Genomic DNA, 60,948 nt, shown 5'->3' with positions numbered 1-60,948 from the left:
CCTCTGCTGGGAACAAGGGCTCCTTGCTGATTCGTTTGAGGAAAAGTGAGAAGCTGTTAGGCACCATCCCAAAGCTGGTGGAAAAACCAACTGGAGAAAAACTTACTTATAGTTGCCTTGGAGGCTTGGAAATGAGAGCAGTGAGAAGCTGAAAAAAGGTGTGGGGGATACTCTTGGCAGGACGTCTTTGCATCCAGAGTGTAAATGTGAGAGCAAGGAAATGGATTTTAGTTGTCTTTGTGAGGAGAGTCTCACAGGGAAGGGATCCCCTGTGGAATAAGGAGCAGTTAGTGTATGTGGGACAGTTCCAAACTGGAAAGGGTGTTTGGGTGAGGAGCACCGGCTGTGTTTGCTTCTGAAATTGCCTGTGTTGTAGTGCTTTGAACACCAGGCATTTAAAAAGTTACTATTTCAACTGGGCAGAGTATGCTGGCCCAAAGGCAGGTGTGTCACCCCAGGTGGGCTCTGGTCCCCTTCCCACGTTGTGAGGGCTGGCAGGTGATGTTGCAACATTGAAGTGAAACTGGGTGGTGGAGTCAAGGTGGGTAACTTCCCCTAAAATCAGCCCAGAGGTGTGAATTGGAATTAACTCCAGACCCCTCCTGTTTGCCTTTGGAGCTGGATATTCCAAAATGTGTTCCTTGGTGTGTTGCTGGTATTGCAGTAACATTTGTGTGTGTGTGTAGCCTCATTTACAAATGCTTTGCATCTGGGTTTGCCCACCCTCCTCATGTGCTGACAGTTTTATACTGATAAGATAGTGGCTATTAATTAGTTTATTTTAAAAGCAGCCATGTGCTTGTCATTCCTTGTTGGGTCAAAATGCTCTGAAGTCATCCATTCCTCAGCTTGGTGTTTTAATTAAAAAGACCCTTAAAAGAGGGTGGTTCTGTCTCCAGCTATTGCAATCATGGCAAGTGTTAGTGCTGTGGAGTGTGGATCACTCACCCAGAGCATCCTCCACCCTGGCCTCACATCTATTAGCAGGTGTAAACTAATGAACAAAGAGCTGCTGGTGGTCACAATATCCAGTGTAAGGGCTCCTCAAAACTGCTGTAGGCTGACATGGAGAGATTACAAAAGACTGCAGCCCCTAACCTCAATAAAGGCTTCAAAGGAAACTCCTGGAAAGTTTTTGCTGCCCAAAAAGGAAATTCTTCTGGTAATGTAGCACTTTAATAGCCAAAACTACGCCAAGGCTTCTGCTGACTGGGTGAAACTGGTTTCGCTTGTGAATGCTGTTCTGTAAAGTCTTTTCTTTTTCCACTTATAAAAAAAAAATAGAAGACTTGAGGCTTATATGATGAAGGGGTATCAGCTTACTCAGGCAACCACCTGCAGCGACCCAGCTGGGCAGGGGGTGAGGGCAGGGGCAGGGAGCAAGAGCCACACAGTCCCTGTGATCCTGATCCTGGGATGCTGAAATCCCAGCTCCCAGGGAGGGAGAGGACAAGAGCATGTAGTGACAGGACAAGGGAGAAATGTCTCCACGCTGAAAGAGAGTAAGTTAAGGTTAGGTATTAGAGAGAAATTCTTGGCTGTGAGGATGTTGAAGTTTTGGCACAGGTTGCCCAGGGAAGTTGTGGCTGCCCCATCCCTGGAAGTGTTCAAGGCCAGGCTGGATGTGACGCTGAGTAATCTGGTCTAGTGGAAAGTTGGTTGGGTGGCAGGAGGGTTGGAATTAGATGATATTTAAGATCTTTTCCAACCCAAACCATTCCATGATTCTGCGATTCTATGAAGACCCTGCCTCAAACAGAACGGTGGGATAATCAGCAACTGCTCAGGCACGCACATTTGCTGTGAGCCTGGCCCTGGGACAGGAGCAGAGCAGCCGTTCCAGGGTAGGAGGTGACAGTGCGATCCAAGCCCCAGGGCTGCTCCGGGGGAGCGGCTGCGGGACCGACCCCGCGGCTGTGCCGGAGCTGCGGCGCTTTCCCTCTCCGGAGGCAAGCGGAGCTGCCGGTGCCGGGCTGTGCTCCGCCGCACACCGGGTCGCTCCCTTTGCCCCAGCACCGTTCTCCTCTTGTCAGGCTGGAGAGCTGAAGGCAGAGGCAGAGCCGCTCTCTGCCTGTGCGCTGGACCGTGCTCTGCCGGCCGTCATTCCCGAGCCCGGGAGCCGCCGCTGCGGAGATGCTGAACGCTGAGAAAGGGGAGACCGGGGCAGCTCATCCGGCCAGTGCAGTTTGTGTCTAATTAAGTTGAAAACTGTCATCCTGTCTCTCTTCCTGCCTGCAGCCAGCCCGAGGCCTCGGCCAGGGGCCGTGGGCAGCTGACCCTCATCGCCACGGCTGCCCCGTGGTGCAGCGTGAGAAGCTCCCATCATTTTCCAATTTTTTTTTTTTTTTTTTTTTTTTTTTGTTTGCAGATATTTGAGGTTTCCCATGAGCTGCAAGCCCCAGCACAGGGAATAGAAGGTGACGAGCACCTGGTGTGGTTCCCCCACATCCCAAATGTCCGTGGGACAAAGCTCGGGTATGACCTCTGGCTGTCAGCAGCTCTCTTCGGCTGCCCAGCGCCGCTTTCCTGGGAAGGAAAGTGGCTCAGTGACAGTTGTGTGTATACGAGAGGAAGATGGAAAATGGCCCAGCACCAGGTAGGGAAATTTCTGCACATCAGACTGGGCTGGAAAACCACTTGGAGGCCAGTTCAGGAAGCTCAAGGTGGGAGCAAACACTTCCTCATCTCCTTTACACACCTCGGGGGGACTTGGGAGGATGTGCTCTCCTGTCCGGAAGGTGGAGGGACAAGGGGTAGGTAGAAAGAAAACTGAAAGAACCGAATTTCCTGGCTTTTAGGAATTTAACTCTTAGTGCTCTCCAATCCTGGATTTTGTTTGCAAATCAAAAATGGGGAAAGATTTTGGTAACCCTATAGTATCACCAACAGTTTGTTAAAAGACTAATTGCCAAGTAGCTTATGCATGTGGGACCATTAGTAATTCTGTAGCTATGCAAATTAAAACAGTGATGTATGATTTATAGCTTTAATAATGTTCTGAAGGCTCTTAAATTTTAATCACTTGCAACATCCTTTTTAATATTCAATTACTTTATTAACTAATTAGGTCACTTGCTGAAAAAGCACATAAGGCTGGTGCTATTTTAATATCAGCCGAACATCACAAAATACCTTTGAAATGGTGTAAATGGTTTATTTATTTTAAATAGATCATTAAGATGCTGTAATTAATAAATCAATTACAGAAAAAAAAGACAAGAAATTGATAGATGCCAAATCACAATAGTACTGGCTTCTCTGCTTACTTTTTAAATGATATGTTGAACTTGGTGAACGTGGCTACTGCAGCACCTTCCTGGATAATTCGTATTCAGCTGAAGGGATAAGGTTGGAGATATGCTTGGTTCATTATAGATGCTTTTTGTATGGATTTAGCTTTCTGATTGATAACAGCTCCACAAATGACCTTGAAAAGTGAAAGTACTTAAAAGGACAGCCCTCCTTTTCCTCGTGCTCTTTTGTTTGCCTCAAAAAAGATAAAACCGTGGCATCAGAGAGCGCTGCTGCTGCTGGGCTGGAAGGGAGAGCTCCGGGGAGGGCAGTGGGCGGCTCTCACTGACCAAGCTGCTCCCCTCACCGGGGGCAGCGCAGCAGAGATGCAAGGAGAGAAATTTCCAGCCTTGCAGAAGCCAGCTCGGCTCTAGTGCAGAGGTTTACACCTCCCCTTTACACCAAACCTTGAAGTAGAACTTCAAGTCTCAGAAGTTAAACTTGTCACCAGTGCGGCTGCAACTCTGAAAGAGACTGAGTAATCTGCTGTCTTAAAACTAAGGGTAAGACAAACACTGTTCTAGGAATTAAGTCAATCTTATTAACAGATTTTGGTTTCAATTATATTGATGTGATGATACAAAGTGCAAATTTTCTCTCTTGAGAAGCTGCTAGTAAGATCTGCAGTAATTATAGAGCACTCATCTTCCCATTTTAACTTCTCTTGCTTCCATTTTCTTGTAACAAAAACCTGTAAATCCGTGGGCAAAAAGCTTCATGTTACAATTTCTGCTAAACTGAAGGCTGCCCTTTACAACTGAGCTGCAAAGAAAACTCCAGATCTCCAGATCTCAATTTATAGAGATTCCTGGGAACTGAAACATACGTGCTGTAAGTCTGGCTCTAAAGCAGAGTCCAGGTGAGCTGCCAGACTGTTACTCTAGGAACCCAAACCCAAAAATAAATGCTGCTCCTGCCCCCATCCCAGGGGTGCCTGCAGCCCAGCTCTACTGCAGCTGACAGTGCCCTGTTCCAGTAGTGGGGCTTGAGCTGAAATAATGGATTTTCTCCTAGGAAAATGCCACCTTGGTACGATTCCTCACTGCTGCAAGAGGCCACTGCATGGGGTGACCATCCCTTGAAAGGAAGGACACTCTGGACTACCACAGGCTGTGCAGAAGGGATAGAGAGCCCTAAAATAAATCCATCTCACATCTTATGGGAACTGCTACAGGAAACAAAGGCACAGAACAACTGTAAGGTACCAAATGTGGTACGGCTCAGGACAACATATGAGCTTCCCTCCTTGGAACAAGTGCAGATACAACTCTTGAGGGGTCAGAGATACCTGTACAGTCCCATGAGGTCGCTGTCACTGTTTTGAGGGGATTTATTTCACCCTACAACAATGCTGTTGTACAACACAGCAACACATGCTGTTCTGAGCCTCCTTACAAAGCCCCAGGTCTCTGTCAAATAGGTGCATTTTTATCACATTCCTGTAACTTCTCCCCAGTCATTTATTCACGTGAGCGATTCCTGCATCGCTCCAATAAGCGTTGGAAGCCCCACATCCTCCTCTGTCAGACCCAAAAAGACACAACTGCTGGAGTGGCAAATAAAAGGCCACAAACCCAAGTGGTACCAGGAGAAATGAGGAGGTGAAAGGCAGCAGCAGCCACCCGCAGGGCTCGGCCCAGCCCTGTCCCTGCCCTGGTGCTGGAGCCGCTTTTTCCGCCTTCGCCGTGGAGCCGCCGTTAACCTCCCCGGCTCGATTCAATGTGACAGTGACACTTCACAGCACATTGCATCCAATCTCATTTGAAGCTGACAAAGATTGTTTCTGTTTTATATCTATTGGTTTATTAATGGCCTACAGCCTCTTAAGCAGATGCATATTCATTAGATAGCCAGCTGTTAGGAGGTTCCCAGATGTCGAAAGTAGCTCTGTCTTGGTATACATTCTTTTTTTCCCTTCTCATGAAAGAAAGTAATTGTAGCTCGATTAAAGAACCAGTTAATTACTGAGCCAGTACCTTATGGCACGATTTAAGAAAAAAAAAATTGGAAATTTGTGAGGAGTAAAGACATTTTTAAAAACAGAGATGAGCTGAGCCTTCACTGTGTTGCACACACAGGATTTATGTAGTAGAGACTGGATTTCTCCACATAAAGAACCTCCAGCTGCATCCAGGGATACACTGAGTTCTGCAAAGGCACCTTTCTTCATCTTCCCTATTCTGAAGATTTTCTCTTACCTCTTATCATTCCTTAGGCGAATAGTGGCTGCAGAAACACATAAAAAATGAAAATGAGACACATCTCAGTTTTTAAAGGTCATTTTACACGGAGAAGAAAAATTCCTCAGCATCCCAGCTAGATAAAACTGTGACCAGATCATTGAACAAGCTGTAGAGATTGACTTACAAATTCCAGGGGCCATTCTTCTGAGTCTCACAACATTAACCCAGCTCACTGAGATGTCTTTGCAACTTCTTTCCTCAAAGCTCTAAAAGCAGCTCCCAGAAGCAGGGCTACCACCACCACCTCCAGGAAGTCCTTTGCTCATGGAAATGTTTTAAACATTAAGGTCAGCTCCAAGTCCATGGGATCTGGGCAAAAAAGGTTCCTGGGGATTGTGTTTTTTAGCTAACTGCACACAGCAACAGCCCCACTCTGTCCCAAGAAGGAGCTGCATTTCCATCACCAGGAGAGGAAGAACACTTTGAAACCCCGAAACAATTGGAAACCTGAAACAATTCTAAATTTTAGTCAGTGACACCTTGGAATAAAACTTGTGAGGAAGAAAAAAAATTAAAACCAAAAATGTCCCCAGCATTAAAAGCCTTAATCAGAAGGCAGCGATGACACTATAAAATGTCATCTGCTCTGAGCGTGTTTACAGTCGAGCACAGAGGAACATGGAGGCAATTTTGTAGAGTGACTCCTGGAGCAAAGGCCTCTGAGAATAAAAGTGTCTTTAGATATTTGTTATCCTGTTATAGCTGGTATCACCTTGAGTATACAATGCCTGCCTGCATTATGTAAACACTTCATTGATAAATCCCTCCCCCACCTCCCCTAAGCTGTGTCAGACTGTTCTTAGCTGACAGACAGAGCTGAAACAGATGCTGCTATAAATACCCTTGTTTAGCTGCTTTGAATATAATTTCTTTTGTAGAACATGGTGGATGCTCTAGTTATCACTGAACTTGCACCTGTGCTGGAATTTATTACTCCTTTGTACACATCAAGATGCATTTTTTTAATGATTCTATAAAAAAAACCCACAGGGCTGAGTTCTGCTGCTCTTTTCTCCCTTTCTGAAGTAGAGACAACCTTTACAAATGATTGCCCTCATTTTAACGGAACTCTTTTAAAGTTTAGAAGCTACAGAATCCAGAGGTGGTAAAAGTTTAACTCTCAGGGCCAAACACACAGGTCATTTATAGAATCATATAATTCTATATATTGAATTCTATGTTTCTGTATACAGATATACAACACCCAGCCAGCCAAACCCTTCTGGAGAGCTCACAGGTACAGCTGGACCTGGCTTCAAAAATGAAGAAAGCAGTTGTAGTAACACAGCAGCACGATTTTGGTTATATTTTGAGTTCTATAATGCAGCAGGTGGTAGCTGATGGATCTGTCCCCATTCACTCAGTAGCTCATTTGTCTTTTCACCTGGAAAGGAAATTTCTAGTTTAAAGATATTATTTTGTTCATATCTGAAATGTCAGAAATGGAAACATTTTATGGTATTTATCTTAAGTTCAACACTGTTTTAAGCAAATATCCATTTTATATTCAGTCTTTATAAATAAAGATATAAACAACATTCTGCTAAGCATTGCTACCTGTGATCCATATGCTTGAACTGGGGAGAAAACTTCCAGGCTCTCATCACTGCAGAAAAGATGCACAGGGATGCACCTGGCCCGTGTTCTGAAGGAATCTTTCCAGGGTTTCTTTCTGATGTTTATTTTGGTTTGAAGGACTTTGTTCTCACCCACCTGCAGAGGATCTGGCTGGCTGACAAAGCTGCTCCTCACACTCCACACACGCTGCTCTGTGAGGAGGATATTGATCCATGGGATAAACAGAGATCACCCCTATGGCTGTTCCCTGAGCCAGGGCACCCTTCACTAAGGTGGAATTGGCACAAAGACCCACCCCAAAGTGACCAGGCTTTCCCCTAGAGTTACTCCAACCCCTGACAAATCTGCTCTCTTATCACCAGTGTCAGCTAGAAGCAAAAACCAAGGGTTCCTCTGAGGAGATGTGAACCTGAACAGGGACATGGTCCTTCAACTCAAAGCTGACTATTGCCCTGGCCAAACCCTCCTTAGGACAGCATGAGGAACAGACTCATCCTACTCCTCCCAAGAGCTTCCCAGGAGGACTGAGAAGCACTGCACCCTTTGGGACAGGATAACAACACTGACTCCAGCTTCACTTTCCTCAGCCCTGGAAGGAGCTTCCTTCCCACCACAATTCTGCATACATTGAACCAGTCTGAGCCTTCCCATCTGCTCCAACGAGAGGGTTTGAAGATGATTATTCCAAAGAAGTGTAAAGGTTTCAGAACAGGAACCAGAGCCATCTCTCCTACTCAGCCGTTGAAGGCTGCCTTGATTACTTTGATGTAACAACACTTGAAAGCTCCTATTCTTTGAAACTAATTTAAACACATTGAATTGTTGAAAGATTAAAAACCGCAGTCAGCTAATTACACTCACTCTCATCTCTTATTCAGCAAATGAATCACTTTTCATTACCACTTAGCTGAAGTACATGAATTTCTGCCTAATTAGAAATGTTGTAGATGGAGCATTAGCAAGGCTGGAGCGGGTCAGGATATCTTGCCTGCTTCATTTTTAATTCCTAACGGTAGAGCCAGATAGGAAAGGCTTCAGATAAGAAGTCATTAAACAATTTTAAATTATTTATAAAAATTACTTTGCCCAAATTATAATTATTTTTTTTTCCCAAATGCTCTCATAAACGTCAAATGGAATGAAAGGAAAAGCAGCCCAACATTGATTTTAATGAACATTTTAATGTTATGTATAACAGAACATTATGAATACAATGGAAACAAAGTTTTATCAATTTAATAATAAAAAAGAAATCCAACATAAGAAAAGGGAGGCAATAAATTTCATACCTATAGTATAGTGCTTATTCTTAACAATATTCCCAGCTTGTGAATATAACAATGTCTTTGTGTTCCAGATTCTAAAATCTTGATTCATGTGAACTTAAATGCAGAATTACAGAAGGAAAAACAAAACCCCCCAAAACCTTAATTCATTCTTTTGCTTTCAGTAAATCGGTAAAATCTTTGACTGCTACAGGTCTCCTTTATTAATATATATATATTTTTTTACTCCTCTATTGGATTCCACAGCTGCTAATGCCATATTTACACAAAAGAATCACCAAGTGTTGTATAAAAGTCAAGATCCAACGCCATTGGATTAAGTTAGGTTCTAGATTTACATCACTGAAGTGTGATTCACCTGCTGCTGATGCCCTAAACCAGTGGCTCCTTAGGGACATCTGTGCTACAAAGAATGCCAAGTGCCACTGGAAAAGAACTCCAAGGAAGTGCATTCCCTGGAGTTTTCTGAAAGGAAACCTTCCAGCAGTCCTGGATAAAGCTTCTCCCAGACTTGCACGGGATATCTGTTGTAACATTAGAAGCACGTCAAGACCCCAAAAATCCGCTGATCACCAAATTGCTGAGAGAGGATTTTTACAATAAAAATTTGGATAATACAGCAGTGTGGCTGGAACATTAGCAAAAGTATATATACATTCCAGGTCCCCTTGAATTAGCCATAGTCACATATGTAAGCCATTTTTGGACAAAAATATATATTCTTATAAAAAACTGATCATAGTACTTGAGTGACTTCACAATTGTGGACTCAGTGGTAGTAAAAGGAATGATCCAATTATGACAAAGCGATCAGGGAGAGGGGGAAAAGAAAGTCAAAGCTCTTCAAGAAAAAAGAAAAGTATAAAATTAGATTCAAACATTTTTACCCAGTCCCCAATCCAGTCTTCCATCAAGTCTCAAAGTTAAAATTGGTTCTTCTACGTAGGAAAGGTTTTTTGATGGTCTTAATACAAATTATTTTGCAAAATCATCCAACACATTCCTTAGAAGAATCTCTGACCTCTCCAGAATTTGAACACTAGTTATTTCAACACTTAGAAAATAGCTTTTGGTTTTTTATGTAGACACTTCAACTGATAAAGAAAAAAAAAAAAAAAGTATTGATCAGTGTTTCCCATCCCTTCCCCAGCTATATTTGTGCAGCTAAAAATCCTTCATTCGGTCTGCCCATTTATTTTATTTTAATCTCATTTTCTTTTATTTATTTTACAATCTTTATTTGCTAAAATTGGCAAAATTTGCAAAGGCATCTTGCTTGGGTTGTACAGTCCCAGGAGTCAGAGAGGTCATAGCCATGTTGGGTACCCCCATTCCTATTGTGCCCATTCCCGTGGCCGGCACTCCCATGTTCATGCCCATCATTCCCTGGTTCATCATGGGCGTGGGGGCCATGGAGGCCACGCCCATGGCACCCGACATCACCCCGGGCATGGCCAGCCCCATGGGCCCCGCCAGCAGCGCGTTGCTCTGGGGTCGCACGGCCATCATGTTGGGCTGAGGGCTGAGGTTCACAGCTGCAAAGTTCTGCGTGATGACATTCATCGGTTGTTGCATATCTGCGGCGGAGAAAGAGCACAAAAGTCACCGGGTGGAACCTGCTCATGCTGAAGGAGCTCGTGTATTTTAAGAAACTCGTGTGGTCAGTGCTGTGACCGTGCTGTAAGATGGCCAGGCCTGCAGCTATTTCCTGATTTGGACATCAGGAGGAATTTCTTTACTGGCACCAGAAGGGGCTGCCCAGGGACGTCTGCAGTCCCCATCCCTGGAGGTGTCCAAGGAAGGACTGGACGTGGCACTCAGGGCTCTGGGCTGGGTGACAAGGCGGGGATGGGTCACAGGTTGGTCTCAGCAATCCCTGAGGTCTTTTCCAACCCTATTGATTCTATGACTCTATTCCACTTCTTTCCCTGTTTTCTGCACAAAGACTCAGAAAACTTCTATTCAAGGTATGAATATCATTTTATACCAATAAATATTCTAGAGAAGTTCTAAAGATTAGGAAGCCCAAAGCCAAGATACAGCAATGGCCAAGCTCTACAGCAGAACCTGCACACACAGCCTCCTGACACACCAATCTCCATTTAAAGAGCATCACTTGTTCACAATGTCACAGTGATTTACGAAACAGGTGTGACTAAAGGAAGGAAAACAGGAATGGACAGAAGCCTTGGATTTCAGGGACAGCCTGTGGAGCACAGACAGGGCTCAGTGTACAAAACAGTGCAGTGATCACTTACTCTGTTGCTGCATCATGGTATTAAGTGATGGCTGTTGGGGTTTGGAAGGCTGCATCCCAGGTACTAAATTGTCCAAACTGATATTTACACTGGGATCTGACCAAGTTGAGGGTAGAGTTTTGCTTGCATTTTTCTGGACCATCTCTGTCCTTGCATTATAAAGTGAGTTAGGCTTCGGCATCATTGGGTTCATGCTTTGCAGAGGCTAAAAAAGAAAAGTTTGTTGGGATTCACTTGAAACAATTTACTGGTAGGAAACAGGACTAAACAACAAGTACTTAGTTTTCCACAGAAGATAATAAAAACCCACAAAGTGAAGAAGTTTAGCTCTTCAAAGCAGGGCTGCCAAGTGCTGTTCCACAGTTAGATTGGAAGAGTATTTGTAAGCAGAGGTCAAGTCCCACATCAGTGTGGAGTGACAATGAGCAGCAGCAGCCAAGGTTTGAACTCAAACATGCTGATTCTTTTCTCCTAATACCAAGCTGATTCATTACAGTTTCCAAACCACTTTCCACTCACTGCAGCAGGCACTTCTGTCTTTTGGAGAACAGACCAGTCCTCACCTCCACCTACTTGAGCTGGAAACCAGTAATATTCTATGGAGAATGCCTCTACACTACCAAACTCAACTGCTCCAAAAGAGCAGCCACACCTTCTAGAGCAATGAAGCCCATCTTCAAGAAGAGACTTTTCTGTTTAGGAGGCAATTGAAACATTTTTGACAAAATGCTGATCACATCTGAGTGATCAGGTCTAATGCATTCCAAGAGAGGAAAGGATTCATTTTCAAAGCTGGGATTAAGAAGATCATTAGCAAACTGTAGCAACAGCAGCATACCTGTGACCTGGACATGGGTAAACTGACACCCACAGAATTGGAACTCATCATGGAGAAATTCATGCTTTGTGAGGAGGTCATGGTTGTCTGAGAGGGTCCCATCAAATCAAAAAGATCCATAGAATTGGAAGCAGCTGGAGGCTGGCCTGGAGCTGGCTGCGAGGCACTGAAGAGCTCTAGAGCTGGCTGCTGTGCCGTGCTGCTGAAGAGCTCCCCAGATGAAGCACTGGTACAAGGAGAAGCTTGGTTGAAGGCACTCCAGTCACCAAAGTCTCCATTTCCACTTGTTGCTGTACCTGAAGGAAAGGCAACAGTGTGGGAGGAAGGAAGACAGAGAAGAAAGACTTAGAGAAATGCACTGAGCAAATGCCATACTCCATGAACTGAAACAAATGAGAGCTGATCTGTGCCCATCCAGATTAACATCTGCAGGTAGAACCTCCATCTGGACATCATTCCCTCTCATGAATATTCCAACAATTTCAACAAGGTACGAAAGGAAATATGAAACACCCGTACACAGAAAGTAGAAGATGTTTGATAAGATGTCACCTGTGGATGCCAGGCAAGCAGGGACAGGTTTGCTTCAGCTGAAGTACAACTAGAAGATAACTTGGGGTAGACTGGAGACTACAGTCAGAACACTGAGAACTCGGATAATATTTATCAACCTTTCATCTTGGCATTCTGGTATTTACAGAGAGAGCAGTTGTCAGGAACAAGCAACTGGATAAAGCAAACTCTATCATGAAAGACAACTACATCCAAATTTGGTTGTACACAACTGTAGCTTTTTGTATGAAACCATGCTGAGGGGAATAAAACCCAGAACTTAGAAAGCAGGTTGCCAGGAAAAGCTTATTTGAGGTGATAAGGAATAAGCACTTGCCATCCATGAAGTGCTCATGTAAAACACATTAGGTTTTTAAAATTTGATTCCTGAACTAATGCCTTGATTTGAAGCAGAAATTCAATCTTGGATCAATCATGTCTCTCAGCAGCAGCTTAGGTGAACTCTTGAAGTTCATCACTTAAACACTGTTCCATGTCAATAGATGAGGTTTTTGGAGACAAGTGTTTAAATCAGAACACAGAACTCAGAGTTCTCTCTGTATTTCTCTGTGAATGCAGAGCCAACAGCACGAGCTGTTTGTAGACACCTGCAAGGGCACCTCTTCAGCATCACAGATGTGACACAAACCAGTGAACTGAGAGCATGTCAAACCTTGGAGTCAAACAGGAGGAGATGTTCCCTCCCTCAAAACACATGTTTCCCTATTAACAGGGAAAGTGTTGATTCACAGCAGTGATGGAAAAAGAAAAGCTTAAAGCAGCAATTGAACAAGATGCTGAATATAAAGCAACACCATTTTAACAGCTCCCAGGCTACACTGTGAATCACACTCTGAGCTTGGGCCACTGGCCAGCTCAGCTTTTTGAGTCTCTCACTGATTCACTTTTCGTACTTCAGCTACATCACAAACAACAGCACTGCCATAGGAAATGAACTTTGAGTGCTGGTGAACTTCTAAATCATTTCTTGGATGTCTTTAGCTGACTGAACAAAGACTCAAATAAGTAGAGCTGGGGCAGATGAATCCAGTGCCAGTTTCTATTTCCTGCCCTATGCAAAAGCTGCTTCCATAATGTATTCCACCCACTCATGGGGTAACTGCAGCAGTCTTTTACACTTTGTGTAAATATTTATCAACATACACCTTCAACCTTTAGTCATCTCTCTTTACCAACACATTACAATTTAAAGAATAGTAGAAGAGTAAATTTGTTCACAAAATCCAAGTATTGCCAGCAATTTCAGTGCATGAAATGGGCTAATATTCATTAGCTCAGGGCCTTACTAGAACATTTGCTTTGATCTTCCTCACAAAGAGGCACTATATTAGAATGTTTCAATTAGTATTACATATTAAAAATTAAAACCTACTTTAAATATTCTTGATAGATAAGTAAATGCTGAGTGTGCTCCTTCTGTGTTCAGACCTGTGCACTGAGCACCAATAATGGAAGTGGGGGTAAAAGGGAGAAGGTTTTGCCCCTTCCATAGGACTTCAAAGATGATTAATCAAGAAGGAAAAGATTTCTAGAGGGGCTTACACTGTTCAGGAATGATTAATCATTTCACAGGACTCCCTGTCCCTTGCATAATGGTGATTGGAATAGATTAATCATGTTAATGCAGATAAAGGATTGTATCAATTTAGACTGTATTAACACAGGAGTTATTTGCATAGTAGGCAGCTTTGTGTTTGCAAAACAACTTGGGTTTGACTGTGAAAGTCTGTAAAAAACCAGAGCAGTTCTCTCCTACCAATAAACTGAAGGTCTGTTAACTAATCCAGGCCCAACAGAGCCTTCCCAACACAGCAAAATTAAGGAGGAGATGTAAACATGCTGACTAAAAGCTGGCTCCCAGGTAGATTTGCTACTTGGCCTCTTTGCTGTTCTTTTCTCATTTTGTGCTTGATCCTGCACCCTGGCTGAGAAGCCCCTGTCACAAACAACAGTCCTGCTCAAATTAACTTCACACAAAGGACAACCAGCCAGCTCTCCCCACTCCAGGGCTGTCTGCAGCCCTGTAGGATCTCACAAACATTCCACCAAAGGAAAATGGATTGCTGTAGCTGGTTTCCAAGCATATTTTATTGATTTCCAGTCCAATTTTAAGGGAAACCTTTTCAGATGGTGGCCATGTCTCCTGACAAGCTTGTCTGTCTGCAGGTAAAATGTCTGCACATGCACTGAGCCAGGCTGCATCTTCCTTCCTCCCAGAGCATTTGTGGTCCAGTTACACACACACAGTTTACCCTGGAAAGGGAAGGGACTTTCAATAATGCCACATGGCATCTCTTGCCCTCCCTTCCACCCTTCAACAGCACTGCAATCCCTAAATCAATCCTACCTTGAGATGATGGGAAACTCGCTGAAGCAGCAGGTGAACTAAAATCAGCAAATCCTCCAAATGGGTCACTTGATCCACCTAGGAACAGAGGGAAGCCAAAAGCTGTTATGGGACTGTGCAAAGATCCACTGCAACAACTGCATGTGGGATTTATGAAGAAAAGTTGTTCTGCACTTGACACGATGGATTTATTGATTCCATTCCCTAAGTCAGCTCTGTTTTCCTGTTCATCCCCACACTATGTTTATACAAGCCTGAGTAACAATAAACTGGATTATTTCCAACTGCCTTGCAGATCTTGCAGCTTTGTTTTCCATGGGAAGAACCAAAACATGCAAGTTTTTGTCACCTCTAAAAATAAATTCAGAGATATTAAAAAGATTAACAAGTTTTTAACTAGGCAGGGATGCTACCAGTTTGGCACTTTGTAAAATTAAAAATTTGGAAGTATAATATAAAAAGGACAAACATTCTTATTGTATAAAAGTTAATTTATTATGCTTCCTCTGAAAATTACATGTCACCTTATATTTAGTTTTTGTGTTACCTAAAGCATGAATGATTCTGCAATGATCTTGAATTAGGATTTCAAGGACAGAGCCTGTGTTCATTTTTTTGTAAGTTTACTTCCTTTCTACAGCAAGAATATTAAGTTTTCCAACTAGACATTTGTATACAGCATATAAATTATTAACTTCTGAATACAGCATGCTAACAATTTTTCACTAAAAAGATATGGCCAAGGTATAAAAGCAGAAGATTTAAGAACCATATTGTAAAGCTGATTTTTAAAATAAACTCAGAAGAGTTACAAAAATCACCTAGTGATGGTTGGTACTTCTTTTAAGCAGGGATTCCACTGACCAGAGGAAGCCAAGAAGTTGACCTTATTTGTTTGTCCTCAAAGATTTCACCTCCAAGCTGTCCCACCCTCAGAAGAAGCTGCAGCAGTTCAATTATTTTGCTTTTAGTGTTCTGCGTACATTATATAGGTTACATCACAGCTGCTTAGCCTGCAGTGCTTAGGAAGCAGCCAGGTGGGACTGGAACATCTGTGCTGCACTCAAACACCACCAGGGACAGCTTCCAACATCTGGTGCCATTTCGGAATTGTCTTATCGCTGCAAGACATTCTGCCCCATCTGCTACTCTCAACTGGGTTAATTAAACCAGAACCATCTCCTTTTTAATAAATGGCCAGCAGTAATAAAAGGAACCATTCACTTCCTAATACATGTGTACTTGTATTTCTTTTTAATGTTATTTTACTGTAGACATTGCCAGGAAGGGGACTGTTCTTCCAAGGGGAAATGTCTTCTTGCTGAGCGCGTACTACAGGATATAAAATACGAGCAGAGGATGCAAGGGTGGTCTCTGAATTTTCAGACATAGCACCACAGAAAATCTTTTAACACCTTTTCATAGGGAAACAACTTTACACCATGTTAAGAAATTTCTTCAACACAAATTGTGAAGTGATCTAATAAGCAACTCATGTGTGTTTATACACAAGTTTCATTCTGACATCCCAGAATGAAAAAGGGACAGTGAAATATCAAACTAAAAATCCAATCTGATCCTGTTTATCCTGTCTACTGCAATGAACATTTTCAAGTAATTTTTTCCCCACATATGTGCTTACAGAGTTCAGAGCAGGTTAATGGTTTGAAAGTTTATATGCTGAATGAGCAACACAGATGACACAGTTCTGACCACATGCTCGAAGGAAAGAACAAAAATCAATGCTCCCTGCTACACCCATTATCCTTGGGCTGCCTGACAGTGCCTAGGGATTAATTTAATTTTAAAAACAGAACAAGGTTCAAACCCAAAAGAAACCCTTAACATCTTCAGTCCAGTTTAACTTTTTCTCCTCATCTCTTGCCTGTTTTCAAGTGAAATGAAACTCTGAATGAGTTTCAGAGAGAGGTGACAGAGATTAAGCTGGATGCAGTAACTCTCTAAAGAAAGGTTAAGGAACCTCAGCTCAGTAACACCAAAAAGTCCTCCCAGCAGGTCTACCCAGGGATTTTACATCTTCTCTTTTATGGCAACCAAGCACCCCTTCACATACAAACTGTGGTGGTCCAGTAAAGAGTAACACTGGGCCCTATCAACCCTTTCACATCTCTGCACCTGAAAATACACAGATAAGCAAACCCTAAGTTCCCTGAATTCACATCACTTCCCTGCCTGTTCTTTCACAGGACACATCAAAGGCTACATTTGACCCTTTCCCTCTGCCTTGCCTGACACTGGGAATGTTCCCACACCCTGTACTGCAAGGAGCAGTGGTCATAACAAGTGACCTGCACGTGAAGGACAGTGCTAATCTTCTCAACATGAGCAAACCTCAAAGATTCCCATAAGAGATCTGTCACTACAGATGAACCCTTTCCATCTGCCTGCTCAGGTCAGCAGAGGTCATTTAACAGGACCAGCTGGTAATGTGCCTCTTCTCAGCACCATTTCTAAATGCTGCTTTGGAAAAAGGAGAAAAAAAAATTTCAAATAAAAGAAAAAAGGCTGACTACAGCAACGAGCCAAACTGATGAAAGATTTAAATACACTGTAATATAGAAGCTGCCACAGTTCTGTTTGAAATATGGGCAGATTCACTTTGAAATGAAACATCTATTCTCAACGAGATCCTATTTTTATAAAAATAAAAGCATACACATTGTATATAGAAAACAAAAAAGGTTCCAATCTCTTCTGCCATAAGAATTGGATAGAAAAAAAATTCAGTATTGACTTGGGATAGTGGTGCTGATCCAGGATCTTAAACTTTCATGGAACTGTGGTAACTGGTGTACAATCAACACCTTTTACATGAAATTAAAAAAATAGGAAACTGAACAAAATGAAGATGTTCCTTAAATTTATGCATTTTTGCATAAAAAAAGACACATGAAATGAGTTGTATTGCTTAATCTCTAGGAATTAACTCATTTCAGAACAGACATGAAACACTGTCTACTTTCCCAAAAATAAATGCGAGCAAAGTTTTACAGATCTACTCAAAATAATAAAGAAAGTATTAAGACAGATGTCTGATACTAAATTACCATGACAGTTTCCCCTGCAGTAGAGTTTTGATACATTTTATAGTGAATTAAACACCTACAAAGGTAGGGCAGTGATGAAAGGAATCACACAGCCACACAGAAATGTCACGGTACTGGCTTTGGTCACACAGGACAATCAAATCCCTGGTGTGACCCTACAACACATCCAAGAGTGATGTAGCTTCAGTTAGGGGTGAGCAAGACCAGTCCTTGCAGACACCTGAGTGCAGTCCCTGGCCACACTCGTGGCCTCCAGCCACTCTGAACTGCCATTCCTTGCTGCAGCCTCTGTCATTGCACCTTTAAATCCCAGCAGAGCCCTGGGCTCAGTGAGCCACACACACCCCTCTGCAGTGCCAGCACCATCCTGGCCATCAGGGGACACTCCTCATTTGCAATGGGAAGGTCTCTGACAGGTTTTTCTCTAGGAAATGCTCACACTCCTTTGATACTCAAAGTGGTCTCATGTTACAGCTCACTTTCTCCCAACTCTGCCATCAGACCACAAGTGCACACAAGTTCTTTTTCTATTCCATGCCACCACAAACCCACTGATACCAGGAACCTGTAAGCACAATAGCCTAAATTTCAAATCTTAGGTTTTGAAAAGCAAAGCACCAATCCTGTAAATTCCTACCAATCCCATAGGAATACACTGAAACTTAACACATTTCTAGAAAGAATCTGCATTTTGTGAGCATAAGGGTAAATCCATGTTAAGAATAACAGATTTGATACACATTTAGAGGGTGAAGGATATGTTTTAAAATTAGTACTTTCACTTTTAGATAGATATTTCTTTTTGGTTCTAGGGTTTGGATCAACCAAGTGCCAAGAGAAAACAAGACAAAGAAACAAGTTTGCCATATACCTCAGATGGAAGCTTCCATGAAGATTATCTATCTCCACCTGCCCAGCCTTTGAACTGCACTATGAGAAATGCTTGAATATGAATGGATTGCACTTGCTTTTAGAGTTAATTATAAATAACTGCCTTACATACACAGCTTCTGACAGACTGATCTAGCAGTTAATCTTCATGCTCCTAACACTTATTAGTACCACGCAATAGCACACACAGTGTCTCGCTACAAAGGGTTCTTTCTAGGCACTTTTACATTTTTTCAAATATCTATATTTTATCTACTTGAGAAATTCTAGCAACAAACAAGCTTCTCCTCAGAACTGGAGTAGACCCCAAACCTACCTGTGGAAGCTGGCTGGCTGGTTCCATCAAACAACAGGTCCACCAGGTCATTAGAGGACTTGCTGCCAGAGGGCACAGCAGCCTGGAGAAGAAATTACACCAGATCTCAACACATCATGTCATTAATCAAATGACATTAAGAAGTTTTCTGGGGTTTTGAAGGACTTTGTTTGCTTTTGCTCTGAAGAGATAACAGATTTGTCTTTAAAGCCAACAATCATGTGGCTAAATGTGAAATCAAATACTGAAAAGCTAAAGCTCGTAGTTTTTTATAACTGAAGAATTTGGTAAGTCTTCAGTAAATGTACAGCTTCATAGAATCTTTAACACTACATGCCAAAATTCTCTTTGCTGTCCTGAAGAGAGCAAAACATGCTAATGACTATATTTAAAAAAATCTTCACCTTGAAGTGATCACATTAATTACAATTATACTGTTCCACAGACTGTGGTAAGTCCAACTAAACATTTTTGATAAAACAGCTTCCTTGAAGGCTGCATCACAAAACGTACCCCAAATCAGAAATTGTCTTAGAGGACAGAAGAAAACAGCTTCCAAAATGATGTGCTGTCCTGCTGTCTCACCTTTGTCGTAGGCTGTGCAGGATGAGCAGCAGAGTTCTGTTCTGGACTTGCTTTATCTCCTGTGTAATGAGCTGCTGCTCCCAAGTCAATGGTTTTTGAAGGATTTGCTGAGCGTTTCTGTCTGATGGTGGTAATTTCTGTAGCTTGTGCAATATGAATGTGTTTTGTTGTCACAGTTTCCTCTTCATCTTTAAATTCAGCTTTGGGAGATTTGCCTCTTCTTGATTTTTCCTCATCACTGTCACTAGAAAAACAAAAGCAATAGCACAGCATTCGTGACAGACTTCTCAGTTCCTTGAGCAGAAATTTGGCTTAGGCTACAAGAGTTTTGGTTACTGCAGTTTCTTGTAGCAACAGTTCATGATAAAATTGCTGCTTTTTTCCTACATTTGAGAGAGGAACTGTTTCACCCTTACATAACATATCACACCACACAGCATTGCACCTGTTGTACAGAAACAGTGGAGAAAAGCAGGTTATTTTGTTAAACATGAACTGCAAGTCCACGACAGAGGATAATAGGAAATCAGTGTTTAAACCCAGTACACTGAATTACCTTCTGACAGGAACTCCCCCACACATTATGCAACACTTCAGCAACAGAGTTAAGTTGGCAGGTGTGCTCAGTACTTACACCAAGAGACAGAAAGCAATGAACCACATTCTGTACTGTCTTTCGGAGTTGAACAACTCCATTTATATTTCAGCTCATTTCCTTTTCCAGGGAAACAGCCTTTCATATTCTTTAAGATGTTTGTGGGAAAAGAATACTTACAGAATTATGCAATGCAATGTTACCATTATCAGAGCATGCATGGTTGTTCTTAAAATGTGAAAGAATAAAAATATCACCCTTTTAGGCAAAAACTTTTTAGATTTCACTGCACACTATTTGATTAATTTGTTACATTTTCTACTTTTGTATTTTAAGTCTTTCACAAAGAAAGTAATTGGCCCCCACCACCAGTCATGTTGCCTGTTACCATCAGGATTTGTACATAACAGTGAGAATTGCTGTAGAGAAAGCTTAAATACATTGGAACGTATTTTGAAATCGTAATTCCCTTAGCAACAGAGTTGAAAGTGGAAGGGTTTTATATTTTAATAATGCATTAGAATACTAAAACTGAAAAATTTAAGAAAGGCTGTCCCTTTGTCAGAGGGAATGTGACAGTAACTGCAATATACTCTGGGGGGGAGCCTTTGTTCTCTGCTAACAATGGTGGCTTTTTGGGAACGCGTTGCATGTGCCATTTCCTCTGTGCATGTTACCTGCTCACCACTGGGGATGGCTTAGTTCAGTAACATCACTCAACACAAATGCTCACTCTCTTCTGCAATTCTTTCACTGTTAAAAAGATAAATTTCACAGCTGCTGACCAACCAGCAGCTCCTGGCCAGCCTTTCACAGATAAGGGAGCTCAAATGGCATCGTTTAACTTTATTTTTCCAAAGCACTTGAACCCTGCTGTGTGAGCACAGCCCTGCTGCCCCACCTGTGTGCACAAACCCCCAGAGGGGACCACAGCCACACTTCCATCAGGATTTTAACAGGAGCCCCAGAGCAGAGGGATCTGCACATCATCGTGGTGTACACAGGGCATCCAGCCCAAAAGCCCTGGAGGAAGGTGGAGGATGCTGCTGGAAGCATCCAAGATCAGGATAACACAACTGAGGGTCAGTCTCTCCATGTATTGTATTTAATACCTGCAATGCATTTCTTATCCACTCTACAGAGTCCAAGAATGCTCTGTGGGATAAGGAAACAAGTGACAAGCAAAGTCTGATTGATACAGAACTGCCACAGATCAATCTCACTAATGCAAGAATGGAAAAAGTCAGTCTTTGGTGATATACAGCAAAATAAATGACTAAAGGCTCAGAGGAAAGAAATTAAACATATATGCCAGAAAGGAGAATAAATATTACAAGACTCAATTTTCTATGACAACCTGTACTGCTTCCAAACTCTCTCAGGAGATCCACTTTTTATTTTTCTTTAATGGTCACATTAACAACAACAAAAAAAGTACGGATATTAATGCTCGCTCTAAGTGTGTTTACTGTGCTCAGTAAAATTGCAGTGCTTCATCTGAGAATTGCAGAGAGCTTAAAATTATAGCAATATACCAAATAATTAAAAAACTTCTGCAAAGAAAGTATATAATTACAACTCTGAGAAATCAAAGTATGGACACATATTTTTTCCTTTGCCTAAAGTTTTTTGTAGTGAGGGTTTTTTTTTTTTTAACAACCTTTTAAGAAAACAAAAACAGTTTACTGAGAGTTTAAGTATATTTAAATTACACCCCAATATAAAAGGCGTTCTTTAGAGACAAGTTGCTTTTAAACACAGCTGCTGCCTCCTTTCAGAGGAGTACTGGAAGCTTTGCTTCCTTTCTATTCTGTTACCTTCATCAACCTTTCTGAGTACTAGAGAAACAAGGATTACGAGTTTTAAGAATTCTCAGGGAAAAAACGCAGTGTTTCAGAACCACTTCTGTGTGTCTGCAGGTAACTCAGAAACAAGAATTTCAGTGTGCAGTGCTGGACTCAGGACAGCAGCTGGTTTATTCACCTAAGAACTAACGAGCACTAAGAAAGAAAACCAGAGGCTTTCCCTCCCCATGGGGTATTGCCTGTGGTTTTCACTACTTGCACAGGGAAAAAAAGAATCCATTTCCCCCATAACACTGTTAGAATTCATCTAAATAAAAAAGTAAAAAAAAAAAAGAAAAGGAAAAGAAAGCAGCAGACTTGGTTTCTCCAAAGCTCACTGTGTAAAGCAGTTGCACTGAAATCTACTGTGCACTCAACATTTTGTATCATTTATCTCTCTGGTAAAGTTCTTACATCCTTCAAGCATTTTTTTCCAGCTATGGAAACCACTGGTTTTGCAAGTAAAGTCCAGAGGTCTGGTAAAGTTCTTCTGGTGTGTAAAGACCATGGCTTCCAAATTTTATTTGCCATAGGTAAGATGTGTAAAACAGATTTATTCTTTGTACTTCAAGGCTTTTATTGGCTTTACAGTACTCAAGCAATAATGGTTTATAAAGTTATTAAGACAAAAACAATAGAACATAACAGCACGTTTGCCAGCTGAGTGAGTATCACCATTTAGTCACTTTCCAAGTGAAATGGCAACTTAATTGTTATTATATGGCAGCAGGCTACAAATAAGCCAGTACATTTTTGGCACTTTTTTCTACAAAAAACTTGCTGAAGTGTGAAAACACCAGTGCAGAGATTTGATGAGGCATTTAGAAAAGAACGTTATTTTGAGCCTAAGTTATATGATAATTAAAATTTCATGCCACCTTCAGTTTCAGTATTTAAATATAGGATTTTGCTAATAGAGCATGCAGTAAGGCATGTATTTACAGTATCTTTAAAGATAAATACAGAAATTCTGCAACCTTCAGTTCAATCTTCTTAGATCCTCTGATGGCTTCTGTAAAAACAAAACTCTTCATTCAAACCCTTGGATAAAATCTTTTCCATGGTATTTGATCCCCATGTCAAGAGAAGAGAAAAATAAATTCCAGGCTGGGATTTGAAGGAATGTTAGAGAAGCTGAAATGCTGCAGCCCGGATTGCTTCTTACAGCAGAATAACCTGCAGGCACTAAACTGCCTTTGCTCATGTATGTCCCAAAAATTCCTCCTTTTATTCTGAGTCCTAAATTTATCACTTTTAGAATTTTAGAGACAAATACCCCACCTGACATAGACCAAAAAAATAGGGGAAAAATCAAACAGAGGAGACAAGGGTTACAAGAGCAAAGCAAAACTGAAAAATGTAATATTAGCCAGAGAAAAAGAGCAGTGTAACTTGGGGTAGGGATGTACAGTGGAGAAGGCATCAAAATAAACTGCTTTTATTTTATTTTCTATTGCTAAAGACTAGACTTCAGAAAGGACTGTCTACACCACCAAAAAATACAAGACTTTATCCAGCATAAGTAAGAGACAGGAGCCATTCTGAAATAAAGCAAAGGAACTAAGATTTAAAAAAAAACAATGTTAACTGCACCTCCCCTATGTGAAAACATGGCTGGTGAGGTCTGCAGACATCATGGGACATGTTGGTTTTGAAAGATAAGTACAGAAATGCACACAGAAATGTACCATTGTTACATATGAAATTGTTTACGTTACTTCTGATCCTTCTCTTTGTAGTCCACTGATATTCAGTTCTAAGAGGGAACCCTGATGTGTGCAAAGAATACCAGTTTTATGATTTATTAATGCCCCAGCAAGAGGACCACATGGGCTTTCCCCTAGAAATGCTGCCATTATTATTATTTTTTGTTTCTGTGCAAAATTGCTTTAGTTTTGCATCACACAGATGTGTACATGTGTATTTTTATGTTCGTATATATGTGTGACTATCTAAAGATATTCCTGTAAAAAATATTAACCAAATCTCAGTGCAAATTTGAATTTTTAGTTGTTTCCCAAAAGGGAATCATTTCAATGTACTTGAGCACTTTCTCTACAGCAATTTCAGATTGTTAAGTACAAACTTGATCTCCAGATAATTAAATTCAATGCACCTGTTGAAGTGTGACAGATGTAAAGTTCTTTTCATGGCCAAAGCAGGGCAGATTTTCTCCCTTACTGAAGAAATTTAATGACCAGATGTAAAATACAAGAATTTTCCTAAAAAGCCTCAAATGAAATGGACTTTTTTTTAAAGACATCTCCTGCAGGCTGTTGTTCCCGAGATCAGCTCAGAGAAGCAGCACTGTGTCAAAGCAATTTCAATTTTCTTCCTTGGCACTCCAGCATTCAGAGTGTGTGTGTAGCATTAAGTGGCAGCCTTCAGTACACTGGCACACGAGCACTGCATTGTTGAGACAAGGAAAAGCTTAGGATATTTCAGCCAAATTCCCTGCTTTGCCAGCAGCTGGGGCAGTAATGGAAGGCAGCCAGGAGCAGTTAACTGCTGCCAGAGCCACACTGTTCCCCAAGGCCAGGGGGACCTGCAGAAGCCCAGGAAGCAGGTACTGATCCCAAATATGCTTCCCCCTCCAGACAAAAAGAATGACAGAGGGTTGTAACTCATATCCAGCAAGGTCAAACTGCTGCCTATGAACAATCTCACAGATAATTCAGGTTAAAACAACTCCAGTACCTGCCCCTTTCTGGAGAGTCTTCTCTATCTTTCCTTCGGAACTTGCTGATGGTGTCATCGATCGTGCTGCCAATCTTGTCACTGAGCTCCCCTAACTTATCACTGAAAGGAAAAGTTGACTTTTTATCCCATTCTTCGTCCCATTTGGACTTGGGCTCAGGATCATATCTTTCACCTGGTAAGACAAAGACAAGAACTATTAAAGGTACCAAAAAAAAAAAAAAGCCTGTGGTCTTTCTGGAATCCCTCTCAAGCCCTCCTGCCCTACACACATGAGCTGTACAAGTTCACAGAGAGAACTGAAAGCTCCCTCAGTGCTGAATCAACTCTATTACAGCAAGGCACAGCATGGAATGCCCATCATTAAGTGGCAGGAATGAAGACTCAAAGACTTTTGTTTATGGCAATGACACAAGCTCAATGCACAGCACATCAGGATGCTGCTGGGCTCTGCTGAGAAGCACCAGAGGCACAAGCAGCCCTGGCTGCAGAGGCAGCTGAGCAGGAAGGGCACGTGGAACTTCTGGAACAGCCCCTTAGTGCAGGATATTCCACTCCTGGCTGAGCTGTGTGATCACAGGTCAATCACTGGGGGTTTAATACACTGACATTAATACACAAAAACACAGTACCAAGATACTGAAAGAATGTGCATAATAGCTTCATTTTCCACACCTGGCAATTAAAAAAAGTTTTAAAAATTTTCTGAAAGAGATGAAGAAAGAAAAGGCAGTAAAGCAACTCAACCTTTCAGGAGGCACTGAATATCCTGAACATCTTTCCTGAGCATTATCATCAAGAAATCAAAAGCTTTTTCTTCTAATTTAGTGTTCCAGACCTCCATACTGGTATTTTAGATTACAAACAGATGCCAGTTTTACTTGAAATAAGCACAATCCCATAAAGGAAGTCTAAAATACTAAAGTATTTATTTATACACACACAGACAACTTGAGTTTAATTCAAATAAAAACCCCATCATTTTAACAAAGACTTGACTATCAGAAACATTGCACACTAACATGTATTGTGATCTTGTAACAGATCTTCTGCTCAAAATACAGGTGCATACAGTAAACCAAACTAGCTCAGTTTCTACACTACATTTGTAGGCAAACATTTTATATTCTGGGCTATCATAAACATGAAACAAGCCATTTTTCGTACATCTTTTAAAAATGTGAAACAAGAGTGATTTATTTTTTACTTAGGCAGAGTAAAGTTGAATAGTAGAAAGGAAGGACAGTGAAATAATCCCTACTTCAAGTTACATACAAATGATATTGCAGCTCATGTGATGTTCAAGATGTATTCAATTAAGCCATTTTAATAAAAAGAAAATGATAATTCCAGCAATGCAAGGTGCAAAATTTTAATTTTACCTGTCTAATAACTTCATACCCTATAGGGTGTATTTTCTTAGCAAAGACATAGGTGCAAGTGTCCAATGATATTTGCTTAGATCCATAAAACTTTTCTAGTAGAGAACCTGCTACAAATCCATGAGATACTCAGTGAGATCTTTATCACTGGAAAAGGAGACACTGCTCAAAATGTACTGCTGTTAAATTTTGCAGGAGAATAAAATGGCCTTATTTCAGTTATGTCAGGCTCTCAAGCATTTTAATGCAGATTCCCTTATAGGGGCTTTCCTATGCAATACAATTTTTAAAATTAAAACAAAAAGACACCAACTAGGAGCTGAGTATTTTCAGGACAAAAAAAATTTAAAAAATCTTAATGCAAGCATTTTGTATGTAAAGAACTAGAATCTTTTTGATTAGAAATCTCACCTGGGAAAGGGTTTGTTTTGTGCTGCTAGAAATACTTTTTTTTTAATCTTTACTCAACAAATGAGGAATAATTAAAAACCCTTTACCACAAAAATTAAATACAAGACAAAGAAATAAGTCCTTTAAATTAAAAAACCTGACTGATACCTAAAGAGCACATGGAGAAATGATTCTACCCAGCCTGCAAGGATAGATCACGACTCTGCACAGAGAAGCCAAAGACAAGCTCAGTGAAAGAACAGAGGGACATGTACTCAAAGTACAAACACAATGACTCATAACTATTTCCTAAAAAGAGAACCACCACAATTCCAAGCAGGTAGCAAAAGCCTAAAGGAATAAAACAAGAAATATCCTGCCTTGGAAATTTTCAACTACTCTGCATATGAGGAAAAGTGAGAATGGAGAAACAACCTGTGAAAAACAGGAGGGAGCAAATCTAAGTGGAAGGATCAGAGAGAAGAGTAAAAAAGCCAGAAAGTATCAGACATAAACAGGTGAAGCTTAAGCCTGCACAGCTACTACTGAGCTCTTACAGCAAACCCTTCTCTCAAAAGAAATCACCAATTCTAACAACCCAGAGCCTTGTGCTACTGGGACTTTGGTACTCATCCCTTACTAAAAGCAGCCAAGGATTTACTCAGGCCAAAGAAAACAGAGACTGGCAGCTGGATCATGGATGGCATGCTGGGATACATCAGATGGAAGCCCCAGTGCAAGCTCAGATCCTTGCTACACACTATGGCAGAGACTGGGACAAAATCCACAGATGTATATCAAGAGTCCAGAGTATTATTTGGGAAAGCAAAAGTGGATTGCCAGTCCTTGCCCAAGGCAGCCCAGTACTCACTGTATCTGAACCCTCCGACACTGTCCGAGGACACCCCAATGTATTTGTCTTTGTTCTTCTTTGCTTTCTTCCTCTCTTCCCGAAGCCGATCGTCGTCTTGAGCAAACTCAACCATTTCTTTCACCTTCTGGCGGATGTTTATTCCCTGGTCTTTGCCATTCTCATCTGTGCAGGTAATGCAGGACAGAGATGATGAATGGAAGATGGGAGGAAAAAAGGAAAATAATAAGTAAGAGGCAGAAATACTCAGCACCAAATTGATAAAAAAAATTGAATCATAAACACAGCGGTCAAAGATTTTTGTGACTACTGCATGAGGTCCACTGCCTCTGTTTAAAAGGGACCAATTAACACAAAATTTATATAAATGAGTTTGCACTGAATGGTGTACTTAAACATAGGAGAGATTAACAAAGACTGAGACAGAACTCATATTCTCCACTTGAACAATTTTAACCCCTCAAAACATCACCCATTTCCTCAGTCTTTTTAGCACAGTTTTTGCAAGTTTCATTGCAAGAACTCAGTCTCATGGCAGAACTGATTTTTTGAAAAATTGCTTTCAGTTGGGAAAGTACTATAAGCTAAATGTGCTCCTTTCCAGCCTTTTTCACATTCAAAACACACACTGGCCTTGCTGCCTTTGCACTGTAAATATTATTTGGTGGGAGGAAAAAACCCCAGCTTCAAACAGATGTGTGTGTTTTGGAGCTCTAACCTTTTCTTCCCATATGATTAAAGCTATTCCTTTACGGACACCACAGGGGACCAGTCTCTAGTGCATATTTTAATATAAACCCCAACACTCATGTTGTGTTGGTTCTGTTGTTATTAGCCAGTCTTTTCTGCAAGTTCTTGTCTTCACTAATTAATACTCTAGGGCCCCACGTCTTGGATTCTGCACTCTTCACACAACTGGCAACAGTCACATTTTAATTAGACTGGGGAAGCTTCTAAGCTGGTTCAGGTGACTGACAACTCCAACTACTGTTTTAATTTGCTTATAAGATTTTTCTATTGCTCACCTACAAAGTGGTAATTTTCCAGGGATCGCAAATCATAAATGTGTTCTCTGGCACTTGTAACAACACGCTCTGATCCATTCCTTATGAGGTAAGCTAGGAGCAGCAAAGACTATAAAAATACAAAGCACCTTATGATTGCATGAACAAAAACTCTACCTTTTTTTTTTTTTGTAAAAACCCCAAACCTACCCCCCTCCCCAAATTAGTAAATACTAACTTTCCCTTTTTAAATAAATGTTTATTATATGGGTCCCATGGAAAAAAATTTTCCTCACATGAATCTTTTGCTCTTTAGACTATCACAACTGTATTTTTAAAACTTTAGCTTGTTACTACTAAATCACAAGTAGTTACCTTTATCAGCTACTGCTTGTTTTAAGATAAAGCAGTTGCAAGTCAGGAGAAAAAGTTAACCTGTGAAATGAAGCACTTTCTTTTGCCTCTTTTGTTCAAAATTTTCCCATGGCTTTCACTGAAAGGTAACTCGTACAGGAATTTAAGAAGTCTTCTGCAGGATTCAATGGACATATAAAACTGCATTTCAGGACAATTTTAGACAAGTGACAAAACAAATGAAGTTTAAATAATACTTTAATTTCAGTTCTTTATGTTGAGGATTTGTATCTAGAAAGAAATAAGGCACTCTTTCTGAAGTAACGCCTTTAGCAGTTAAAAGTATAATTTTATTTCAACCTGATAAGCAAATCCAAGAAGTCTTTATAACATTAAGTATCTATGTGTGATAGCATTAAATATTAATTTCTATTGTACTTCAGGGAAAACAATTACTATGACTACAAAACATCAAGCACCTGTGAAAAGCACAAACCATGCTTTAGAATTAATTGTGTCTTGCTACAGTCCTGGCATCAAGAAAAACAAAATATAACCTAGTCTAATACATCAATTCTAAAAAAGGAGGTTATATTTGCATAATTCAGTGAACATTGAACACCACTTTAAGTGCAGCACAACACAATCTCAAGCAAAAAGTTTCTGTACCAAAGACAAGAAAAATGCAAATGACTCTGATCTTTTCCAAAATGCAATTAGGACATAAAACTGTCATGCAAGATCCGCAAGGAAATTTGGCCCACTCAAACATAAACTACAATTTTAAAGCATTACAAATTGGCAAAAAACTAAGATTAGTTTGCATTTTATTTCAGGTATTCTTGAATTCCTGCCAAAAATCTTTTATTGATAGCACAGTAACTTAACATCTTCTCATGGAACTCTGTAGTAACTCCTTTGGGTAGATTCAAACTGAGTGCTACTCTAATACCTGAATAGCAGCAAAATGGAATTGCTCTGTTGTGTTCATTAAGTAACATCTTAACGTGCTTCTAAAACCAGAAATTCTGTGGGTTTTTTCATATACAGCACTTGAAAATCACCTTTGACTTCACCAACAGAATTATAAAACAGATAGGGAAGAAATTCTAGGTTGCTAAAGGAGAAAGTGCTGTAGGATTATCTGAACAAGAACTCGACCAGGACACTGCACGAGCACCAAGCCTTGATCCTTACACACCTTATAAACTCTCCTCCAGTTCTTTTTGTTGTCTTTCAGCATCCGAGTCCACAGCATGTTCATGAGCTCTGGAAACTGCTCGTACATAAACGTAGCCCTAAAGAATGGAACAAAAGCAGCACAGAAATGTCGTTTTCCCGGGTTTGCCACAAGAGCTTGTTCAGACTCAGGGCTGGCAGTAGATGGCAGAAGTGATCTAAGCCCAGGATGACATTAAAACAGAAAAAGCTGCCCCTGTTTTAACTCCTAGATCAGTCATTTACATCCCAGAACTACAAAAGAATAATTCTAAAAATCTGAAGCAGTAAAATAATCCTCACTAATTTGTAATGAAACTAATGCTGAATATGAATACCCTAATAACCACTGCAAGTACTGAAACATGCAACTTCCAAACTGATTTTAACACAAAAAAAAAAGCTCAAGGAAGAATTCAACGTGTTTGGCTGTTTTTGGAAAAGTTACAAGAAAATGTTGTGAAAATAAATACTCCAAAAAAAAGTCCGCTATATTGAAAGAATTCTGAGGATACATAAGTGAAAACTCAAGAATTTAAAAAATATCTGGGCTTCATTTTTCGTTTGACAGCTTTCAATACATTCTATGATTATGCATTAAAAAACTTAAGACTTTATTGACAGCAACTTTTCAGCATTATCAGTCTGAATTCCACAGAACTGATTTAGCATCAAATTTCACATTCTTATATAAAATGCACCTTTCTTTTCTTCATCACTGAGTCAAATTATCACTTACTTGGCAATCTCTCCCATGAGTTGCCCTGAAGGTCCCCATGGATCATCATTGGTTGCTTCTCGAACCTTAGACTCTATTTCTGAATAATTCATAACCACATTGGTGCTGCAAAGGAAAAAAAAAATTCACACACATGAAGATTAGCATCAAAACTGAGAAACACATGAAAACTTAATAATGACACTAGTGCAGATCTCACTTAATGAGATACCTCTACAGAGTGGGAAAGAAAACAGCTTTAGTGCACAAGTTACCCTGAGGACACTATACACCACATTTAAGTTATCTTTAAGAAGGTTTTACTATTCTATTAGTCTTCAAGAATACAGATGAGAAACTGGGGATTACATTACAGCTGGATTCAGTCCAGTAAAAATGGCTTTGGGTCAAATTATAATGCAAACCAAACCACCAGAGTCAGAGCTGATGGCTTCTGCAGCTAGGTATGGTTTGCTTACAGGTTTGTAATGGTACAGAGTTATTTGCAAGAGGCCTTATAACTCAATCACAGGCAATTTTTTTGTAATGATGTTACAAAAGAAAATAAAGAACATCAGTACCAAACAGGTGTTAGTAAAAAGCAAATAAATAAAAAAATCACATGGAAGACTAAAGTAAAGGCGATGAGATTCACTAGAAAGTCTGTTTCCTAGCTTGAATTTAATTAATTAAGGGAAAGCAGCAGAAGAGGAGCTGCAGAGCACTCAGTTACAATTACAGCAACACAAATACTGCAAGGAGCTCAGGCTGTCTCTTCAAGGGGTCACAGAAAAACCTGACTTGGAAATTCTTTTTCTGTGATGTTAATACTAAAATAGTAAATATGTAATTCCTTTTTAAATTAATCTTAAAAACAGGTAACATATGAGCAACCTCCTTTGTGCCCTTAAAAGCACACAGATGTGTTTGATAACAGAATCACTTCCCTCATCTTTTAAGGTGAGCAAACAGCCCTAAAACCTCACTCATAGTGAGAACATTTGAAAACTGCTCTGTGCTTCTGGAGCACCAGGACTCACACCAGCAACGAAATCTGGTGGTCTCTGCTTTCCCTTCATACCTGGAGTGTACTGAAACAACACATTTACACCTAGCATGTCAGAAGTTTGAAAGTTTACTTAGAAGTATATCATAACTGATTCAGAAGCTAAGAAAAACCTCTGTGAGTACTTTCAACACAAACCAACCCACAATAAGAAATTAATTAAATTGCAGGAAAGATCTAATTATTTATAATGCAAGTGGAGAAAGCATTTGCTGCTTAAGAACCTCTTCTGAACCTGAAAGGAGAAAAAAATAATCAAGATGCTCAACAGTCACCCCAACAGTTATCCCTCTGTCCATGTAGGAGTTTGCACAAAGCAGCATTCAAGCAACTCCTGCTCAATTTTATTTGGCATAAGAATAGCAAAGATCTTGGAACTGGGAGTTATAAACAGCAGAAACAAGAATGAAATCCCCTTAAGTCTGAAAGGGGACACAGAAGGTAATTGTTAAAACAGAATAAAATTTCTGGACTTAATCTTGGATTCTCAGCATGAGAATTCCTGCTGTCAGATCCTGATGTATGATTTTATTCAACTTTGTGTCTAAAGAGAGCATAAGCTACATGACTGAATAAATAATCAGCAAGCTCACAGAACGTATCTGTACTACAACAAGCATGTAAGAACACAGCATTAGTTTGGAACAACAGCAATTAAGGTTTTACAAATTCATTTATGCTGAATGCACCTCAAGCTTCTGTTTCTGGTATTTTCTTTACTGTACACACAAATGTAAACCAATCCCATCTTTATTTCCCACATGTGTGGAGAAAACACAAGCCCAAAAGCTCCAGGATTTGCAGCTTCCAGCACACTGGTTCCCTTGTCCAAAGCAAGGAAAGGCAGGGAAACTGAATGGAAAGGTTCTGCTTGTTTTTATAACCCCTCCTTCAGCATTTGTTTGAGAGACTTGATGGAGACTTGGGAGGGGGAAGCATAAAATGAAGTATTTCCTTAATTTCTTAGAGCAAAGAATTTAAGAATGGAAAATGCTTGAAGAGATGCAAACTCAGTATACAAAAATAAATGGCAGCATTGGCTATGCAAGAGCTCAGGGCACGTGGCTAAAGCAGCAGCAGAGCTGGAAGGGGGAAACGGAAGAAAAACAAGGGAAATTAAGTAATGCCAAGAGAAAAAAGGTGCAGTTAAGCCTCTCTAAGTACAGAAACATGCTCAACTTCTAAACCCCCCCTTCAGGAAAGTTATTGTTCTCAGCAACTAGGAGAAAGCTCTTTTATAAATGCCAAGCTGAGTTTTAATGGAATGAACCATTCCAAACCAAAGCATCTTAGAGCCACATTTAATTCAGCAACAAATGTAAACTTCAAGGAGGAAGAAAAAAACTCACTGTTGTATAGTTTGGCATCATTCCAGGTCACTTAAAAATAACTATTTCTAAAAAGGTGGAAATACAGTTTTATTCTTCCTTTCCCATGTTTTCTATGGCCCTCATTCCCTGCCCTACCCATGATTCCTGTGACCTCTTCAGCAAAAAAATAATTTATGTCCAGATGTGAAGGGAAAAAGTGACTAGCTTGATTGCCAAGACTTCCTGTGATTGATATAAATTTAATATCCGAGGACACTTTCCGACACCAGGGGGGGCTCTCTGATTAGTTTATCCTGGGCAGCTTCCAGGGAATCGTGCTGGATCGCATGGACAGGCTGCTCTGCAAACAAACAGCCGTGCAACACTCGGGGCTGACAGAAGAGAACCTCTCAGGCAGGGCTTACAACCCCCCTTATCTGCCAGACTACATCTGGATTCACCCCAAATCCTTCAGAGAGACCCTGCACCACTGCAATCTCATGACAAGAACATTTACAGAAACCTTTGGCATAGACAAAGATATTAAGCAGGAAACTATATTTTAAAAGTTATATATAAAATAAGGGTACAGCAAAAAAGGGGTTGATGTGAACATCACAAACTGTTTCATTCTTCTCTTACATTTAAGTCTATTAAAACAGATTAACGACAACAGATTATTTCTACTCTACTGTACCCCTCACAAGTGATTTCAGTGTAATTTTCTTTTTTAAAAAATAAAGTTGTTTTCAAAAGCCAAGAGAGGGCACTGTCACATCTCTGTGGAAGAAGCAACACAGTGACAGTCAGCAAAATACTTTTAATTTTCTTGCAACTTTAAATGTTTGCATCTGCAATTTACAGCAACACTGAACAGGTAGCTCAAGTCCAAGACTAAATTCCTCTTAAGTGGACACTGCTAACAAGGTCAGTGGGTAATAGCTGTAAATACCTGACCATCTCCAATTGCAGCAGAAAAAAAGGGACATTTCCCCTTAAATATTTTACATGCATTTTATTAAGTATCATATGCCATATACTGAAAATTAATTGTTGCACCAGATACCCTGAAATCCTACTCTGTCCACAATTTTGTCTGCATTTTTCAGAGAATTAAATCAATTGTAAATTGATCACTTCAGATTTTAAGTTATATTTTGAGTACATTTGAGATAAAGATATTATCTGGGTCTGGGGGTCATACCCTACAGTGTGCTAAAAAAAAAAAAAACACAAAAATAATAACCAAGATGGGGAGAGGAGAGGGATGTTAGAGGGGAGAGCAGTATTGAACATACCTCAGTTGTGCAATTTGAGGTAGGAATGATGTTTAGGTGGTATTAGGGAGAACAAGCAGGCAGCAAGAGGGGACAACAAGTTCTGTACCTCCTCATATAAAACTCAGATCAGAAAATCTGTGAAGGTACAGCCAAAACACTCATCAAGTATCTGCCACTTCAACCTTTATAGCTGCAATAGTCTGAAGCACTTGAACTTTCAGGCATGAAGAGGATAAAAATCCTACGGGTCTGAGATTGTCCTCAGCGCTTCTCTTTGGAACAGGGAAATGAAAGGCAGCTTGTGGATGGCCTGCATGAAAATAAAACCTTACAGACTGCAGGAACACTTCACAGATGACACACGAAACAGAGAGACTTTAAGAGCAGCCCTGTCTTCTTCCTCCCTATCAGCAGATACCGAACAAAACCCACAATGTGAACGTAAATACACGTGACCACTAGTAAGTGATAAATGTATCTGCAGAAAATTTCTATTTGTGTTTCATTTCAACAGACTCCAATAGATGTATCTGCCTACTCTGCTCAGGGTTCTGTTTTTACACAACACATGAATCAAGCTGTAGTGTTCAGGAGGACTATATTGATGGGCATGAGGTATATTCTGCTCTCAGTAAAACATTAGTGCTTCATCACTGTTGTTTTCTCCCCACCCCACCATAAAATAGCCACAAAATAATTACTGAAAAAGAATTTGTCTTCTATTCCAGACTAAGAAAGTCTTTTTAAAACTTTTATGCTAGCAAAGTAAAATTATTTTACTTCCACCCAAGATGCTAATAAAAAATTAAATAAACATTACATCCTGAATTGAAATGTTTGTTCCAGAGTGAAGATTTTTCATTGCTCAGGACCACAAGGTGCTTTCTACAGATTCATATGCTCTAAGTCAATTATCTGTTAGGAGATTACAATCACTTATACACAACTATAACTGTACTGCTTCTAGTAATAGCTTCCAATTGGTAACATTACAATTAGTTTTGTTGTGCCTGAACTAATTATCCACATCAATCATTGCTGGTTCCACACTGAAAAAAAGTCCACCCTAATTCTCTCTACACTATATACCTTGAACCAGAAACTCTGGATGTGGGGAAACAAGGCTCTGCACACAGTCAGCAACATAAAAAGAAGAATAGTGTTATACATCAAATTTTCAGATCTTCAAACATCACAAACTCAGCATTTTGTATGAATGCTCAAATACCAGAAGTTAAGTTTATTCAACATGCAGAACCCTTCCAATAGTATGTGCACAGCTAACCTGCACTCAAAAAAATACGCACCACGAGAAAAGGAGTATTTATACACCAAAGGTAATGAAAGAATAATAAATATCTATCCATCCATTCAGAATGGAACTTACTTGAAAACATATTAAGGAATCAGAAAGCCTAACAGATCTTTGCCAATGTTTCTGCACAAATGTAAAAGCCTTGAATATGCCCTGGGGCGAGAGTCGGAGCACTCCATTAAAAGCACGGTCAGGATTAGAGCTGTTATTGATGTGGGTGGTGTCACCGAGGACACAGACACAACTCTGGGCATCAGATCCACAGAAGATTTGTGAAATGCCAGGTCTAATCTTATGACAGCTAAAATAACCAGAAGCCACAGAGAGGGGACATTACAACAGTTTCTTTATAGTGATGATAAAGGTATTGGATTGGACAGGGTGAGCCTAATTAGAAACACTTCTCAAGCCTCTGGGAAGCTGCCCACTGTGCTGAGGGACTCGGCCGCAGGAACAAGAAACCTGGCTACACAGTTCAATTTTTTTCAATGTGTATTTCAAACCAATTACAGTATCATGTATACATGGGACTCCTATGTGCATAATATTATGCCTTTAACTATTACTCCAAGGACACCACTGGATTATGCACCTTCTGTTTTCCTTTTTTTTTAATTTTACAACTGGGAACACTAAAATACTAAAAGCTGAGATGAGAAACTTTGTACGTTTTACCACCATTAACAGTTTCCAATGAGACACCACTCTGTAAATATCTGCTTAAGGACTAAGTGCAGAAGAATAAAAAATTCAAGCTTTACTCACGTGTATGTACCATACATCCAGTATGAACATTAATGCTGTTCAAACAAACAGCAACACTAAAGAATTTTGGGATTTTTTAAAAAGAAATACATTAGTCTATCAGAGGCAGGGTCTGGATAAACAGAGGACAAGAGAAGCTCTGTTACTGTACAGCACAATGAAGTGTGGTGCCAAAGTCTTACAAGAAGCAAATATTTTAACCTTTTGTTATTTAATGTGCCAAAACAGACACAACAATGATTTTATCTTTTCAATAACATGTTTAACATTACCCTTTCAATAGGCAGTCTTACATACTAATAGTTTAATCTCATCCTTTTAGTAATTTTGTTAGCAGTTTCCTTATTTTTAGAAAGTCTTCTCAGTATTTCCTGTGACTTTCACAGTGAATAAAGGCAAAGCACACTTTAGATTTGGTCATGACAGAACAGATGTTACTGACTCTGAATCAAATCTCATCACCTCAATTGGTGAGTTAGCAAAGAAGACCATTACAGTAACAGTCCTTACATTCCACATGGACAAACCCCAGTAAAGAAACAATTTCACAGCTCTGTGCTGGTACTTCTTGGATCTAAAACTGAATGGACTGCATCATGCAACCAGAAAGGTTCCTAAGAGGCAGAAAATAGTTAAGAAAACATTAAGTTACAGCACAAGGAAAGTTTGCTTGAACTGAATAGAGAAGAACACATGCACATGGTTCATTTATCCACCTTTCCCATCTCCACCTAAACATCCCACCATTTCTATGGGAAGGCACCCAGGTGACAACTGCAGTGCTTTCTCTAGGGGATGGTGCATTACCAGCTGGGCAGTAGCTCCAGGTAAAGCCCTGAGCGAAGCACCAGGAGCACATCTGGAGGCTGAGCCAGCTCCCTGCCCCTGCAGCTGCCTTTGTCTTCCAGCAGCTGATTTTCCCAACAGCTCCCTCTCGCTGAGTAGCCACAGTCACCCACTAAGAGAAGACAGGGACCACGAGTGACTGCTCACATCATCCATGGGGCATGTTTTAGGAGTATTATCCAAATGCAACAGCAGCAATTTGTGTTCACACTTCCCAAAAACCAGTAGAGGGGTTGAAAACTTAAAGCAAAATGATACTAATATAATGTAGAGTTGCTTCTAGACATTTGAGATTGTAGCTGTATTTGTTTTGTAAAAGAGTGAAGGATTGAATGAACTATAAAATGAGCCAAGTGAACACTCAACATCTGGAGAAGAGACCAGGCAGGCCCTGGCAATATTTTCACAATAATCTAGAAGACCCCCACCCACAGATGCACACATTTAAGATGAAGCCCTCAGAGAGGAGTGAACACCACCTCATCTCATCATTCAACTCCTATAAGTCATGCATCTGATCTATTTTTAGTATCTAGATTAAAAGGTTCCTGTAAAGGAGGGGTGAAAATAGAGGGAAAGCGTTCTGAGAATGCAAAGAAGTTATTCTAATATTAAATGATCCTTTTTTAAATTGTGGGCAGAAGTTAGTTTCAACTACTGAGAACACCGTAAATAAAAAAACTACACAACTTGCCCAGGTACAGGATACATCTCCCCCACTCCCAGGTGTGGGAATCTTGGCATCTATTAAACCGTTAATTAGTTTCCAGAAACACTTTTGCCAATTAAAAAAATCATTTAATACTTATCCATCTGGGCATGAAATACTTTCAACAGAGCATTTGAATAGGTGAGCTAAAAAGAACCGATCCCGATCCGCACAGCGCCGCCTCCCAAACCACCAGAGGCCAGGATATGAAGCAAGCAGCACCCCATAACCAGGGGCAGCATCCATCAACTCCACTTGCTTCTGTGAGCATCCCTTCAGGCTCTGAGGGATTTCACATGATCACCGGTCCAGACTTGTTTTCCCAGAAACTGAAAGGATTTAATACAAAGTCAAACAGAAAAATGCATTTCAGGACCAGATTTAAAAATGCATTTTGGGATAAGATTTCACTACCCTATGACACTCTGTCACTCGTTATCTTAGAGAGCTCAATGTGCAGAGTGGTTCACAGACAGAGGACAGCATTTATCCACCTGTTATCCCAAACAATACGATGGATATTCAGGAATCTATGCACCTAATGCTATTAACAATTATTCAGGGAAGACATTAATTGCCTTCCAAATAAAGATGGTGTTGCTCTTCCCTTCAGTGAACTCATGTATTCAATCTCAGCCAGCCCCTCTCCCCTTGCTGGGTGAAGATAAACTAACTAAAAAACATGTAACAAACTTAATGCATTTTCATTTTGCTCCTGTCAGTAATGTCACTTTTGTTATAAAACATGCAGCTTAGATTTAGAGCCTTACAGATAAAACATATGGACACCAAATAGGAAGCCAGCAGTCCACATTCAACAATGAAACAGATGGGGACCCATCTGCCAAAATGCCTGGTGAAATACCTCAGGTTACAGAGAGGTAACAGCACAACATTACTGATACCTGACCGTTTGAAGTTCTTTATTTTTCAGCCACTCCTCAGAACCTTTTCAAATATGACACCAGTCAGTTTAGTCCATGAATGCCAGGTATTATTCCAGACCTTCTATGCAAGGAGCACTCATACTCCTCCTGACCAATGATACAATCTTCATTATGTATGGTAGGATTTGAAATACATTTTCATCTTTTCAAGTTCAGTTTCATAATTTATGTGGCAGATGTGCAAGGCAAACTGCACAGAAAGAGATAAGCCAAGAAAAACATCCTGATGGCCACAAATGAATTACAACTTGTGGGAGGAAGGAACTATAAAGCTATTTCCTGTGCCTTACAACTTCTAATCACAAAAGACTACCAAGTAAACAAAACAGCCCCAAATCCACCACACACACTGTCAAAAAGAACAGCAACTTTAAAAATTAAATTGCAGTTGGTTAGAGAATTCAGACCTCTTACTTACAGAAACCAACACTGCACCTTACTGAAGTCTTCCCTTTCAAAGTTTCCCCCTCTCAGAAGTTCCCAACTGCAGAATTCTATACGCTAAATGGTTTTGTAATTGCTTGCTACAGCTAAATTATTTTTTGCAGATGTTGGGAACATGAAGCATGGGAACACAGCAGTTTTAAAGTGTATTTGTGCAAGGAACAAACAATTCCTCCCCCAGTCGATTTAAGACTGATTTCACCTCTCCTACTGCAGATTCCCTGCAATATGTCAGTGTTAATACTTTCATAGTTACATAAAACAATCCCTTGTGGTTCACCAGAGATACACCGCTGCTTTATGTATCTTAATATGTGGTAGTAAATAACTTCTCAAACTCATCAAGAATTTTGCCATGTTGATAATATTCATTATGGGTTTGTACCACCTCTATACAAAGTGTAGCTTCATTTAAAGTCCAGACCCATTTCTTTATTTCCCCATTTTTAATGGGAAATTTTCATTCCAAACACCCACCTTCACATCCTTCAGTTACCATCCCCTAAACCTCACCCATTATAGACTATCTTCCCTTCAAATGGATATTTCTGCAGTTCCATTTTCAAAGGCTTAATAGTGTTGTCATTTTATTATAGTTAAGTCAAAAAGCATTCTTTAAAAAGTAACTTATGAAAATAAATGCTACACTCCAGCAAGCAGAATGAATCAAAATATTTCCTTTTAAATTACATACTAAGAACCCCATAATAGTATTTCTACTGGTTTTCAATATTAGTGTTGAGGTCACATTTTCAGTTGAAATTAGAGGACAATTACACCTAAAGCATTCTTGTGACAAATCTGATTAAACTTAAGCATGAAAACCAATTTCACAAACAAGTGGAAAAAAAAGCTGAAACTGAGACCACACTTGACATTTTGGTGGGGCAGTTACACACTAAACAGCAACTCTGCATTTGATTAAGAAGTAACAATGATGCTGCTACTGCCCTGTGCAGGTTTTCAGTCTTCTTGCCTCTTGTGAGCTTCCATCTGGCACATCAGATTGGAGTCACTGCTTTGCAGCTCCTATTCCTGTGGATTTAATCTCTTTCAAAGGACAATATGCTATGGTATGGTCACACAACAGCAGCTGTATAACCCAAAAAGAAGTGGACATATGAAATTTGTGTAAGCTTTTGTAAGAGCAGAACTAGAGACTGCCAGATGCATGCTGTAATCACATGACTCAATTTACTATTGCTCAATCCTCACACTTATTTTGGTACTCTGCTCCTTACACTTCTGCTTTTTCTTCTGTAACAAAGAAGCTGCAAAAATTTTAACTTTTTTTTTACATTTAACTACATCTCATTATAGAATTCAGATTGCACTTGAACCTTCAAGCATCAGCGAATGCCATCACAAATTTTCTATCATGTGATTTATCTTTAATTTTTCCCTACTTGTGATTCAGTCAGGTAACACTACTCCTCCTGGAAACAAAGGTTTGACCAAGTAAGTCAAAGAGTAAATTAAATCTACTCAAACTCACCCTTCTGTAGAATGCTTTTTATATAAATAAAATACCAGTACAAAAATGTCAATCCCAATAAACTCTGATAAACAATTATTTAAATTATTTAAAACTAAAATTTAAATACATTATTTTGGGGGAGAGAAACTCAGGCACTTATCACCATAGGTTACACCCTCCCATCTACTGTGTTTCTGTGGGTTTCATAGCATTCACATAGCTTTGAGCGTAACTTTGCCTGAAGATAAAAAGCTGGTTTTTATTCCATTGCCATGGATGCTCATAAGCTGTGGCCTAAGTCCCCCTCCAAATTAGTAAAAGTGCTATTTCCTTTCATGTATGCACACAGAATTGAGACCACATTTAAACCCACAGCTCAAGTATTTTAAGAAACATTCAATAGACAGAGACTTGTAAGTACTCCCAGTCACTGAGTTTTCAGGATTAGGGCACAGTATTTTAATGCTGAGAAAGAAGTATTTACAAGAAAGATAAGGTCTTATCCTTCTTTCAAAACATCAAACAAAAGGCGTACAAATTTTCAGAGGACAAGGAAGTTGTAGCTAAACTCAGCATGAGGCACCAGTGAGCTCTGAAGCTGTTTCAACTCACTCATGTACCTCAGACTTCCTATTTCTGACCACAAAAAATTTGCAGTGACCTTGAGTGGAGGCAGAAGATAGTACATATGACATTCCACACCCTCCCAAAGGTTCTGTAGTGACCTCTGTATACAGGAAGTTTTCAGAACTTCACAAGACGTGGCATTAGTGCTTTAAGATGATCCCCAAAAGGTACCACTGCTTTGATAAGCCTCACTCACCCTCTAAAGCTCCTGCAATTCTGTGCTCTTTGTAACCATTCACTCACTACTCAAGTGGAAGGTGTTCACCAAAACACTTCATAGCAGAGTTTTCTGACACTATAAAGAGCTTGTAACAATTCTAAGCTCTGTAATGCACCAGCTGGCCAAGGGAATCTCCTGATGCCATACATGCTTGAAGAGTATTAGCTAAATAGTTACAGGTACAAGAATTTACGTGAAAAAGCAGGAACATTGCATGGGAGTCAGTGCACCTGGGAACAGCATAGATCCAGTCAGTGCAACTAATCACAATGAATTCCAAATTATCCAAACTTTCCCTACTTAAAGAACTGTTTCAATTATTTGTCAATTGACAGAGTCTTTGGTGAGGACAGAAGAATGAACATACAGTTATATAGATTTAAATACTGCCAAAAACCACACACACCCCAACATTAATGGGCCATGCTTAATGATCCTTGTAGTTTCAGCTATCCCTTCATTGCAAGCTGAGTACCATTAAAACATTGCCCTAATTCCAGATTTATTACAAATTAAGCATTACTCTAAACACATGCTTGCTGTTCCACCAGGGAGGGCTAATTAAAGTTTAAACAATGCAGGCACTGAAGCTTTTAACACACAAACTGATCATTCTCTGCTGCCATATCACCACTTTGGCACGGTGACATCCCAGGCACCCCTGCACTTTGCAGTATCAATCGACTTCTGTGATAATTTTTGAGGAATAAATCTGAGTACAGGTAACTCCTGTAAGCCCACAGTAAGCACATGTGACAAGCTCTTCTCTGACCTGATTCAGGGGCAAAGTACAGTAAAATGAACATATCTGTCTGGAGTCCCACTCTGGGAGTGCTACCCTTGTTTTCTCCAGACCTCTGATTCCTACCAGCTCCTTTCCCTGGCCCTTCAGGCCCAAGGCAGCCAGGGTCAGACAACAGCATCCCAACTGCACATAAATCACATCATGAACACACCAAACCTTCTGTAACACAAGCTGTTCTCTATTCCTAACACCCAGACTGCCTGTGAAGGGCTTGCAGCTTCCTCCTGTCTTTTAACTACACAGCCATGTGTATACAGCTTCCCATTCCACCTGTGTGGTAGCCAAGTGTTACCAGCACATTAGCCAGGAAAGCCTGGGACATGTATCTCATCAACACAAGCATGGTCCAAGTAGCAGGTGAAGCAACTAAATCAGAAAATCTTCAACTGCACTTTTAATATGGCCTTGTGCCCTGGAAAATGTCCCAAGGGTGAGGTGAACTGCACTTCTGAGTAGAAGAAAGGAAGAGGAAACAACAGTTTATGCAAAATAATCAAATTGCAGGTTCATAAGAAGTTGTTTTCCTTCATTTATGCAAATATCCAGCAGTGGAATTGCCAAGAAGGAAGTATTCAAGAGGAGTGAGAAGCACTTGAGATCACTACCTTTATCCTGGCTCTTATAAAATGAAGTGCATTATCATTTACTAAGCTTATTTCTAACCTGACAGGAATTAATTCTACAGTTGCTATTGTTTGCAAAAAAAACCCAAAATGCACCACCTCAATATTTCTGGAAAATAATCAAAATAAAACCAGAAAACTAATACTGACAGCGAATACTACAGAGAAGCTGACCAGCTTCTCTTCTCAAAATTGGTTCCTTTCAGTCGTGTTTGCTAGACTGAATTATTCCATGAAGAGCTACAGTGGCTGCTGCACTCAACAGCTCAAATGCACCTGCAAAACTTCCTTTCATATCCAATACTGAAACCAAATCCAGAAGACCATTACATGTCAGATGATATAAGGAAGATGCTGTCTTTATGTAAGATTACATGGAATATGACTGGATACAAGAAACTTACTTCTTGACTGCACTGCACACAGACAGAGGAGAGTACATAATCAAGGTCCTTCAAACTTCTATTTCAGTGTCTCCAAAACTATCCTCTCCCTCTTCCCAGGAAGGAAGCTATTCAAAACACTAAACCTTGCCCTGAATCCCACCTTGCTAACAAGAAAGAACAAGAAATTCATCATCTTACAATTAAATTGCAATTAAGACTTTGCAGTCTCACAGCAAGTACTTGGTACACCTTTAGCATAAGCAGGGCTGTGCAAGGGGAAACTTTCTCAGCATCATAATCTGACAATGTCAAAAGATGCCCATTATATCATGGCAGTAAAGAGTAAAGGCAAGTATGCAGTGATAATTCTGCAGAATAAGTGGGGAGCATCCAAGATTGTAGAGTCAATCTAGTCCTCTTCCTAAACTTGCTCTCCCCTCAGGCCTTCAGTTCTGAACTGCCAGTTCCTAGGAATTGCATAATTATTTAGTTTTTAAAAAACAAAAAAAAACTTGAATACTTTCCTACTTGAGATTCTTCATTCATTAATCAACCTGAATTACCACATTTCTTCTCTGCTACAAGTTTATCCAAGAATGAAAAGTAGTTACCATAATTGTAAATAGACTAAACTTACTTAATACCAGTTGTCTTTAGACATTCTATTTTCCATGAAGGCAGGTGACAACCTAGCAGTCCTTCTGCTGCTGTATTAAGCAGCTGGACAAAGAAATATTGGTTAATAGTTAATGACAAAGTGTCCTTCCACAGCTATTCACAGTTGAGTATCCAAAAATGGGCACGGGCAGTAAGAACACACCATTTGGAATAAGTACTGCAACAGCAACATCATATTAATGTTATTTCATTAAAATTTTCAGGTTGGTATCTCACATTAACTAAAAAGTGTAGCTTGGCCAACAAAACCCCCACAAGCTCACAAACATGCACTTCGATGGAAAGCAAGTGCTCTTTTTCGAGTCTGGTCAATTACAGACAAATTAACTTTTGAGTTTCCAAGCCATGTTTATTTGTGGAGGATAATGATGTTTCCTCTCCTTTCACAGGTATTCCTTTGTTAAACTGGTTCCTCCAGGAGATCAAGTAACTCATGTCCTAAAAAGGTAACAGGAGCTGTTCCATTTGCTTCAGAGACTCAGTTTCTGGTTCCTGTCCACACAGAGATGGTAATTTCAAATGACAGAGTGTATTTGCAACTAACAAATTTCACAATGGCTCAACACAGGCACTATTTATTTATTTACTCACTAATGGTAAGATTACTGGATTTTTCTGAGCTAATGTCTGCAGCTACCGAGTTACAGTTACTGTGTAATTAACAAAAAAACAACACTGGCAGTCTAAAGGCTGAGACTGCACTTGCCAATTAAGAGTCTATTAGCACTATGTTTTCAAGCTGTCTCAAGAAATGCAATCATCTGTTTGGTAGCAAGGAGAGCTAGAACACTGTGATAGAAGTTAACACATTTAGACAATAAATACCTCTGAACAGAGAGTTTCCCCCCCACACTTCACATGATCATAGAGAGAAACAGTTTAAATAATTAAGTAATTGTCAAAACAAGGAATAATTAAAAGTGACAGCAATCTTTAAGATATCAGCTCTATTTGTACATGTAAGTTACCACGACTAATTTATTTTTCAGAAGATGCATTCACCTACTGCATCTCCAATAAAATTAACTAAGGTTATCAAAAGCCACCTTCTTCTCTTCACATCCCAAATGGTCTTAGAGAACCTTTCAACTGAGCAGTCTTGTAAGATGCAAAACACAAAACACACACCTCCAAAAAAATCACACAGGGAGGTATTTGTTTACTAAGTATAAAGTAATGTCTTGAGAGGAAACACTGAGCACAGTCTGTAACCTACAGGATGATTCTAAACAGCTTGACAGGATGGGGAGAGTAACCACCAAGAAACACATTTATTGCTCTGACTCAGAGTGGAGTAGAGAAAAAACCCCTCCCTAACTAACTCCCAGTAGGTCTCATTATTATTTCAACAGACTGAAAAAAGTGCAGGCCAGTCTCATTAAATAAGTTGAATATACACTAGCATTTCTAATTGCATCCCAAATGAACCAGTTAATATCTATTAAGCATGCAGTCAATATTTAACTGGTTAGGACAGGACACACCCTTTGGATAAGGGGAGGAAAAAGTACAACTTTGAGGTGGTTTTCTTACAACCCACAAACAGACACTCAAAATATTGGTGTCATGGTAGTTTCATTCTTAGTGGCAAGCCAAACACTTCTAGTAAGATAAAATCTATTTAAAGTAACAGTCTACACAGAATACCCACTTCAGCACTCTGACATAACCCAAATATATACCACCAGTATTTCTATCACAATAAGCTGTATAAATTGAATTGAAAGCTTCTCATGTGAAAATCTTTTGGATCCTGAGATCAATTTGAACCTGAATCACTCAAAGTAGCACCACACACGACACAAAACCGTGTTTTAATTTATATCCTTTCTCAGAAATTTGTGACCCAAGAGGGAACCAAAATATTAATCTCACCCTCCCCATTGCAACAGTGATACAAACAGAAAGGTTGGCTTGGGACCTTCAAGTTGTGATGTATGAGATAGGAGAACAACCTTAAAAAATTTAAACTTGCAGCTAACAAACCACTAACAAAGTTTTAAATAACAAAAACATATGAAAATGTCTTATCACGGAAAAAGGCTCCCACAGCCAATCCTCCTGTCCTTTCCCCATCACCAGAAGTGTTTGTGGTGCCATAAGCAGCTGTTTGTAAAACAGGTAGCCAAATCAGTTATGAACCCTAAAACCACGAGGGCTTTTTCAGCTGTTATCAGCAAGAGAGCACAAGCAAATACTGAAGCACACACCAGCAGCACAAGGAAGGCAAAGACAGGGAATGGCCAGGTATAAAATGAGTTCTCTGTTAGCAGAAAAATAATCTTGGAGCTCTTCAACCTGCTTGTGAAATCACATGCTAAGGGTGTATTACACTCAACTTGTACTTTGCCCCCAGCCACTTATTCTTGCCCAAATACCATTCCTTCCTTTATGCCAGTACAAATATTTGTGTGACAATGGAGTTAACTCTACCAGGGAACCAATCCAGTGGAGAACTAAATTGGCAAAAACAACTGGTTAGTCAGAGATTCTCTCATCAAGCAGAAAGTCTGCAAGTGCCAGCAAAAGGGAGAGAAGTGTGCAGGCTGTGGCAGACGGGAGGCTGTGAAACCTCTTTCACCATCAGCCTACGCTTGCACTGACTGTGAAACTACAAACCCTGATTTCATGGCTTTGCTTATCTCTTCTTACTGGTGAAAGTGCTGACTCTGCTTGAGATTTCAGGGCAACTACAAGGGGAGACTTAACCCTGTGCCCAATGTCCTCCACTTAGGTGAGAACTTTAAGGGTCCCTCTCCTCTCCTTTTCCATCTCAACACCACTTCCTCAAATATGCAATACAGCTGTATGGCAAACAAGTTCAGGGAATTACTCTAACTCAAACCCAGATAATCTACAAAGTCCTTTTGGGAGAGAAAGATCTTCCAATTGGATCTGTTCCTCTTTCCAGTTCCTCACACAGCAACCCAAACACCACCATTACACAGCACACAATGCAAGAATAAGTAATGAATACTCTTCCTAACTGGTACCAAAAAAGAGTACTCAAGAGTACTCAGAGCACCACAGCCCATACAGCTCTCTGGAAAAAAGTAACAATTTCACATGCCCTCCCCTTAGCATATCTTTAAAAAAACAAAACAAAAAAAGCACACCCCACTAAAAATCAGATCTTGTTTTGCAGAGAGGCAGAATAGAAGGACCATTTTGTTCTGAAGAGTTATGCTCCTCTACACAACTGCTGTTTTTAAAGAGCCTACCAAGCATCATTCAAGTTTTAGCTGTGTAACAGCTCTTCATTCCAAATGGAAAAGGTAAATAAAGTTCCTGCTCCAAACTGAAACCCGACAGCAGCTGTCAATCCTTGTGTCTAACTGGGTCCATATTTGACCTGTGTCAATAAGATCCAGATCACTACAAGGAGCTGGAAAAAGTCCAACTGAAAATCTGACTACTTTATTCACTTGGTACATTTGCTACTAATTCAGGTTTTTATTGTCTTGCCCTACATTAATTTTGCCTTATGAATAAAAAAAAAATTGAGATAACCATTTAAACAAAGTCTGTGAAACAGCCAACTTTTAACAAAATGTTATGCTATTGTACATCTTTGTATCAGTAAAAACACTATTAAAGGGAACAGCTCTTCTCAAGGAGTTTCAATTTCCTGCCCTGTCAACAGGCCAGTCACACTCTGTATGTTGGAGATGAGTTCAAATTGGAATTCTTGCATTATGACTTTGGACAAGCTGTACCCAAACTTTGGAATAAATCAATGAAAGATATTCCAAAAGTTCCAGAATGAATAACACAACCCTCAATCATTACATTTTTGTGTTCTTAACCTACCATCTTGTGAAGCAATGCTTCACTCATTCTCCAATGGTTCATTTGTTTCTAGAAAAAAATATAGTTTTCATATAAATATAGAAATCCATTTAACACTTGAAATGAATGGAGACAAATATAAAAGAATCAGATCAGCATTTTAAGATTGTATTTTAGGATAACTGCAACACTTACAGTTGCACACTGAAATAGCAAAGCCTGAGGAGAGAAAGCAGTAGCGTGTCCAATGCTTTGGAAGTAATTAAACCTTGTATATGAAATAATTATGCAAATCAGCTAATATTTTGCAATACACTAACTGGCAACACAACTAAGAGGAATTAGCATAGAACTGAGTTAAGCACCTTGATCCTTTTGACCACAGCAGCACACGGTGATGGAGGTAAGGCTCTTATCTCTGAACAGCTTCATGCTCTCCCCAAGCAGGAGCTCAGTCCTGCTGGGCAAGGACATGCAAAGCTCTGCTTTAGAAACATTTCAAGAACACAGAAGTTGTCACGCATACATCACTTAGATTCCCAGAAAATACATAAAGCCAACACCTGAGCTAGCCTTACACAACATAATACAGACTATTGTCAGCTACCACAGGGTGTAAAATGGCAATCACACATTTGAAAGAGCACTAACAAAAGCACCACTTGGAGTGTGCTGATGAAACTGCGTGCTTGGCCACAACTACCTTATGCCAACTCTTAATAAATCCATCAGCTTGTCATATTTGCCTGTTTGACAGATTACTCCACCAGCTGAGTATTCAAACCAGAGAACACCGAATTTATGTATGTGAGATAACAGAGCATAATACTTTCACAGATGCTTATCTCCCACACTCAATTACATGGCCCAAAGACTAGAACCCTTTTTCTTCCTTATTAATACCAGCAACTTTCTGGAATTTTTTTTAAGGAAAGGAGGAAAGTCCTAAGAAGTAACTTGCTGTTGTTACAAGTGCTTGGCAGACACAGCCATGCCTGGCCGCAGAGCCAAATGCTATGTTCAAATCCAGTCCTCCTTTGTACTGCCAAGACTTTCTCCTCTCTCTCAGCTCTCTGGTAACCAGGCAGAGGACAAACCCTTCCAGGGCTGAAGATCATCATCATCATCATCTTGCTCGTAATAATAATACAAAATGCTGTTCTTAAAGCAGTTATCAGCAGGACACCTCTTTACCAGCAATAGGAGAATAACTCATGCAGTGAGGGTTAACTAACTGTCCCTCACATAAAACTGTGGAAGCATTCACTGCCCTGAAGATCTTGCTTATGCAAACCAAAATAAATCTTAAACATAGAAAAAACTAAATGATCCTAGGACTGAAGCAAAGGAGTTTACAGGAGATTCAGATAACAATGGTCAAATGCTAGACAGTCATTTACCCTTCTGCTGGATTATTATATGATGGATCACTTACAATAATACCTGCTATTACTGAAGGAGCAAACAGCATTTCATTAAAGAGCTCAATAGTCTGGGTAAACAAATCCATGAACCACAAGAAAATTGCCTGTAAATAAGAACAATTACAGTCACATTAAAAAGAGAAAGCAGTTTGGTAGATTGAAAATCCCCAGCTAAGGACACATGGGATCCTGCCTATTTCTGGGCAAACATGAGCATTGTACAGGCAGAGAGCAACCAAAAGTCAACTGTAAGGTCTGTAATTGTAGGGTGAATGACTGGGGTGCATTTATCACATTAGCATCCTGCAGACATAGCATAAAGTAGCAGACAGCAACATAAGACTGCAAGTCAACAAAGGCAGAATTTTAACTGTTACCAGCACAATGTGACTTGGTTTACTTGACAGAATTATCTCACTAGCTTTCCTCATCTGTGACCTGGGAGTGAAGTGCAAGGTCTCATTACACGCTTTGGGCTACAACAGCGAGAAATTGCAATGACAATAGAAGCAGTAATTCACTCTATTTTACCAATAATTTACCCTCCTCTTTACAGATTGTACAATTAGAAGCACTAAAGAAAACATGCTCTTTATCAACCAGAACTTCTCCCCTGCCTAGTTCTACTGCAGCTCATGACAACAGCTCTTTTAATCCTTCCTTCTCCCCAAACACTAGAATCCTTTCTCTTTGCACAGATGTAGCATCAGAATAAATAATTCAAGACCCAAGTGCCTACCTCTAAAATAAATTTTAAGGTGTTATAATGCTTCCCTATTACGATCAATTCTAAGCAAGACTGTTTGCTCTCCATTTCAAAAGAAATTAAACTATTACATACTGGGCAATTCATCAAGCTTGTGAAGTGTATAGAAACAGCTCTGCAACACTTTGCCTCCCACTCTACAACACAACGGAGTGCAAACACATTCCTGCTGGGCCACTCGAAAGGTGTGGCTAATAGCAGTAATAGCAAAGCAGTTAAAGCTCAGTTAGGTGGACAAAACTGAACTGGAAGGAGCATGGAACAAAACAGGAGTATGGCAACTGTCATATTCCTTTTACTGGCAAGAAACTCACAGGCGCTCTCCTTTCATTTTTAAGTAAAAGTAAGTGACAATTCCCTCACTCACCTGAACTAATACAAATGAGTATCTGGGTAATACTGTCCCAGCTACACTCAGATCTGTCACCTTCATCCCTTTCTTCATGAGACTGTTTCTTATCCTTTGATGTGTGGAAAGATGCTTAAAAGGAGCTCTCTCACATTAAGGTTATGCATACAGAAGATCACAAAAGCTAAGAATGGCAATGGAATCTTAAAGAAACTGGCTGTAAAATCTCACCATACTGTTACATAGGCAGCAATCCAACCTCAATAGGTCCAAAGGTCTTCCAGCCTGCCTGCTGCATGTCCTACACATCTGTGACAGAAACCAGGCAGCAAAAATATTAATATGACATCTTATATTGAGAGGGAAATTACTGCAAAGAGGAGCCCAGCTGGCCTTGCTACCTGTATACACACCAACACTGTGTTCTGCTCTGAGCTGAACTCCCTCATGCAGGTTAACAACACGCAAGAACCTTACAGTAAAATAAAAATCAGCAGTTTCTGCTTCAAAAAGAGGAAATTCAACACAACTAAAGAGAGATGATGGCCTGGTTTTTGAACTTGGCCACTAGGCCAAGCTGATACCTTTAAGTTTCTGACAAGTTAAAACCTGTGTTAACAGGATTTCTTAATATTCCTTGGTTTGTTGTTTGTTTTTTTTAAAAAGCCATTGGGTTTTCTTTGTAGCACTGTCCTAGAAATCTCACAGGGAACACAAAGCACAACATGTACTTGTCCAGTAAGACTTAAAAGTGAAGTTACCAAGCTGTGTAACACTCTGCATTTCCACAGCCAGGACTCCTGAACTCACTCTCAGTGACTACAACAGCTTTTGCCAGTTCTGTTATCATACAGTGAGGAGAAACTTGGTTAAGGCCCTTGGTGATTTGATTATCAAAGTAGTGATACACCTGTACCAATAAAAATATTACTTTTCTTGTGTAAGCTGCTTCTACACAGTACCAGGCAGCCTGCAGATCCTTAGTCTCGTGCAGCAGTAAATGCAACACTTGGCCTCAAGTTTCACCACAACTGCAGGACTGTTTCAGAGCAGGCATGGGGTAACCTGAACCCTCTGCCATGGGTGCCACAGTATCTGGGACTGCTCTCACCAGAGCATCCAGAGACAAAGCTGCAGATCCCATGCTGCAGCAGAGAAGTGGGAGAGGGAGATCAGACTCCTTCCCACCTGCCAAATGTTCCTGCAGCTCACACTCCCACCAGCAGCTCGAGTGTGTGACATGTGCCTCTCTGCTCTGTCACAGGAACTGGCCACCTCCTGCCCGGAATGCTGAGGCAACACCGGTACACTGCAGCCCTCCCCTAAGCCTATGACAAAAGAGAATCGAACAAGAAATCTCTGACATTGCCTCAGGAGTGACTCAGAACTGCCACCTGACTCACCAACTTTGCACCAAGCACCACCCTGGCCCTGAGCCATCAGAAACCTCTGCCATTTAAACAGAGTTCACTGTCCTGGAGCCAACAAGCAGAGCACAGAGGGCTGCATTTATTTTCCAACTGTTTAGTTTAGTTTCCAATTCAGTTTTGAATTACTGGGGAAAAAGAACCCATATAAGTGAACACAAAAGTGAAAAGCTGCCTTCTTAAGTTAATTTATTCACATAATAATATAAAATAGAATTTACTCCACACGAAGTAAGAGTATGTAGGCCTGCACCTTCTAAACTATAAACCAACCAGAAATTCAATATAATTTCACACACTTGAAGAACTCTTGAACACACTGCAGTACCCATTAAGAAATTGGAGGGTGGAAGAATTTTGACAGTTATTTTGAAATTGCAAGAATAAACCTTATACTATGTACAGACAGGTTTTATTAATTATTTGATTTAAACTGCAACCTTATTCACAATGCCCAGGCAGAAACAAGGTATTACTGTTCAGTCAAACCTAATCAAGGTATTTAATATTTAAGGGAGGGAGTTGTATTGGCATTGGAAAGCAGTGAAGTTAACAAAGGGCAGAACAAGACACGTAACAAAAGGGTTCTACCACATCCTAGAATAGTAAATCTAGTACCCTACCACAGAGTATTCCTCCTAAACTTCAAATACAACAGGATTGCCACTCAGTATCCCAGCTGGATACAGATCCATACTGTGGAGCTACTAGAAAATGCTACCATAAAAATAAGAGTTGATTGTGGTGTGAAGAGAATTACAAAGCAGAATTTACCTGATGAACTTCATTGCCCAAATCCAACCACACCAAAGAAATACAGAGACCAAAAGTTCAAAAATACTAAATACAGATTTGAGTTTCTCATATGCATTTTGCAGTTGCTAACTTATTTTTTGGTTCCAAGAATTTGATGAATGCTAACAGGTTACCATTTTTACCTGTGTTTTTTGCATTTAAAGCAAGCCACAGCTATTTACCGTTGCTTACAGAACCTTCACACACCGAAGAATCTGAGAATTGTGTAAGAAAAGTCCTCCTGTAGAAGTAGCTGACCTAACCAAGCTCTCAGCCACTGAAGCAGAAATAAGGATAAAAAATAACCCCAGAGTCAATTCAAACTCTAAGATAAGTATCAGCTGAATATGGAACCAAGATGCAGAGCTCAAACCAGATATCAAAGCTTTCAAGGTCTGAAGTAAGAAAATTTCAAGCTATTTGCAAATTCAAAATCCTCATATAATCATATCCCCTTTTTAAGGAAAGAAGGGCAGTTTCTTGTTAAAGTTCAGTATGCTGCTGCCATAGCATCAGCTGTTATTTATGAGGCAGATTATGTCATTTAGCTTCCTCTGCAGAGAATTTTCTAAGTCATGGCCTTAAGACAGAAGACATTATGACAAATCTGCACCACACACAACGGGACTATTGATCCTGGTGTCTCTAAATACTATTTACTCTGCAGGCTCCACTTTCCTCCTGCCCCTCCTCCCCCTTTTTTTTTAATAAACAAACAATCTCCTTTATTTGGATAATGTTATTCCGAGAAAACTGAAGTTTATTCAATAAAACATTTTTTATTATAGGAAATGTTCACTTCTCGCACCTGTTCTGGAAATAGAATGTCTTTTCCAATTCGGATTTTGATGTACTGTTGGACTTAATAACTTATATCCTTAGAAGTAAACATTTTAAAAACAGTGATAATATTATAATGCTACAGTGATCATTAATCCTACAGACAAAAAAGTACGCAAGTAAAACTTAGGAAAAACTTGATTTCTCTGAAAGGTCCTGGAACTCAAGTCAGGGTTGTACTCCTAAATTCCTCATCTCTCACATTATTAAAACTACTTTACTCAGGGTTGATTTTGTATACAAAAAGCTGTAAAAAGTAAGTAACTTCTTCAGGACAAGACTTAATCACAGTGTTTTTTAAATGTCATCCAAATCTTGGCCTAGAGAAGTCTCAGTCTAGCACACAGCACCATGAGCAAAACAGTTGATTATCATGACTAAGCTGACACTTCTGTTCAGTTTGACATCTTTAAGCCTATACATCACACAGGCTCCTTTAGAAACTGTTTGGAGAAACAAAAATTAAAATGTTTAAGACAGACCGTCAGTTTTGAAAGGCTTTAGACTGGTAAGGGCAGGTACAACTGTTTGTCATTATTATCATCTGGTACATACCAATCTACAGACCTGCAGCCAGTTATTTCTCTTAGTGTCAGGAAAATTAATCCACAAACACCAGAGGTTTATAATTTTCCTGACATTAGCATTCCACAATTCATAGAACACAGAATGGTTTGGATTGGAAAGTAACTCCAGGGAAACATTTAGGTCAACCCCCTGCCATTAGCAGGGATATCTTCAACTCACAATTACTGGGGTTGGAAGGGAGCTCTGGAGCCCAGAGTCCAACCCCCTGCTAAAGCAGGTACACCTGGAGCAGGTTGCACAGGACCACATCCAGCCAGGTTTTGAATATCTCCAGAGAAGGAGACTCCACAACCTCTCTGGACAGGCTGTTCCAGCACTCTGTAACCCTGAAAGAAACTTTTCCTCATAGCACACAGAACTTCTGAGTTTCAGTTTGTGTCCACTGCCCCTTGTCCCATCACTGGCCACCACTGAAAAGAGTGATAGAGAAGTGCTCTAAGCTTTCCCCTACAGACTTATTATTTGAGGAAGCAAAACAACCTTTGCTAAATTCTCCACTGTATCAAATTTTTCTCAATCCAAAAATGAAGGAGTGGTTAACACACGCAATAATAACGTCACACTCTCCATCTGCAACACAGTGATCGCGATAATCAGGTCCACAGACAAGTTTTCAGTGGGAGGAGGCTCTATTCAAGGAAACAAACTTGTAAATATCTGATCTATTTAAATGTGTAAGAGGTGCGAACGGGCATCTCAGTCCTCTACCAACTCCACCGCTGAACGGCCCGGGGTTGTGAGTCAATGGCAATTGCAATCTGTCCTTAGGAAGGAGGGAAACACTACCGAGAGCATGTGGTGACTTGGGAAGCTCTCTGAAAACGCGCAGGTGATTCTTTACCGTCCTCCTACTTTGAGAGACTTGTCTGTTCCCCCTTAGGGGTCTGAGGGCCACGCTGGGAGCCAATCCAGCAGAGCCAGATTCCAAGGGCTCGTACACCAAAGCGGGCACACACAGCCCGGGACCTTGGCACAGGAGGGGGCACCCAAAGCCGAAGCGCTGATCGCCAAGGGCTGGAAGGGCCCAGATACGCCCGAGAGGAGCGGGAAAGCAGCCAGCCATAATGGAAAGGCCACAGACTACCTAAAAAGCAACCCCTGCCTGCCTGCAGCCCCGGAGGGGCCACAAAGCCACGCCGGGAGGACGCTCAGGGGCCACCCCGGGCAGTCACCAGGGGACAGGGACGGAAGCAGAGAAAGACAACAGAGCGGGGGTCAGCCGGGCACAGAGGGGGTGTGAGGCCGCCACCTCAGCAGGGGAGGGGCCGCGGCCATGTTGGGGGGGGCGGGGGGAACGCGGGCCCGGCTGAGGGGCCACGGCCGAGCCGCCCCCAGCCCCCCGCGCGCGCCCCACCGTACTCACGCCTTGTCCACCAGCTCCCGGACTTTCCACATGTTCAACATGGGCCCGACCGCCCGGAGACCCGCCCGGTCCCACTCCCTCCGCCGCCGGCCCCAGGAGGCCCCGCTCGCCGCGCTCCGGCCGCCGCCGCCTCCGCCAAGCCAGGGACGCGGCGCCGCTCCCGGAAATGAAGGGTCGGGCAGCCGCGCGGGCTGCTGGGAGATAGAGTCCCAGGGACGGGCGCCGTGCCGCGGGGCGCCGCGGGGGCTGCCGGGAGTGGTAGTTCGCGGCTGTGCGCGCGGGGGCTGCCGGGAGCGGGCCTGAGGGGCGGGAGGCGGGAGGGGACGGGCTGAGGTGGAGCGGGGTGGGCTGAGGTGGAGCGGGGCGGAGTGAGATGGATCGGGGTGGGCTGAGGGTGATCGGGGCGGGCTGAGGGTGATCGGGGCGAGGTGTGGCTGATCGGGGCGGGTTGAGGCTCGACGGGGTCGTCCTGAGGGCTTCGCGGGCGCTCTCACACGGCGGGGGCACCGAGGGGCACAGCGCGGCTCAATCCCGTCCTCAAACCTCCCTCATCTTCCTGCAGTGTGCAGCCTGCATCCGCAGCCCGGCGAGGCACGGGATGGAAAAGGCTGTGAAATGGTTTGTTAAAGTCAAAACACAGGCGTAGAAGCCGTGTCGGACCAGCATGTGGTTTTATGCTCAGATTTTAGCGCGAGGAGCTCGTTTAAGAGCAGCATTCTGTCCTTATGGCCGTCCATCTGCTGATCGTGGTGTACGGTCTGGAGCCAATACCACTGGAATTTCCAGATCCCCGAGACCCAGATTTCAGAAAGAAATGGCTGGAAAAGCAGATGGGAAGGTGCAGCATGTGGGCTGCCCCACAGTCCTCAGAGGCACTGCACAGCCAGGAACCTTATCTGCACTTCTGGAGAAACACCAAATTGATTGAGAAAACCCAGGGAACAATCACCCACATAAAAACTGCCTCGGGAGAATATTGGCTGTTTTAACACACTTGCCAATAGGCAAGACCATCTTCAAACATTGTCCATGCTGGTATTGAGCAGAAATCACAGTTACAATGAAAACAGTGAAGTCAACAAAGTGAGTTTACAATCAGGATTGCCACACAGTTTCACTAAATACATTTATTTTCTTACAAATTTTATCTAATATGAGTTTTAAATGACCCAGTTTCACTCTTGATGTATGTTTTTTTGTTTTTGTGTTTGTGTCATAAATAAATATAAATAAATATAATAAAAATAAATAAATGTGTCATAAATAAATATATTTTGCCAAAAGACAATATACATCTGCAAACTTTTATCCAAAGACAAATGCAAAATATTTTCATTTTCGTTATTCTGTCAGAGCCAGCGAAACAAGGCACGAGAAAGACAACAACACTTGCTGCTCTTATAAGTCACTTCTTTTAAAAGTTAGTGGATCTGTGAACTTGTCAGAAAAGCTAAACAGCTGAACTCCTGCCCATTTTCTGACATTTCACCGTATCATTTCACACAGACACGTTCATGGCTTCTGGCTCCTGAACATATCCATGAAATATGTTTGAATATAAGAACTTCCTGAACAGATCATCAACTCCAGCATCCTCTTCCTAACACCAGTATTAGGGATTTGGTAATGTAAAGGATGTGGATGGATCACTCCTCAGGTATGTCTTTCAATTTTCAGTTTTCTGTGGCTTAGGGACTCAGATCTGGAGTATTCATGCTAAAACTTTCCCTTTAGGAGCTCTGGATAGACTTTTGCTTATGGATTTACTGATTGCTTTTTGAACCTTTTTAGATGAACCTACACTACACCTCGAGACAACGAATTCAGTGTTCTGTCACATGACAAAAGCTTTCCTTTTGTGTGTTTTAAATTGTCTCCTTCATAGCATTACCAGTTCAAATAGTGTGAGAATTAGTACATAACAATTCCCTAGCACTCCTTTCCTTGTCAGTTGCACATTTAGAAATCTGTAGATTTTTTTACTGCACTGTTTATTACTGGCTAAGACTTGCAATGTACTTCATTTCTACAGAAGGCTATGACCAGCCTAGAGATGGTTTATGGGGTTTTTTTCTTACTTCCCTTCATAAGAGTTCTTAGCAGAGTTTTCATTTTTGAATGCTACTGAGCCCTGAGATGATGTTTTAATCTGCAGCACAACACCTATGGTGAGTGTGGCTGGTGTGTAACTGAACTCAGCACCAGTTTTGCTGCCCCCACAAATGAGGCACATGGCCATTGAGGACTGGGAGGAGGGAGATGTTTAATTTCATACTGTAACACCTGGCAAAGCAAGCTGGGCGAGGACTCTTGCTGTTTAATCTCAGCCTTTTTGTTTTTTCTGTGAGCACACTGACATTTGCCTTCAGGAGCAGATGATGTTTATAACCTCTGTCTAATGAAGAAATAACAGAAAGTATAATAATTGGAGCTTGCAGAAACACACCTTTTCTGATTGGCTGGGGATGGTGTTATTTTTAAGTGTGGCTCCAGTCCATATTGGATCAAGATCAGATTTCTAAATACAGTTCTGATGAACTGCAAATTCCCCAGATTCTGCTGTGGTGCAATGAAATTGATGTTCTTGTTAGAGCTGGTTTCCTTGAGCAGCTGCAGAGTTCTGAGTGCTGGGGCAGAGCTGCCAACTCATGGGGGGCTGCCAGAGGTCCAGACTCAGCCATACCTCAAAGTGTACATATGTCCAAAATCAAATGCACCCATTCCTCACTATTTTCCCATCAGGAATAATATTTGACTTGAAAGAATTAAGGGTCAATAAGCCATTGGGATTTGGCTGATTTGTTTGTTTTATAGAAATTGTTGTTTCCACGTGAAAAAAAAAAATATTACAATTCACTGTAATTGCACACTTCAGAAAAAAAAAAAAGAGAATGGTAAAGAGTATTTTAGGTGCAGGCATAGGAGAATAACAATATATGCAGAAGAAAGAAAGGCTGAAGCAGGGATTTAAAAGATGAAGGTGAGTATCTTCTAAGCAGTGCTTGCTGTGTCTGGATGCAGTAATGGGGCAAGGAGAGATGACTGGCATTTATTGTCAATTTTAAGGTATAGTAAAAAGCAGGTCTTTATGTGACATTGAATGCAACATGACTGACAGTAATTTTGCCATCCCCATTCTGTCAGCTGCTGATAAAGTGCATGAGCATATGTATAATTTCTGAATGATGTGAAGACACTTTCTGGTTCATAAGTAATTCCTTTAAAAAAAAAAAAAAAGATCTGATCGGTGAAGGGAGAGGGTAATGCAGTTTCAAAGCAATGCAATATTCAGCATAACAGGTAGTACTTGTAACATATATCATGTAGAGGAACTGTACTTTATTATAATTTGAGCCATCAATTACAGGAGAAGCAGTTAGAGAAATTGAACTAATTTGAGCACTGCAATAGAGTTTGCACCTGGCTATTCCAGAAGTTAATATGGGCCATTTGGTGCACAAAAAGTCTTGCACATTCCAAATGCCTGGAGAGCAATATTGTTGTTAATATCAACCATATTAATGCACAGTAGAGACATGTCCAAGTCAGTGATTAATTTACAATTAAAATGCAAGGGGGAAAAGAGGAATGTCAAGGAAAATCACATTGTGGCAGCGTAGGGAGACTATGGCACAGACTGAGGAAAACTTTTCATTTAAAGCAGTATTTGTTTCCATGATTTCATAAAGTTCCACTTTTTACCCACTTACACAGCTGAAATCTGAATTTCATAAAATTTGTTTGTTCTAAGAATTAGTCAGTAGGGCAGAAGCAACACTGGAATAATATTTCCTGTTTGTAGGCTGGTTACCATCCAGGCTTTTCTGAAAAATTGCAGCTTCTTTGAGTCCAAATGTGTCTTTCTGTAACACATCCCAGCCTCACAAGCATCATATTCCAGCCAGAGGGTCCCTAGGTGGGCTGTTTCAGAACATGTCTTCCTGCTCTGCCACAGAATGGTTTGGCCTCTGGCAAAATCCTCCAGGCCCCTCCATGGGCATAGAAGTGAAGCTTCCACTACCTGAGCCCACACCACACTAATTTCAGGAGAGAATCTTGAGGGGCAGGCAGTAACAGGGAATATTGGCAGGGAACGGTGGAAAGTGTGGGGAGAGTGAAAAAAAGACTGTGAGTGATGTTCCAATGTTATCCCTCCTCACACTGCCCTGCTGAGATGATCCACCCATTTACTAACAGCCTCTGCACGGCCAGGACCTGTCTGACTCACTCTAAAGGAACGTAGGTAGCAAACTTCAAAGTTTTTTTAAGAAGTGAAGATGATTCTATTTTAAGCTTTAGAGCCAAGACTACAACTGCCCGTGTTGTGCTTGTGGAAGACTGGGAGTGCCAGGCAGGAGTGATGATTTATCTCAGGAACTGGGAGGACAACCCTGCCCTTCAGACAGCTCCTTCTGCCAGCAGAACATGGACAGAAGTCCCTGCAGGGAGGCTGTGCTGAATGTTAACATCAGGCTGCATCCAGCCCAGTGCTGCTTTTTTCCCTAGCCTGAAGAAATGAAGGTTGATTCCATACTGTGGCTTTTCACTCTGTGAAAAGTCTTTTGAAACGGTTGAACCAGTTCACTTAGATGAGGCGGAGGTGGTTTGGTCTCAAAGTGAATTACAAATTTATGCAGAATTCTTACAAGTTGTCTCAAAATAAATGACTGGAGAGGAGAGACCTTACTACTGCTCCTGAAAAGATGTGCTAAGCCTTTAATGAATAAGGTCAGAGTTCTCAGGGTTCTCCATTGTCCAGTAAGCAGTAAATTCTGGCTTTTCCTGTGCCTGGGGCATTCTCAACATTGCTTTTTTGTTGTGCATTCCCTGATGTCTAGAAAGGGGTGAATTCCCGCTGCCAAAATATTACCATTTAATTATCAAACCAATCAACTGTGAGACAAATGTCCCCAGGGAAGCAATCTTCATTAGTTCCAATTTTTACAGAGCTACTTGGGGTTTTTTTGGTTTTTCATTTTCTCCCACATTAGTAACTGGCAGTGTATGCATGTCTCCAAATTAGGATGGAAATGTGGGGTTTGGGGATTGCCAATTAATGGATAATATTAGATGTTCTGAGCTTTCCTTCAGGCTGATGATGTGATCTGATCTGACACTGTTCTTGGGGAGGCATTGGAGATACAGGTTTTAAAATGTTATCACTGTTAGAAGTTTAAAATCCAGGGAAACCCCGTGTGAATTATGTCCTGATGTCACCACAGCTGTCTCTTTCACAGCCTTAGACACCTCCTTTAAGTGGATATGGTACTTTCCATGGGAAATTTAGGAGTTTGTATTTGAGAGCTGATCCTCAGTAGAATTCTCTCATGTGAACCACACATCATCTTTCTTCTTCTCCCAGAAACTCATGACCAGATTCCTCAGTCTTTTGTTACAGCTCTGGTGTATTCTAAGACTCTAGAGCCTGGATTGTTGCTGATTGCTGTTGTGTAGCTGTTCCAGTAAGTTCTTTTGTCTACTGACAACAATTCACCTCTCTGGTATTTAAACTATCCAGGAGGAGGAGGAGAAAAGGACAGGTCACTATCTGCTTTTTGTAACAGTCAGCTGCTGACAGATTTGTCTTGGTTAGCAGGCTGGGTTTCAAGTTCCAAAATGCCTGTGACAGTGGCCAGAGTTAGAAAACTGGTAGCAGAACAGGGCTGAACCAGAAGCATATGCCAGACTGGTGAGGTCAGAATTCTTGGGGATGGTTGCAGCCTGTAAGTGTTCCCATTTATTACATTGTCGGTTTGATTGTA

General features: G+C 40.7%; 1 protein-coding gene across 2 annotated transcripts; it reads right to left on the bottom strand.

Annotated features, from left to right (window-relative positions):
* Positions 1–8,273: 8,273 nt before the first annotated feature.
* CLINT1 (clathrin interactor 1) lies at positions 8,274–55,359 on the bottom strand. Of its 2 annotated transcripts, XM_058848916.1 has the most exons (13): positions 55,187–55,323; positions 34,022–34,138; positions 30,369–30,473; positions 29,613–29,709; positions 28,079–28,187; positions 27,054–27,218; positions 24,411–24,585; positions 19,275–19,518; positions 18,690–18,771; positions 14,415–14,492; positions 11,495–11,790; positions 10,657–10,861; positions 8,274–9,975 (listed from the first exon to the last, which is right to left on the bottom strand). In XM_058848916.1, the coding sequence occupies exons 3-13, from the start codon at positions 30,458–30,460 to the stop codon at positions 9,635–9,637; spliced, it is 1,884 nt and encodes a 627-aa protein (XP_058704899.1). In that variant the 5' UTR covers positions 30,461–30,473; positions 34,022–34,138; positions 55,187–55,323; the 3' UTR covers positions 8,274–9,634. The 2 variants fall into 2 exon arrangements, with proteins under 2 accessions (XP_058704899.1, XP_058704898.1); XM_058848915.1 differs by lacking the exon at positions 34,022–34,138 and having other exon boundaries at positions 55,187–55,359.
* Between the last annotated feature and the right edge of the window lie 5,589 nt (positions 55,360–60,948).

This window comes from Poecile atricapillus, chromosome 13, assembly GCF_030490865.1.
Source record: "Poecile atricapillus isolate bPoeAtr1 chromosome 13, bPoeAtr1.hap1, whole genome shotgun sequence".
Classification (NCBI taxonomy): Eukaryota; Metazoa; Chordata; class Aves; order Passeriformes; family Paridae; genus Poecile; species Poecile atricapillus.
The sequence above is the reverse complement of the archived record's forward strand: the minus strand, read 5'-3'. Positions and strand labels throughout refer to the sequence as shown.

Coding starts and splice junctions, on each gene's coding strand:
- CLINT1 (XM_058848915.1), bottom strand. CDS start 55,227: ATGTTGAACATGTGGAAAGTCCGGGAGCTGGTGGACAAGGC. Junction 14,493..18,689: donor CAGCCAGCCAGCTTCCACAG/GTAGGTTTGGGG, acceptor CTCTGTTCCTAG/GTGGATCAAGTGACCCATTT. Junction 9,976..10,656: donor TACCATGATGCAGCAACAGA/GTAAGTGATCAC, acceptor TCTCCGCCGCAG/ATATGCAACAACCGATGAAT.